The sequence below is a fragment of the Pavona decussata genome, unplaced genomic scaffold (assembly GCF_977016875.1).
Source record: "Pavona decussata unplaced genomic scaffold, jaPavDecu1.1 SCAFFOLD_6, whole genome shotgun sequence".
Taxonomy (NCBI): Eukaryota; Metazoa; Cnidaria; class Anthozoa; order Scleractinia; family Agariciidae; genus Pavona; species Pavona decussata.
Window position 1 is genome coordinate 4,120,001 of NW_028145430.1, and position 52,103 is coordinate 4,172,103.

A 52,103-nucleotide genomic window follows, 5' to 3' on the forward strand; every position below is an offset into this window, starting at 1 on the left:
TTTAGGCATTGCTTCGTTGGTTATTATTTTACAGCAACTTAGGCTGCTGGTGTTGGCAAGTTCCCAATACTTGCCAGAATTTTTCTGTGAAGGTACCATGCAACTGTATACAGTCGAACCTCCCTTTGCGACCACCTCTCATTAGCGACCACTTTTCCAAAATACCAAATGTTTTCAAGTCAAATCACTTTAGATGGAACCTCTCATAGGCGACCACCTCCCGTAAGCGACCACCTCTCGTAAGCGACAACTTTTAGAGATGATTGTTTAAAATTTTCAATTGTTTTTAACCTCCCGTAGGCGACCACTTAACACACAATCTGCTGTTTCTCTCTGTCGCTGTAACATATTGACCCACATCATCACAGCGAAGTAGCTTAGCATTGAAACAATTGATAACATACACATACACTATAGTGTACATTAAAATGAACTTCAATCAGGTTGAATCCCTTGTAGGAAAGAAACTCTGTTATCTTGTAAATAGCATGTAGCATGAATGTACATGCATGACCGGTGATGACTCTCTCAACCTTGTATAATTCGACAGAAAAATTGTGGCGAAAAAGAACGTCAACTGGGTTATGTAACAAACAAACAAACGCGAAAGTTGTAGATGTTTTATGCTTGAAATGTAACATTGCAAAAATGCCGTTCACTGTTTGCTCCTAAATCAGGCGGTCTAAAGAAAAGTTATACTTTGGGTTTCGATGAGCACTGACAAAAGGGTGAGGTCTCCGCAATTACCATATGTAAATTACCCGAAATTTAGACCCCCTGTGGTCTGACCTCTGGTAAGCGACCACCTCCCGTAAGCGACCACGTATCCTTGACATTATGGGTGCTCGCTTACAGGAGGTTGGACTGTATATAGTTTCCCTTTTAAAGTCTGTAATAATTTTAAATTCTTAATAAGAGAAAGACAGAGAGAAAATCAGTCTTGGAGACAGTTCATTATTTATTGGAGAGGGGAGCCCCCCTCAATAACTACACAAATACTATGGGACCCCCCTTTTAGCACTGGCAAAATTTCACATCCCTAATTTTCTCCCCCATCCCCCTACCTCCAATTAATAATGAACATTCCCTTTATATTCTTGTGTTAACAATCCAGTCGACTGAAATAAAATGTTTTGAAAATGAATACAATGTATGTGCATGCAGATGTGATATTAGTAACAACAACAACAACACTTTATTAAAACAGACAGTTACAAGCTGGTTATATACCTACCCGCTTTTAAAATTGATATTGATTGTTATGGATGGCCATCGACTGTAATCGATCATCGATTGGATACCCCGTGTTAAGCGGTAAGCTTATAAAGCTTTAACAAATTTAACCGCGTTTAAGGATCGCAACAACTTACTTCAGTAAGTATAAACTGATTAACGTTAATTTTCAGTCTTGTTATCGTAAACTTATACAATCCCTGAAGTGAATGACAAATCAAAAATGTGCAATTCAACTTTCCTTTTGTATGATCCAAGACTTCGTTAGTCATATCATATTGTTTTGTTTTGTTTTGTTTTGTTTTTTAGGTCCATTAACTTTGACCTCGGTGTTACTCGCGTGAATTGCAAAATACTTACAATATTATTCAATCTTTAACAAAGACAGACTCTCACCTAAAAACAGACTACCGGCAAAAAATTGACTTTGCGTCCTCGATGCAGCTAAACACGCTGCAGATTTAACTGCAGATTAACCTTGACAAACAATATACACATATCACGCCCGTTCCAGTCCCCAGAAGTTAATGATTTACTTTTGCAACCAAATGGCACCAGAAAATGTTGCTCGCACGGCTACAAAAATGCGTTAAAAAGTAGTAGAAGAATAACAACCTTCGATTTCGATGTAAATGCCTTTAACTTATTATGTGAACACTTTGGTTGTTCTTTACCAAAGCCGAGGGGGGACTCTTTTAAACTTTCCTTAAATATAAAAGGACCGACATAAAGTGACTTTCCATTGCCAACGATCCGCCCACAGGACACCCACGCCCCCCACGCGATGATTATCTTGCGTAATAGCTGTCACGGTGCAAACAAGAGTTTGAATGTTTGTATGGGAATATTCACGATCGGGTTTAGGAAGTACAAATACTGGAAAGTTCTTAATAAAAATAACATACCTTGCTTCTAAGGTGTATTGCCTGTTGTTTATTGTCTGTTTGCTATTTTGTGCTGATTTGAGGCCATTTTCGCGAGTTATCACTTCCTAGGCTTAGTTTGTAAAGAAGGTAGGGTTACCAATCGAGACAATGGCCTCTTGCCGATTTCACCTGAGGGAACCCGTGTAACTGCTGAGACTCTAGGGGTTGCAATTACTCAAATCTCCAACAAGTGAGGGGCGAAGCACGGGCTTAATAAGAATTTTCGTATTTTTTTTTTTTAACAGCCGAAAGGCCGTATTTTCTTCTCCTTACTATTCAATAGCGAATTACCGCTATATCACTCCCATAGGAAATGTCGTATTTTTGTAAAACGGCAACTGTGAACCCCTACACCAACTTTAATACACCAATTAAGGACGGTGCCTACTATTGTTACTGCGCATACGTTCTACGCATCGCGAGATACTCGGGTTTCCTATGGGTGGTGCCTACTAATACAGGGATATTTTTGCGCGGTTTAAAACTATACGGATAAAGCAGAACTTACCAAATGCTTTTGATATCTCAAAAGAAAATTTGGGGTAGCCATGCATTTTTCAGAGATAATTAAACTTCAATTTAGGAAAAAATCCCATACATTGCTTTATGTTTTGGCGTTTTTTAGAGATATTATTGCTTAATTATCTCTGAAAAATGCGTGGTTACCCCCAATTTTCTTTTTGGATTCCAATAGGCCTTGCTAAGATCTGCTTTTCTCGCATAGTCAAAAGCCGCACAAAAATACTTTGGTATTAGTAGGCACCGTCCTTAAAAGGTTTTATCTGGGGCATTGTATAAATCATTCCAGCTAAGACAAAGGAAGTAACAGAAAAGAATGAAAAGTGTTTAAAACGAGAAAATATAAATCTTAAAATACATCTCACTTCTTGTATACAGTGGATATACCCCTAAACTATAGCTTAATTTGCAGATCTCAGCACATAGTTTCTTGTCAAATGGTGACTTGGTCCTAAAAGTGTAAGAGGAAAAAGTTACAAAAAATGGAGGGGTGATTAATCATGTCTTATGTAGGAGGGGGTAAGATTTTATGCTTTCATTGTGCAGATGTCTCCAAGATCTGTTTGGTGTCCAAATTGACCCAATATTGGGCACGCAATGACTTCTTGTGCCATATGGCACTCTTGGGAGTGAGAGGGTTAAAAATAAAATAATGGCTTTTAATATTATATATTAACAAATGCTGAAAGGTTAACGAAGGATAGAAATGTTACTATAGAACTTTGAAATAGTTTTGCACACGAAAATTTAGTTGACTGTTGATTTCCTCCTCCCAGCACAGCGGTTTTGACAGCTGTGCGCCTGTAATTGTTAGAAAGAAAGTAAGACGGACATAAGCTGATCATTCAAAATGCTTATCAATGACTTCAATTGATCAATAAGCAAGAGAACTAAATAAAGTGTGTTATTTCGCATATACCTGGAGGAAATCTCTATTTGCGTTCGTTTTGTGCACACACGAGAGGACAACAAGAAGGTGCAGGGACGCGAGGAGTTCCTTGGGTTTGTACAAGCTGCTAGCTGAGAGTACCACAGGACAGGCGCTAGCCGAGAGGTTTCTAGAGACCCAGGCGGGCTATGGCCTGGATATTGACCACATGAGCGCACAGCGCTATGGTGGGGCGGCAAACATGGCAGGGATTCACAGGGGTGTCCAAGCAATTATCAGGTATCGCGAGATGGGCGCTTGCCGAGGGGGAGGAACCAAACAACCTGGAGGATACACTAAGCTGCACAAGTGAAGATCTCTATCCGAATGTTACCACCGTGCTTACCATTCTCCTCACCATGTCAGTGTCCACTGCTACACCAGAGAGATCATTTGGCACCATGAGAAGAGTGAAAACATACGTGCGATCCACTATGCTGACAGAACGACTATCATCTCTAGCTCTTATGCACGCATACAGGGACATGCCGATTGACCCCCCGAGAGAGTCATCAGCGACTTCTGTGTGAGCAAACCAAGGAGGCTTGCGTTTGAGTGATGGTTAGTCCGTAATAGTCATGCACATGATCATGCCAGGCAGTCTTTATTAATTTTAAATTTTCCTTTTAATATAACTAAATCCCACAAGGAAAAAGGAATCAGCTGTGCATCTGTATTAATTAAAGCGTTAGATTGTTGACTGCCAGGGATAAAAATAGTAAGACAGCCTGTTCCTACGTTGGACGTTGGCAAAGTTTGATATATATGACTAATGCTGTACAACTTGGGCTAAGGTGAATGTATACAGTTATTTAGGGCGCGGCAACTGGGTACTAAAATGGCGCGAGCGCGCGCAGTTTTCTAACTGATACGTGAATTTTCATTATGCTGGCGCGCAAAACAAGGCCAGTTTTAGCCAGAAAAGTAAGCTATTTTAACGAGTTTTCCACGGTGAATGTTTCTGAAAATTGGCTCAATGTTAGTTTAGCTGGTATTTGTACTCGAAAAAATCTTACGGAGAATTATACATGCACAACTGCAATAAATGGCAAAAACGAAAATTGCAGAGATTGGCCAAATGTATTTACAAAATTTGTTTTGACTTAACGAGGAGATACCTTGGAGTTTCTCTCTTCTTCACACAAAAAATAGCGAAATTTTATCGAACGAAATTCGGACAAACCCACTGTTTTGAAACTAGCTAGGAGTTAAGGAATCAGCAGACGTATCTTCCGCTGGTTGCCATAGAAACGGGGTTTACCAGTTGTAACGGTGTTTTTACCAAAGTATAAGGACTTAAGTACCGTAATTATTGCTAATTACGGTACTCGAAAAAACTATGTTTGAACCCTGATATTTTCACAGGGCTGAAAGAATCAGAACATCAAGAAAAATATATATATCACTACCAGCGAAAACTGAAGAAATGGTATAGCGCCACCTTAAATGGAAAAAATGGCTGGCTACGCCCCTGCTAGTTACAGGGGTAGCGTGGTGCGAGTTGATAAGCGATTCGAACTCCACGTGATATATTTAACTATTTACCGAGATACGAGCTTGAGTTGAGTTGAGTTTGAGTTGAGTTTGAGTTGAGTTTGAGTTAAGATTGAGTTAAGATTGATTTAAGTTTGAGTTAAGTTTGAGTTATGTGAAATAAATGAACCATGAACCATGTTGCCAAAACGAGGTTATAAGTGGTAAGAGAACAGCTTGCGCCATTCGGAAAAATGTTTCTACCGCTCCTTTCCTCGGCTGCGCAGGCGTTTTGCAAGCTTATAGTTTCTTGGAAAATAATGATCGGAATCGAACTTAGGGATAACGGATCGGGGATCTTTCTAAAAATGAAAAAAAATAATAATAAATAAATAAACGCCTGACGATTTTGACTCTTTGACAGCAATATTTTGTACTTAGGAAAGAGAGATCTTTCAAGTGGGGCATTCGTGTAGGAATGATAAGTGAGTTCACAGAAAGCACAATGCCTGCCCAGGACTGTGCACTGCAGTGGAGTGTTACGTTTTCCTGACGAGGAAGGGTAGGAGGTCTCTAGAGATTTTAAACAAAAGAATTCCCTCCAAAACCACCTACCCCAAAAATCTCAAAACATTTTTTGTGTTGAAAAAAATATATTTTCCTTAATTATTTATACAATTAAAATTCTTAATCCTCATTGGTAGTCGCAAGCTTGCATCATGTCTAAAAGCTCCTATTTTTCATTTTACACGCCCATAAGTGCTCGTTTTATTTTACATCCAACCGACCCAATAATAATGAAAAACTAAATGAAAAAACGATAAAAAGTTTCCTTTTCAATTAATCTAAGAGCATAGAGTCCTTTCTTATGTGAAACAAACGTATATGCAGCTTACCAGGACCCTCTGTTTTTTGATGAGCATCATTGTCACCTTTTATTATTACCGTTTAGTGAAGCTTTGTATAATTTTGTTTATAGTTAGAGGGTATTGCGCTCGTTTTCTCTTCATGTTGCCGGTTAAACAATTACAGAAATTGCCTCGAAAAGCGTGATTCTGCATGCAAATTGACAACTTTAAAAATTATAATGTAGCAGCTCAGTGCAGCAGAACAATTTACCTATGAACTGGAACATACATGTATATAATTTACCTATCCATTACAACTAAAATGTGCACGAATTGTACGAAACTCCTTAATTTTGCAAATAGGGCTAACAATACGAAATAAACTAACTTTACAACTCAAAAACAGTTAACTGGAACAGACCAACTTAATCGAATGGGAAAGCCTCCTCAGAGAGTATCACAGCTCCGCACTGATGTACTAAGCTTTCCCCGAAGTAACCCAGGCACTCCCATCCCGAACGCATTCTGGCTTTAGTGAATTCGTGAATCATGGTGGGTGGTCAACGTAGCAATGGCTTTCTAGTTGACCACCACCTACTTTTAAGCTACTTTTAAGTAAACAAAGAAATGACACTGAGCTTTATTGGGATATTAGAAAATGTAGGAAATGTTTGTAGAGCCTAGGATTAATGTACAAGAGAGAATTACATGTATATAAATTAAGGTATGTTAGAGATATACTGAACCAAGCAAGAAATCTAAACAGGACAAGCTTAACAAAAGAAAAACAAAAAAAACATACAAATAAACAACCAACAACAACAACAAACAAAAACAAAAAGAATGGAAAAGGACAACACATCATCAGCAGCGACAACAAAGACCAAAACGTAAGCGGACAATTTTTTTTGTTATTATTATTATTATTATTATTATTATTATTATTATTATTATTATTATTATTATTATTATTATTATTATTATTATTATTATTATCATCATCATCAGTCAGTCTTGCGGGATTACCGAAAGTCAGGGATGGCTTATTATTGAAGAGAATTTTGCATTTCAAAACTGAAAACTGTATGCATCAGGCAGCACAGTCCTTCGGCGTATATTCAGGAGAATTTATTATCATGGGGATTTCCGCACAACGTATGTTTACAGGGGATTATATTCGGGATTTTAAGGTATACCACATTGTCACTGCAATATGAACAATTGTCTCAAAAGATCCGCAGCAACGTAGATCAAGTACTATACTAGACTTGCGCAAGCTTCCCTTTTGTATTTTAAAGTCGACCCATATTTCGATCAGTAGAAGACATGTACCGTAAAAGACCTGGTTATAAGCCCCCCTCCCCCAGCTCCCACCTTTCGCTTATAGGCCCATCTGTAAACACCCGTCTCTATCCTCCCCCACCCCCATCCCTTAAAAAGGGGTAAAGAATTCCTTTATAAGTAAGCCCTGGGATTATACCATTTCGAAAGAGGGGAGGGGTGGGCCGAAGCATTTGGAATTGTGGCAGATAAAAAAAACATGGCTCACCTTCTCCAGATCTTTTACTTTTCCCTGTTATTCGATGACATTATTTAGTCGTCGTTATAAAAGGCGTGGACCAACCTGCGGAGAGCATACGGTTTGTTTTTCTGGCATAAAAATCATCTCTCCGTTTCAAACTGAACAAAGAGCATTTCATCAGTTAAAAGATCAAGTACCTTTCTATTTTCCCTAATTACTTTATTTCTTTGGCTTACGAAAAAGCAGTGGATCAACCTGAGTAGAGCGTACGTTTTGCTTTTTCTGGCATAAAAATAGTCGCTCCATTTTACAGCAAAGAGCATTTTGTCACTTAAAAGATCACGTACTTTTCTGAGTAGAACGCGCGTTTTGCTATCCTGGTATTAAAATAATTGCTCCGTTTCACAGCAAAGGACATTTTGTCAGTTTAAAGATCATGTAATTTTCTCTTTTCCCGTCTATCAAGATGCAGAGGATGGCGGCCATGGCAGAGCTGTTTTGTGTGTAAAAATGACACACGAACAACTGAGGTTGGCTCTAACATATCCACTAACGAAATTACCCCAACTTTTCTGTTAAGGTCTGTAAGCTAAGCTTTTATTTATTTGCAGATGACACGAGCATGTTCTTTGCCGATAAAATCTTAGTCTCGATACAAAGAACTTAAAAATGTGTATGAGCGGCTGAATGCAAAAAAAAAATTAAAATCAAAAAATCAAACTTTGTAATATTTTCGACCACGCCAGAAAAAAGCTCGATTATGAAATGAATTTGCGAGTAACTGACAAGTAGTGGTACACCTTCTTCTCTTCGGGTTCCCTTGAATGTACTACCTCTGACAACTTCTACATTAAATATTGGCGACTGAATCAACAGCGTAACTCTTTTACACGTTTTGGGGGTAAAGTAGAGAATTGCCGCCCAATTCAAGCGTGTAAACCGCTGCGCAAAACTGCCTTCAGAACAGGCTCCTAATTGGGGTATTCGGCGAAGAGAAAAATCAGCGAGCCAGACGAGTGGAGCGCGGTCAAGTAGGCTGAAAAAAAAAAAAAAAAAACAGGGCAACTGAGCTTTTCTAACCAACTTTGAAATGTTTAGAAATAGGACGAAACACTCTTTAGAGTATTTCATACAGCTTCTAAATTAAAAACCATTAAATTCTTAGAGAAATTCAAAGAGAAAAGTTCACCAAATCTTGGCCTCCCGTTTAAAGTTACTGTATGCATTCGACGGTGCCCTCCGGAGAATATTTTCTATTTGCATGGTTTTAAAATAAATCCTGGAAAACTATATATCACCTTAAAGTTTATAAAATAAAGAATCTGAAATATGGTATTGTAGTAGGATATGATACCTTTATGTGTTTATTTACTGCTTTCCCAAAACAGTCTTAAGGACCATATGTTTTCTGTATTCAGTGTACATGCAAAAGGTTGTACTTGGCCCCAGCGCTAGGATCTTTCTAGCGATAGGATCTTCACTAGCTGAGAGACAGGAAGTTCCTAGCACCATGTAAACGACCCTCGCTGGGAAGGTCGTAGCACCAGGGACCAAAAAACATGGCGGCGGCCGGGGGTTAAGCTGTTAGAGACCGACAATTTTTTCCTTCTGTCCTTGGTGACCACTACTGCCGAAATCAGTTCTGCGTACATACAAAAAGTTGTTACGTCTTCTAGGATCTTTCTCCCTCCGAGCAAACAGGATCTTACTGAAAAATCTTACTGAAACATTTTAGAATATCTAAACAAAGAGCGAACAAATAAGTTTTTAAAAATCTGACGTGCGATCGTATATAAAAGTGAAGCAATTTTTGCCAAAACGCGAAGCTGAAACGATCGTTTGCGTACCCTTGGAAAGGATTGCAAGAAATGGCTGAAAACAGAGCCTAGAATAAAAATAAATAAAATCACCAATTTTCATTTTACACTGTTCAGTGCTGACTGCTGTAAGCCGATAATGAAATTTGTTACAAAAGACAAACTAAGCGCAGATTGCTACTTTTTCTAACGCATAAATATGCGAAGAAGAAAAGTTAGGATCTCGTTGTATGGATTTAAAATGCCTGGATAATTTTATTGTCTATTGAGCTCAACAGCTTCTAACATTTACCAGCAAGAATACTTAGTATATATGCAAATACATAGTCAAGCACAGAGATTAAAAAGACGTTAAACGTTTCTGAACCATGAGATAAGCTCAGTATATATTATATTTACACGAATACTTCAGACCTATTTTATTACATGAAAGGTTTAAACTTTTTCAACTTGAAATTACAGCCACAAACAGAAAAGATTTTAAAAGATGACTTCCAAAATTAGTCGGAAAACTGATCTCTAAAAATAAATCAAATATATGGTTTAGCTCCCCTTGAGAATGCATTTCCTGAGGTAGCAAACTCATCATTTTGAGATTGGATTTTTTAGAGTAGTTTTCAAATGAGAACCATAAATCCAGTCACAAAAGCAACAAAAAGCAATCTGAGCTCGGAGTAAATGTTAATGACGTCAAGCTCGGTGAAAAGCGTATGAGCAGAGACGCTTTCCATTTACGCTAAATGTTTGGTTGGTTCGGAAACTTTCCCTGTCAAATGGAAAGGATTTTTCTTTTTCTTCGTTTATTTTTTATTTATTTATTTGTTGTTTTTTTTTTTTTACCTCGGCGAAGAACCTCGTTCTCAGTTTTAAACTTGCAATCTCATTGGTAGATCAAAAGCTTACGTCAGGCGCAACGATGGCGCAAGTCACCGAAAGAAGACAACAACAGAATGTTATGCAAATGAGGGTAATTCCGTTTCAATCGGAAAACTGGGGTACCTCCTAAGGTCAACCGTTTGTTCCACAAAATAGTCCCGTTTGATCTGCACGTGTCATTTGCATTTCAACCGCATGAACCGAAATGTTTTGCTAAATGGAAAGCTTCCGAAGTCTCCATTATAAAACTGTAAAAGACAGCTCACCGTTGGTATTTTTCTCTTACCATGCAATCAGAGAACAGTCAAGCAATCCGAAAGTAAAGGAGAACTACTTTTCATACTACATGATTAAAAGCCATTTAGGCTATACATTACATGATTACTATGTTGATTGCAGCAACGTGAAATATTTCAAATCTCTGTGTTGCTGTATGTTTTCATCACTTTCTTTACCCAGGAAGTGACTTCGAACATGTTAGCATAGACCCCATATTTGTGTGGGCGCGCGCATTCGTGACCCCAAGACACTACTCCGGTAAGGTAAAACCGCCCACGATGATTACATGACAGCGGTCCTCCACTGTCATACTGGCATGCGTCAACACCTCCTTTCTTGAATCCAGCGCATAGAGCCCTGCTATGAATTTTTCCATTGTAGGACTTGGCACTGTTACAAATCTGGGGCGGAACTAGACGAACTTTGGCTTCTCTCAGGATGTCTGGTTGAGTGCTGTTCCATTGGATATGACCCCAGCCAGTAACGTAACACTCTTTTCCCCAAGGGAATGTCATCCCAGAACGAAGAAGGCAGATGGGGGACACGAAATTGTCATATAAGACTGGCTCAGATAGACGAACCATGGCTGAAGATTAAAAACAATTTATGGTCAATAACAGACGCTTTATCGAAAACGGCAAGAAAATAATAATGATGATGTGGTGTGTCTCATTCATAATTTCACGCGATGAGAAAAAAATACATATTTGCTTATTCACAGTGTCTACGGCGTTGCAAGGTACTAATAAATAGTATGCAACACCCATCAAAAGAAACTACTGTAATAATAATAACAATAAAACAATGAAATGTTGAAATATCAGTTAAAAGTAACAGTGCCACGGAAGACACCTCGTGGTTGTACATTCTAAGTTCAGGGTGGAGGTGTATCTCTGGTGGCAGGAGCTCATTCGCTCTTGGTATTTAGCGTGCTACTTTGTGGATTGTGGGCCTTTTTATCAGTCACTTTTAACGTAATAGGACTTTTGGGAGGTTAGGGTTTGATCGTATTTGAACGTCCCCGTTAATAATATCAGCTGAGTATCTCGTCCCCTGGGTGTACGGTTTTATTATTATTATCATCAGGATTTCAGCCCCGCTCCGTCCCCCTCCAGCAAACCTTCTCACAGTCAGGTTTATCCAACTTCCGGCGTATTCCGGAAATAGAACGTCACCGCTCGTGATACTAACAGTTATATCGAGAACAATAACGACATAATGAGCTCCTAGCATCTCGATGAAAGGTTCCCATGCGCTTAATTTAGGTCGAATTGTTAGGTAGTCTTCTATTGCAACAATATCTCGGAGAATTAAGGGCCAAGAAATGACCAGCAAACAAATGTCGGAACAAGAGTCAAAGCCAGTAGTTACAATCTTATCTATTTGACGTCAATTTATTAATTTTTGTGCAGCTACATTTCGAAAGCAAAATTACATCTTAACAAGTTTGATGACCTGTCCAAATTAAGGACATCAGTTTTCAATGAAAATATAAATAGCGCAAACTGTAAAACAAGTGAACTCTATTAACAACAACAGGCCCAAGAATCTTTCTGTAAGCTAGCCTTCGAATGCTACCCATTGCGGCCGGGGACAATGAGAGGCGGTCGTATTCGAAAACTATTTTTAAAAGGAATCTCGGTACTCAGCAGACATTCACTCTCCCAGGACCCCCTTGCACTGACGGCCGGATTTGGAAAAACTATCCGGGTTAGCCCTAGATTACATCGACTTTTCTCTCCTGCGAAGGTCGAAGATAACCTTTATTTACCTTCGGTAGTGTTTATAGATCTGTCGAATATCAACAAAAACACACAAAAGCTAACGGAAAGAATCACTGGAATGTGCTGACGTTGTACACCAAAAGTCGGTAGCAAATTTTGGTGCGTCCTTTTTAAGCGGTGACCAGGGTGCTCTAAAGAATAAACGACTTAACAACACAAAAGGAAAGGATCTCTGTCGTTAGATAACCCGGTAAAAGTTGTTCCAGATCGTGCTTTAAGAGCTCTAACCTACCCACATCGTAATCTGGTGGCGTATCATATATTCCTTCAAGGAACATAGACTTGTACTTAGGATGGAGATGAATTGCTTCCACTTGTCTTCTTTTCTCAAACACTTCTCGGTTGATCAGATGATGTTCACCTAGCACCACCGTCCAATCGGATGGGTTTGTTGAAGTGTAAGCATCTGAAACAAACAAGCACAACTCTGAATAAATGAAACTAAATGATGAGGGAATGTCCAAAATGTCCAATTCCCTATAAAGTTCGTCCTATACTTAATATAGCCCAAGCAATCCCCGAGTACATTTAAGTTCATTTCCATCAATAAAGCGGCATTCATCTCCAATAGCCACAACTGCAGTCATTATTTGCTGCAACATTACGGTTAACACCCAAGGTAACGAACATGCCTGTTATATAGCACGTACTCGCCCTCCCCCTTCCTCCAATATTGTGTTTGTAGCGTGTATTTCACTCCGGGTCGGTGAAATTTAACATTGAAGGGGAGAGAGAGGGAAAGAAAGAAGGGAACCGTTGCAACCATTTTGTCTGAACGTGCAGTTATGGAACCGGGTCAACTTTCTTCAAGTGGTTGCAAGCACAAATTTATATACAATAAGACTCAATAATATTGTTTACCATGGAAACAATGAGTAGCTGAGACAACCCAATGAGGAGAGACGAGTGAACCTCCACAAAACTGTGTTTCGTTGAAAAGCAGAGCAACTTGCCAAGGCCAAGCGCCCTGAGTACTCTGGGTACCACCAACAATGCGACGAAACAGATTCTTTTCGTCATAGTTTATGTTATCGTGGAACCTCTTTCCACAAAAAGTGTATCCTACGGAAAGCAGAAGAAAACATTTTAATTATTCCTTAAAGTTCCATTCCTGAAAATGTGGATTCTCTTATTTTGCAACACTACAACTTGGAACTGAGGTTTATTGCGGCTGTAGTAAATGTCCAAATCTAACCTGCAAGCAGGGTCATCCGCTCTGGCTATATGATACTTAAACATTTTATGTTTTCAGTGTTCATTCATAACCTCTGCTTCCCTAAAGCTCCGCTGTCCTCGGGCAAATCAGATAACGTAATTTTATATTAAAATCTTTTATCCGTATTTTTATATAAAATTATTTATCCGTAGTCATACGTAAAAGTGTTCTATCTCTTCGCCAAGTTTCTTTTCGAATGTGGTTCACGTGTTAACAAGTTAATGTCACTGAATTGCCGCTTCGCGCTAGTTGTCAAGGCACTGTGACAGAATAATTCAAAATACTACAATTAAATTTCTTGAAGGCAGGAGGATATAATTGCGCTTCAGAATTCGGAAAAGATGAAAACTATTTTTCGAAGCTAGCTTACAGCGTCTAAATAACATTCTCTCTTTGGCACAAATATGATTAATCTTCCGTTCGGATGAAAAATACAACTCTGGCAAGTTGTCTTTTTAGTAACTTACCAAAGGAAATATAAAATAGAAGAAAGAAACAAGCGACAAAAACTTGTTTCATGATTGGTAAGAACCAACTATACAAGACTCCGCACTAGCCAGCCACTGAGCTCTTTCCAGAATTGCCGCCCAAGCAATCTGTACTATTCCTTGGCGGAGGAAACTTTATACATTGGGTAAACAGAATACAGAACAGCTGCAAGTAGGCGGTAAGATAACACTGACAAACTTTGTTTGGGCTTTTAGAGCGAAAATCAATTAGCAAGCCAGAAAAACTGACTAATCTTCTTCTAATTTGCATTGAATTAGGTGCGCAAACATAAAGGATTTTTTAATTTACAGGTTCATAAGTAAGCGCCTTCTTAATGAAATAGGTCACCTTTTCATTAAACTTAGCTATTTTTCTGCTTTCCTCTTCCGATTGATGTATTTGATTGAATTCTTACAGGAGAACATTTTGACGATTGCATTGTCTTTTCAGACAATATATCATAGACTTATTTTTCATAAAGTATGGAAACGGAGGCTTTAAACCGTTTTCATTTAGAACTGATCAACGACTTCCGAATGTTCTTTCTTTGTTAAAGTCAGAAGCGCCCTATACGGCTAAAATATATTGTAAGACCCCTGGACTTCAATAAGCTGCGACCACGCTCACTCACTTAGTTAAATTTTCGTTAAGGTATTTTGGTTTCCAAGCCGTCTTATCTTCCCCGCCCTTTCAAAGCTCTTCTTTACGGCCTCGTTTCGCTCGAAGGATCGTATAATATAAGCGCCGTTTCCCCTTGAAAATATGACCAAGCGAGCCAACGCACAGGTTACAATGTTTACTATAAGCTTCAAACTTAATTACTTTTTTAATATTTTTATTTTTCTTATGATGGCAAATAAAATATATATGTGGATTTCAAAAACACTCGACGAAAAGTGCATTTTATAGCTTTACGGCGCTGAGGACAATTTTCATTAATTTTTCACTTACTAGTTGAAAGAAGGGTGATAAAAATGCCCTGCGACTGAAGCGATTTAAAAACAAAAAGGTTGAAGGCTGGTTGTTCCAGTGAGACAGAGTCGAAACTGTCTTACAACCTCCTCTCATAAGCGAACACCTCTCGCAGGTGACCGCTTTTTCAAAATAACGAAATGTTCCCAGTCATGTCATTGCAGTAGAATCCTCTCGTACGCGTCCGCGACCATTTAGGGCTGACTGCTTGAAAACGTTTATTGTTTTCGCTTGAAACTAAGCGAACACTCGAAACATGACCCGATTTTGTTATGATGCAAATTGAATAATGGGATGCTGTTAAATTCCTAGATATCAAGAATTTTGTCCTTTTATTATTAGAACTTCTTGTTATGTCGATTAGTCGCTGAGTACGCAGCTCAGATGTTATTGATGTTTATACCTTTGCTGTACACGATGAAGGAAGTAAAAACCATCTTCAAACTCGAAACTAGCTCGGCTTGTGTAAAAGGCAAACCAGACCCTCCGTGCTATTTCTTTTTATTTGTAAATCGAACAATAACGTTTGAAAGTAAGGGTTTTACAACATAGTTTCAAAGGTGGGATCACACTCAAAAGAATATTTGGATATCTCCGAAGTTGCTTAACTCCATACTCGAGGTGCCATCTTCGGGAACATCATATATATCCGGAATCATTTCGGTCCGAAACAGAGTCAACTGGTGTTTAGGTGCACAATAGCTGAAACATGCTCTCAAGTACGCTGTGGAAAGTAATTTTGTGATTTTACATTTATTCGGGTAATCAGATAGACCCACTCTATAGAAAAACACTGTTCATATCCGATATAGATTGCAGTGTGAAAGAGAATACAAAATGAACCTGAGATTTTCCGCGAAACGAAAACGGAGGCTGATCGCAATTTTATAAAAAATTAATTAAAGAACGCTGCTTTTTTTTATGTATCTCAGCTTGATACAACGAAGACATATAACCAAGAACAAGTCATGACACATTTTTTATCCAGTGAATGTTTTTCTAATTCTTGTGCTGATTTTAAGAAAGTATAGTACTTCTGTGATTGTCAAACAATACAATTTGGTAGCCATTAAAAGTTCAGGTAATCAAGTAGCAAGAGACTTCAATGAAAGCCTTCTCAATTCTCCATCGATTAACAGCTGTTCAAATCCCTCAGAGAGCATGGAAAACCTGAGCTATTTTTTTAAAGTATACGGAGAGAAAGGTGAACGTATGACATTTCCACTAAAAATATGGTTGGTTTGTACAGCTGTTTGTATATAGACTCACAGTGACATAATTTACACGATTCCAAGTACTCGTTTCCGCCCAATAATTTAAATTTGCGTTTGGTTTGAAATTGCTCAAATTAGCTTATTTCTTATACTCTTTATATGTATGGAATAGTTCAGTCAGATTTGTTACCATAATCTAGAAGAAAAACGCACACATTTTAAACCGAAAGCAGCTTTAAACTGAAGCAAGCAAGGGGAAGTCCAAAATAGGCGACGTGAAGCATATTTTATTTATTTATTTTATTTTATTATTTTTTTTTTGTATGCCTGCTACTTCTGGTCTATTTGTAGCATCTCAAAATAAAGATGTGTTATAAACGTGTAGTCTTACTATTCCAGTAATGTTTGGTAAGTCATTTTCAAGGCATGAAGGTTTGTTTTACTCATATGCAAGTGAATTTAGTTTCACCGCCTAGAAAACAAACTACATCAATTGAAAACAACAACTCACTAGCCCTGTGACAGTAGTGAAATCCATCCGTTAGAGTTCCCACCTAAATTCATGGCTGTTTGCTTTTTGTGATTTTGAAATTAGTTACCCCAAGAAGTACGACCCAGAATTATATACAATCGCAAACCACCACTTATACCTACAAGTCTGGTAGACTAATAAGTGTAAAAATGTCTTGCTTTGTGTATTGTATCTAAGTGCGTTTGGCTATTGCCATACGATTGTTACAGACGTCAAACCAATTCTCATACCCAAGCCAAACGGTCCAAGTCGTGATCCGAGGTAAAAGCCAAAGGCACACACAGCAAATTTCTAACACTGGCCCTCATAACAATTGAAGGCAAGTTATTTTCGGAGCTTTTCAATGAAATCGTTGGAAGGAAAAAAGTTGGCCCCGGAGTCTGTGTACGGAAAGTGCGAGAAATTGCCAAATGTTTCTCTTTCACTAGAATCCGTTTGTTAAGCTTGGTTTGGTTTGGACACCTTTCTTTGAAATCGATTATTTACATAACGTTCTCCTTATGAATATTCTTTGTATTAATAAAGCTAAAAGGCATTTGGCGATTAGAATATTGGTGCATTTATGATGAAATCTTTTTAAAACAGTCGAAACACCGCTGCCTTGTAATGAATGCACAGACAAAAATAGAAAAAAAGAAGTAGCGTTCAAAACAGCTGCGAAGATTAAAGTTTGCTTGTGTCGCCCAAACGAGTTTGTTTTTTTAAAAAAACAAAGCATTCAGCGGCAATATTGACTTCTTCACCGGTTTCACCGGCATGGTTCTACTGAGTGCTGTTGTGACAACCACTGAACCACCTGGACAACCTACGCTGGCAACGCAGTAATCGAAGGTGTGATTTACGTGGTTTGGGGATGTGGGCCTCCCGGGGAATTTTTCTTTCAAGGTAACCGGCAGGGTTTGCGGAATACGACAGATGCAAAGGAGGCGCGATTTGCCACGGAGCTAAGTTTCATGAGCAAATCAGGTCCGTTCAGTTTTCTAGTCAGGAATCAACTCATTCACTCCCAAAGAGTTTCGAAAACATCAAATGTCGTCTTCTGCCCGTGGTCAGTGTAAGTAAATTGAGGCCATATCGTCTGAAACGAAATTTTGGCACCTTCCACTCCTAACATTGAAGACACAGTCACAAATGCTACTAAAAACCTTGGTCATTAGTGAGTTCTGTGAAAATGTTAAGATTTAAAGTAGTTTATCCTGCATTTAAGGCAGACGTGGTACCCCGCTACACCACAGGCGAACCCACAGCAAAAGGTGGCGAAAATGGCTTATTCTTTTTACACCACTAAGATCACAGGGCAGACTGTTCACAGTCCCCCTATTTTTCCGTGGGATTCTCGAAACCGGTATGCTTCGATGGAGCTGCCGCCATCTTGGTTTGTAAAATCGAGCGCGATCTAGGGAGAGTGTCTAAACTACCGAGGGGAGGGGAGCGGAGTTGGGAGGCGACTATACTAACACCCACTATACTAACATCCACTCCCGCTCCCCTCAGTAGTTTAGACACTCTCCCCAGATCGCGCTCGCTTTTACAAACCAAGATGGCGGCGGTTCCATGTCTCGAGAATCCCACGAAAAAATAGGGGGACTGTGAACAGTCTAATCACAGGGCAGCTCAGTTTACAACGGTGAGTCTGATTTCGTCTGTTTTGTCTGTTTCGTGGGGCATTTGCTAGTTTATTTTCAACAACAACAACAACAACAAATTTTCTTTGTACACCACACTGGAATACAGAGGAAATAAATGTAAACACTACTTATGTAAGGTATATTGCCACCTAGACTGAACAACTAATAGTAAGCTAATCTAGCTAGGAGACATAGTAATAACAATGTATAGTTGTCAAAAGTAGTCGTAACACTGAGGGAGGCACAAGTATAAAAATAAAAATGAAGCACACATAAAAGACTTTCTTCGTAAAATGGTGAGGAAAAAAGATGGAAATGTTCAAAGATTTATAGTAATAGACTCTTTTAACGAGTGCTTCAAAAATGCTTATGTCCGGGGATCAGTCCAGGCTGGGGGGGGGGGGGGGGGCATAGGCGGCCATTACCACCAAAAATACATGAATTTCAGGCCCGTAGCAAGGCTAAAACAACTGAGGGGGGCTTAGCAAAATGGTGAAACAAAACTACCACCCCCTCCCCCCACTGTCACTCAAAAACAGACTGATTTGGGAGTTTAAGATGCAACGAGAGCATAAAAAAAAACGGTTTATTTGTTTTAGTAAGTAAAACAATAATTTGGCACCTAGATCATACTCTTAGGTACATGTTTTTGCCTTTACTTTCACGTGGACTACTACGTAAAGTTTCCTAATTTCACATTCGAAGGACGACGCAGACAAACGACGACAAATTTTTCTTTCTCTTTTTAAATTTGAAATTTCTCTGGCCCTGAGGACATATTTGTGTGGCTTTTTTTGTGTGACAATGCGGGAACACTCAATTTTTATAAACTAAGGACATTTGTATTGCTTAAAATGAGCGGATGTCTTAGAAAACAAGTAGTTTATTTCGACAGCTTTCACGGCTTTGGATTGGTTGATTTCAATGCAGTTTGATTCTTATTTCCGATTCACAAGATAGGAGTGCCTGTTAGCGAAGGAAACTGAGAGGTGGTAAACAGACTACTAACGGTTGTGAAAAGGCACTTGCAGCGTCAGAATTCAACATTAATTTGTTTTAATTGTATATTTATGGGCATTTTAGGGCATTGCTTTTTAACCTCCGCAAATTCTGGGGGGGCTCAAGCCCCCCCCCCCCCCCCCTGCCCCTCCCCCCGCTACGGGCCTGAATTTCAAACGGTACAGACAACAAAGAGATGGTTCAAGTGTCCATTACAAAATACACAGACAATTGAAAAGTGGCACAGCCAAAGTACAAACTGTTCAACTTTCTATACTGGAATAGGAAAGTGTAAAACGAAACGGTCTAGCCAAAACACAAACAGACAAGCAATTCATATCGAAGTGGGGCATGAAATAGTTAAACAGTCGAGTCAAAGTGTGAATAGCTCACCCTTCATTTGCACTGTAGAACAGTCAAAACGAGAATTGACTAGTTCCCAATGTTCAAACAACACATTGTAATCGCGAATGGTACAGCGTAACATGAAATGAATAGGCCTTATCACGGTTTTCGACGCCATTTTGACGAGTAGGCAAACAGGCTCGAAATAACAGTGTTTGTTTGGAAATCCGATGTCAAATAATTTTCATAAAACATCGCTTCTGAAAAATTCATGAATTGGAAACTTTTGGCACTAGGAAAAGGATTTTAAGAAAAAATTTGGAGGGATGGAGCTGTGCCAGAAAGCGTCCAGTCGTGTTTTGAACTTTCCATACATTTCCCTGTATTTTTTCCCGCGAGCTATTTTTAGAGCAGTTCACGGCTGGTTCGCTAACAGACAAATGTATGGAAAGTTCAAAACACGACTGGACGCTTTCTGGCAGAGCTGCATCCCTCCAATTTTTTTCTTAAAATCCTTTTCCTATTGCCAAGAGGTTCCAATTCATGAATTTTTCAGAAGTGATGTTACGGCTGCCCGTAACCCAATACCGCTTGCACTCAAAGGTCATCGTCTCACTAGTTATTAATTATCACACGCTCTCTAGTGACGCCGCGAATATTCGTTTTATTGAATGAAAGTTAAATTTAGCGTTTTTTAAACTTCATAATCGACAGTATTTTATTTCCCATACAAAGTCTTATAATGTGTTTAAATTCTCAATGGCTGCTTGCACTCAAAGGTCATCATACCCACTAGTAATTAATTATTACAGGCTCTCTAGTGACGCGAACTTGGGCTGCCTGTGGTGACAGCGGGTAAGTGAAAGGGCAATCTCGTACCCAGAGCAACTCGTGAGGAGAGGTCAACTCGTGGGCTCGGCTGTCCGGATGATACGGGCCATCGTGACGTCACTTCTTGTGAAGCGCGGGATTTTGTCTAGTTTCGAAAATGGCGCTGGTGATTTTGTTGCATCAAACGACTTTTTTTTCCCAGCCAGGCTCTGGATGGGGTTTTTTTTCTTGCTGAGTAGACTTTTAATCTTCTTTTCTCGATATAGGTAAGTGTTGATTTATTTTCAACCATGAATTATGCTGAAAATGTTGCAGTGAAGAGTTACGTGTACTTGCGCTGATCGGAAAAGCTGAGATTGTCCGCGCCAGAAAAATTACATCTTATTAATTACACAAAGTACTGGTGAAACTGACATTTGCCTTGGGACGAGGTCAAATCTTAGTGCAAACGTTCCAGTTGAGATTAGTAGGTTATATTCAGCTGCAAAAATGATCAGTGCGTTTGTTTCGCCGAGTGAAAAAACAGTGAAAATTATAAGTTTGTGTTTATTGCTGAAACTTGACCTGAAGTTATCGCATTTGCTTCTAACATTATTAAAATGATTGATAAATACAAAATGATGATTCAAAGGAGTTTATTTTAATTTACCCATGCCATTTAACCCTTGTTAAGAAGACTTTTACTGAGCAACCTAGAATTTTGAAAAAGCTTGCAAAAAATTTCACACTAAATCGCGAACTCCTGACTCAGTTTTCTGGCCAAACATATTCACAATATCTTCAGCTTTCTCTAGAGCTCTAATAAGGAGACATCTTGTCATAGAAATAAACTTATCACCTGAAATGATCCAGAAAACAAATGAGCAAGGAGACGATAAATGCTGTAGTCAGTTGATTTACATTAGTAAGATGATGAAAGAGTTGAAGTTGAGTTAAAGTTAAGTACTAGTCCAGAGAGTAATTGAATCCTCCTTATGTATTCCAAACCTGTGAGAGAAAAACTTGTGCATTGCCGCTAGAATTTTGATGTTTAGATACAGAATGTTTGGACTATTTTGCCTTGAAGCTGGCGTCAGCCGCTCGGCCTCGCAAGGAGAGTCTTGTCATATTTTCCTGTTTTTGTGAGATAATTAAACAAAAAAAGCAAACTCCATTGCCCATTAACAATTACCAACTGGCAAATTACTTAGTACTAAAGGTTTCTTTGCAACGTAGCTTTTCCGATAGCTTGAGAAAAAAATGTTTTCGCCTTTCTTTTCGCAAGCGCTCGACCAGACAGTACCGGAGAAATGCGTTTAAACCCACTGATCATTTTTATTAAGTTGTTAGATAATTGGTTTTAATGGCCAATCGAAAGCTCTTGACCACAGTAAGATCTCACTTTTCCCTCCTTGTTAAATTCTTTTGGATTCTCAAGTTATCTTTCTTCAAAGATGCGCAGGCCGTCACTGTTTTGTCGCATTTGCTATCAACCAGTGTCAAACTTTTGCGTATTTTCATACTTGAAATATTAACTTCATGAGCGATGATGCTGTTTTCATGTATTATGGTAATAGGTTAAATCATAGCAATGATTCTTGATGGCCTTGCGTAGAATTATTTGACTGATCATCCAAGAAAAAAATTTGGCGAGGTTGTAGTTTATCAATCATTCAAACTTCCCGGGTTTTACAGGAAGTGACGTCACGATGGCCCGTATCATCCGGACAAGCAATCTGGTTGCGAAAAGCCGAAGTTGACCCCTCCCTCCTGTACCCAGAGTCTTCAGGCTTTTTGGTCAGCGGGGCAACGCTGACCAAAAGCCTGAAGACTCTGGGTACGAGATCGATGAAAGGGCAGTTAAACTGACCGCACGGAACCGCTGATTGGCTGAGAAAATAATATGACGTAGCAGACATTTTTTTAGCATTCATAAACATGGCGGAAAAACGACTGCGCATGCTCACTAAAATAGTGGCCGTTACAATCTCAAAATGGCGGACGACGAATCGCATTTTTCCACGTAATTCCCACGTAACTGGGGACCAGTTTCTGACCGCTCCCACACGTATGGGAGGCCATATCATTCAAAAGTGGTACGAACTCACGATTGGTAATTGAGAATGACGATCGCCATGGTCGAGATTCACGATTGGTGATTGAGAACACGATCGCTATGGTTGGGATTATCGATTGGTGATCGAGAATGACGATCGCTATGGTCGAGATTCACGATTGGTGATTGAGAATGACGATCGCTATGGTCCAAAACACGATTGATGATTGAGAACACGATCGCTATAGTCGAAAAAAAAAATTGATGGTCGAAAATGTCGATCCCTATGGTCGAGAATATCGACTGTCGATTGGTGATCGAGAATGTCGAGAAATAGATTGAGAATATCGATTGGTAATTGAGAATTGGAAAGGACTGGAAACGAGTGAGGGATAATACACTCACACTTACATCAAGTTGTAACCACCTGTCGTCAAGATGGCGGCTGCCGAATGCGCCGATGACCAAGGTTGTCGAGACTTAGACGAATTTTTTGACTCCATGAAGCAGTGCTTCGATGAGGTGGATAAGGAGCTTAATGATGAATTTAATTCTATTCCTTTAGACTATTTAGAGAGTACGCTAGAGGATCATTTCCAAGTTGTTCATGCAATAGCAATCGCAATACAAAATAATGTCTGGGTCAATTCAAAAAGCGATCATCCCCCCCCCGGGCAAACCCCCGGGCATTTGACTTTTTTAAAAATGCCTGATCAAATTCCCCTCTATATGGGCCGATTTCTAGGTCAAATGCCCCACTGGTTGGGGCTGAAAAGTCATCGTGTTGGTTTTTTTTTTTTTTTTTTTTTTTTTTTTTGTATTCGCTAGCTCTGTTTACATAAAAATCAACGAAATTCATACATTAATAAATTTAAAACAATTTATTATTAAAGATAATGCATAACATCACATATGAAACTCAACTAACAGAGAGTTCAACGACATATGTACCGATACTCGCTTTTCTTTTATATTTAATGTACATGAAGTTTGCTAATACGTGTGATAACAAGAACAATGATAAAAAACAATATGTTATGAAACCTAGACATGCCAACAAGTCGAGCTTCGAACGCTGAGCAAAGGGAGAACGAAGCTTGAGGGAACTTGGACATACCTCTGAAAACGAGAAGCGAAGAGCAATATGTAACTCCGCCATGCCAACAACAATCTCGGATATATTTGTTGGAACGCTTCTCTATGGTAGTATTAAATGGCTTACTACATTAAAAACTGTTTGACGCAAAATATACGAGTAAATTCTGGCTGTGAATAAAGCATTCCGACAATTTATGCGACCGCTGACCAGCATTTTTTCGACGGGTCAAATGCCCGATGGGTCGGGTTTCTATTCGCGTCAAATGCCCCACTATGTGGAGCCGAACAGGGGTCAAATGCCCGGGGGTTGCCCGGGGGGGGGATAATCGCGCTTGGAATTGACAGATACATAATGCCAATGATGAACTGAAGCAACTTATGGAAGATCTACTCTCGGTTTCGCAAAGCTTGTTACAGGAAATCCGTACCACAAAGAGTCAGAGAGAAATGAGCAAAAGTAAGTCACCAGCTTGGGTTCCTAGTACTCAAGCAAGCACAGGAGGGAGACCCAGGTTTAACATTACCAAAGAACAAATCGAAACTCTGAGAGAAACTGGGATGAATTGGACACGAATAGCACTTTCACTTGGGATTAGTGAGAGCACTTTATATCGACGTAGACAAGAGTTTGGACTTCATGAAAGCTTTGTGGACATTACTTATGAAGAACTTTATACTGCTGTGACAGGAATGTTGAGCCAGACACCTTCTGCAGGCGAGTCCTATGTAAGTGGTGGGTTGAGGGCTCGTGGTATTTTTGTTCAAAGACACCGAATAAGAGACATTCTAAGTAAGATTGATCCTGTTGGTAGAGCACTGCGGAGGAGAGCTGCAATTCAAAGGAGGCAGTACAATGCCAGAGCTCCTAATCACCTTTGGCATATGGATGGGAACCATAAACTTGTAAATTGGAGGTTTGTCATACATGGATGCACAGATGGGTATAGCAGGGCAATAGTCTATCTTAACTGTGCAACAAACAACTTAGCATCTACAGTTTTGCAATATTTTGTCGAGGGAACCCATGATTTTGGGTTACCTCTACGTGTGAGGGGAGACCATGGTGTCGAAAATGTCGAAGTTGCAAGGTTTATGGTTGAGAATCGTGGTGATAATCGAGGCAGTTTCATAGCAGGAAGAAGTGTTCACAATGTCCGTATTGAGAGACTGTGGCGGGAGACGAATAGGGTGGTCATCGCATTTTACAAAGATATCTTTAATTTCTTGGAAAACTCGTGCTTGCTTGATTCACTCTGTGAGATTGATCTATTTGCTCTACATTACATCTATTTACCAAGGATCAATGCATCACTTGGGCAATTTGTAGAGCAGTGGAACTTCCATGGGATACGTACCGCAGGATACCAATCCCCAATGGCACTGTGGCATGCTGGCATCATGCACAGTATGGATGATGCAGTGCTTTGCGATCCAGAATCTTATGGCATTGACTTTGAGTCAAGTGTGTGAGAGATGGATGATGATTGTAATGTTGTTGTTCCTGGCAACCAAGTCCAACTGACTGTGCAAGAAATGACAGTCTTAAAGACCCATGTGCCAGATCCCTCAGAGGATGATGGAAACTCTGGAATTGATCTTTTCCTCAGAGTTCGTGATTTTGTCAAGTCAGTAAGAAACTTGCCTTAGTTAAACTGTTTAATTTATTAACAGTTAAAGGCACAGTGATGTAAAACACTAGAGGGAAGTGCACTTTTACCAACCCTAGTTCAACCTTTAATTTTCCTTCACCATCACAAGTTTCAGTCAACCTCTTTCACTGATCTGGCATTGTTGTGAGATGTGACAAAAGGTTTTAAGTGATTTGGGTGCTCTTAGTGTTCTCCTTAACTGGATGCACTGTGAGTCAACCCAAAACTCAAACCAAAAACAAATTTGACCCTGAACAAGCTAGTTGAACCATACTGTACATACTTAGTATGTAGACAACTTACTGTACTTGTTGAGGGGAAAGAAACCGGCATGAAAAGATAGCCATTTAAATGCAGGATACATATGTACATGTACAACAAAACCAATTGTATTAGTAACAGCTGTAGTGTGCTTTGAGTTGTATTATTTTTTCCAGCTTTTGGAAGGGAGGCTGCCAGGTTTCAGGATTTATAATAATCATGAATTCACTAGATCCCTTTCTATCACTGTTATTTAATGTTTGATATTCTTTGAGAAAAAGAAAAGAACAGGTAATTTGGAAAAGCAGGAATTAAGGAATTTGAATTTTTTCACCTTTCCTTTTGCTTTACAATAACATTAAAAATATATATACATGTATGCAATGGCTCACATATATAACCATGTGCATGAGAGGTGTGACAGAAACAAAAATGAAGGTAAATAACGAGATATTTAACAATAGGATTCTGAATTCCACCATTCCAGCTTTTCCAGCCTAACGACATTCCAAGGATTGTAAATAAACAATACTATGGTCCACATTGGGTTAGTAATGTTATTTTATTAACTCAACACATGAAAATACAGTTGTACTGTTACATTTGAGCATAAGATTTCCAGCTGCACTGTTATAATTATAATAATAATACAATAATGATGCAGCAATATTGTTATTCATCATCATAGTAATTACTGGAAAAATCATAATAAATTTATAGTAATCACATAACTTGAATATGCTGCTACATATTTGTTCTGTAGTTCCATACAGCAAAACTGAACACATTGAACTATAACTTTAAACAGAAACCTCAAGTGAAATGACAAACTTTCAGTGAATGTATCATGGGTATTTATTAAAAACCAACTTATAGTTTTCTCTTGTAAAGCTGTAACCCACTTTTGTCATGTTTCTTAAAATAATTCAACAAACCCTTCTCAGACAATAGAAGGCTAAACATGGTGCTAATCATCTGCTAGTAATTATTAGAGATATGATTTCTGCAAAAGCCCCTCTTGGGTGTTTACGAATATACACAATTCATCAACAGTCTGAGGACTTCCTTGAAAGTTAATGTTTAATCCACCTAAAAAAATAATGTAAACTGCAGTTTGCAATCCCACCCCGACACCCACACACAGTTTATGTTGTAAAACAATAGCTAGTTGTTTTGTGTGTACAAAATGATAACTTTTTTATTCTCTTAAAACTGGAACAAAACCGTAAACAGTGAGAAACAAAATTATCTCGCCCTGAACAATTTGAAAATCTTTGCTTCTATCAATGATTAACCTGTTATCATAACTTGAGACAACAACTTTTGTGTACTGATCATACTAAGTATAACCCTCTCCAAAATTGGCCAGTTCTGTTAACACACTATCTATCAGACGCATTGATTGAGATTCTATTGAGATATCAAGTCTTCTTGAGAGAAATACTTGTACGCATGCTCACTTGGTTGGGTTACCCAGTGAGTCTTGACTGCAGAGCTGCCACACGGGAACCATCAAGTGAAATGAGGCATCGGGGGAAATGGGACAGGATGGGAAAAGGTTTTTCCATCCCTTCTCTTGATGGTTCACAAATCACAGCTCTGCACATGAAAGTCCAATTAACTGAGTCTGCTTGCAGGCTAATATTAGAGAAGAATTAAAACACCTAAATCATGTCAAAAGACCATGCTTGATCTTCTTTCATGAGATTAGTAAATTCTTCTGCCAGAGCTGGGTATGATTCATATGTAGTAGGAAGCTCAAGCATTGGTATACATGTTCGAACCACAGGGCATCGCTCAAAACCTTCCAAAGAAGAGAAGGACACTTCAATGTGGTCACAGGTAATGACATCACTCCCTGTGCAGAAATGGAGGAACTTGGCCAGTGCCTTTCCGTCTAAGGTTTTGACAAACCTTTTGAGATGATCCAGACTCTGTCGTTCGGCTTCACTGGACGGCTCTGCCCTGAACAGGTTATTTATTTTCTTGGCTGTTGGACGCTTGCTGTCATATAGTTCCTTGAGACCTTCAAGGGTTTGGAAAGTGTAATCACATCGCAGTGAGTTTAGAATAGGGGCCCAGCTGTTTAATACATATCTTGGTTTCTGAACCAATTCTTGGTGAGCCAACTCCATGATTATTGTTTGAATGTTGTCTTTGTTGGGCACCCTGAAGCACTTGAATGTCGAGAGGAATTCAAGGGCATCTTTGTCGTTGGCATCGAAAGCATCACTGAGACATGTGTCCAAGAGCTCTCTGTCTTCAGCAGCAATGTACTGTCTAAATGATGCTAGAAGAAAGTCCGGTGTGATGCTTTCTTCTCCAAATAAGCATGATGCCAAGAATAGATGAGAAAGTTTCAAAGGGAAGTACTTAACGGTCTTGTAACCATAAACCAGGATTCTTGCAATAGTTTCCCACTCAGGCCTCTGCAGGTCATGCCTGATAAAAGGAATTTTCTCTCCACTTCCAACTGTGAGTGAAGTGAAAAAATCCTGCCAGAATTCAGTAAGAATGTCAAGCAGAACTCCCTTGCCCCTCCCTTCTTCTGGATGGCCATTTGAATCAATGACATTGACATCAAGAAGGCAATTTGAAACATTGGGATCACTGAATATTTCAATAAGGTCTTTCCTCATGGTACTTCGATGCACAGTGACACACTTTTTAGGTGCATCTTCATCACAGAGCATGGGAATCAAGTCTTCAGCATCATCTACAAATAGAAACAATAAAGTAATTTTAATACATTTAACCATAAAGTTCAAAAAAGGCCTTAAAAAGCAATAAAACTAGATAAATGAAATATAGTCTAACTAAATGTAACTGGTTTAATAAGACTGGCAGATGGGTTGAGAGGGAAAAATATAAAATATGTCCAAAACTGAACTGATTGCTTTGACTCTTAAGCAAATCTGCACTAAAACACAATTAATTACCATAACTTGTTATTTTTTTGTCACAGTAAATAATTCCACCGTAAATAAATCTAATTTAACGGACAGATTTAATAACAACTACCTATACGCACAGGACACGAGAGTCCATATTAAGAATAATATTGATGAAATATGGTGCATACTATCAGAACGATGCAAAGTTACAGTTTTAATTTCATGGCAAAGGTTACCTTGATTATTACACAAGTTGATTATCGACTCTAAGTTTATAAAGGTAAATTAACCGCCATAGCAAATTTCTAGTAGCTGACATATCGAGCATTTAGCCCTTTGCTTCGATGAACGGCTAATGGTTAATTTACCTTTATTTACTTCGAGTTGATAATCAACTAGTGTTTTACTTGCCCACCAATGCAGCACAACAGTTTTATTAGAAACTAATCACTTTGTACCTTGATTATTAGTTGGCTCGACAATCTGGACCTCTTGCAGTTGGATGGTGGGATCTGGCTGGGTTGCCCAAGCAGGTTGGACCTGTTGCAACTGAATGGTGTGAACCGAGTTGGTTGCATGTGCAGGCTGGGCCTGTTGCAGCTGGATGGTGTGACCTGACTGGGTTGCCTGTGAAGCCTGGGCTTGTTGCGGCTGGATGGTGTTACCTGACTGGGTTGCCCGTGAAGCCTGGGCTTGTTGCCGATGGATGGTGTTACCTGACTGGGTTGCCTGTGCTGATTGATTTCCTATTGTATAAAATGAAAACTTTGAAAGTACATAACACAGTCCCGTAATCAGCATCCAGTCCGGGGATGGGGTTAGGGCCTGGGACTGAGAAACCATACTCTCACAATTTACAAACTAGGACCTCATGACAGTGTAGTTGCTACAAATTTTAAACACAATCAAATAATAACTTATTGTACCTGAATAGTCTTGCTGTTCACAGGTGATGCTGCAAGTGCTATCATCGCCAATTTCCTGGAACGGTCTGATGTATATGGGCTTTTCTTTAAATACTCTGTGTACCATTACTCCATTTAGGCTTTGCCCTGGTCCCAAAGTAGGTTTGACGAGAGTGCTGTGAACAGGCATGAGAATCTCAAAGTCTACATCGATTGGAATCTTTTCTTCAAATGCTTCTCTTAGACAAGCCTCAACCACGCACTCGGACCACTCCTTTTGCAATTCGAAACCTGAAATCGTGAAGCCATTTTCCATCAGCCACACTCGCTTCCCTTGCCTGGGAACCTTATTTACATCGGGGCCAGTTAGTAAAATATTAAACATCCCTCATGAATGGTCCTTTCACAACGGACTTCACTTTTCCTTTTCCTTTTCCACGGTAAGTGTTGAATTACAAAACTGCCTTCTGAAACTTGGCATGTAAGTGCGGCTGGCAGAACCACTTTGATTTGGAGGAGGAACTGCTGATCCTTACAAAGTGCGAGGCAGCGAGGCGTGCGCGGCATGCGAGGCAGACGTGTGAGGCACTCAGGTTAGCCTTGAAAACACTCCGGTTAGCCTAAAGAGCACTCCGGTTAGCCTAAATAGCACGCAGGTTAGCTTAAATAGCTCCCCGGTTAGCTTAACGGTTAGCAGTTTATGTTGGGCGGGGTTGTTCATGCCTCGCATGTTTTGTTCATGCCTCGCACGTCTGCCTCGCATGCCTCGCACGCCTCGCATGGTGCCTCGCACGCCTCGCTGCCTCGCATGTTGGTAAAACTCATTGCGTTGCCGTTTCGCTGCCAAGGAGTGTGGAAAGTTCAGTTGCCTTCTGCTGCAGTTCTTCGAGTACTCGCTTTCCAGCTGCAGCGCTAGCATCGGAAGACGTGTTCGACGCCATGTGTTTTTCCTCGAAGGCGCGAAAATTCGTTTACTAATTGATATAAGTGAGAGTGTATTATCTCCCACTCGTTTCCAGTCCTTTCCAATTCTCATTTTCTCGACATTCTCGACCACCAATCGACAGTCGATATTCTCTATGGCGCGTTTTTAGTGTCAAAATTCAAACTATCAATTCAAATATTCGATCCTTCAATTCAAACCTGCAATTGTTCGGTTCAAACATTCGATCCTTCAATTCAAATCTGCAATTGTTCGGTTCAAACTTTCGATCCTTCAATACAAACATTCAATCCTTCAGTGCAAATATGGAATGGGTCGATTCAAACATTCCATCATTCAATCCAAATATGGAATTGTTTGTTTCAAACATTCGATTCTTCAATCCAAACACCCTTTTCTTCAATCCAGAAATGCCATTCTTCAAGTTAAACATGCATTCATTGTATTGCCTGGCCTATCATTCAGTTCAAGCATGCATTTCGTCGATTCAAACATGCCATTTTTCAATTCAAACATTTGATCATTCAATCCAAACGTGTATTTCTTCAATCAAATCCTGAAACTCAAACACTACACCATAAATTCCGCGTTCAATTTCGATAGAAAATGCTGAAATCCTGCTGTTGAAACATTCTGCACCTTAATTTTAAGATATGAAATCCAGATTATAAATTCGAACATAGTCTCACAATGTAGTTGTGCAGTGGCTCGATTCAAACATGCACTTCGGCGATTCAAACATTCACTTCGGCGATTCAAACATTCAGCTCAGCAGTCCAAACTTTCAGTTCCTCTCCAGTAGTCTGGAACCGAGGGGACTCTGTAAAACAAGGATACGGACGGGCGGATGCGGACGGCGGATTTAATTTATTGGTTAATTGTCACCTTCTAAGAAATGCTAGCTTTGGCTTTTTTTTAATTTTATTTTTATTTATTTTTTTTTTAATTTGAATTGATTTTATATTTTATTGTCAGTCAAACAGCGAAAACGCTACGGAATGTTTCTTCTCGTTTTTCAACCAAATCAGTCTGAGTTTGCAGTGGAACTCGGTACATTAGTACGACACACCATCCGGAAAAACAACAAGTTCACATTCATGAACATTTACAGGATAATCTGATTAACAGGTAAAGTACTGTACGAGCTCTTGTTAAGCATTAAAGATTGGAAATCGTGGTTATTGTTCGAACAGACAGATCGATACAAGTTATTAAAAAATTATTTTAAGATGTCCAAAGATTTCCCGGCGTAGGATTTCTGAACATGTCATTTTCTTCCCTTTAAATTTGTACCCAAGCGAAATTTTCCTTGCAATATGGGGGCTTTTTTTGATCGGGTTTTGCGTCTTTTCGGTTTTGATATTCATTGCGGATTTTGGTTTTTCTCATCTTGGAACATTCAGATTATTTTATCTGACAGAAAAACATGTTTTTTTCGGTCAGTTTCTGGTTTTCCTCCGGTTGCCTCGGCGGCGGCCTTCAGTCCCCAGTCAGGTCAGGGGTCGTCTTCTCCGTGAACTTGGTACAGTCGAACCTCGATTATCCGGACTCGTTGGAACTTGAATAAAATGTCCGGATAATCGAAAATATGAATATTAATGAGACAGGAATGTAAAAAAAATGTAATAAAGAAAGCAGAATTTGTCTAACAAACCGGTTGATGCTTTGAAGCTTTCGCGATCGGTCGACTCCGCCGGTTCAACTACGCTGAGAAATGTTTCGCTTTTCTCCTGAAGAAGCGGACTTGAAAATTGGTGTTCCACTGCTGAGTAAACCAGGCCCCAGTTGTTCAAAGAGTGGATAACTTTATCCACCGGATAAGTCGCTATCCAGCGGAGCAAATGTACTCCAACTACCGGTAACGCCTTTTGGCAAGTTTTCCACACAATCCCATACTTAAATTTGATATATATGTTTCTACTCTATCCATAAATTATAGGGCTATTGGGAAAATCTTGCACGCATTTCATCTGCTGGATAGCAACCTATCCAGTGAATAAAACTATCCGCTCTTTGAACAACTGGGGCCAGGCGTATAAGGTTTTATCCAATTGCTCTGACACGTTCGCAAATCTGACGCAGGGAAATCTTTGGACGTCTTAAAATAATTTTTTAATAACTTGTATCGATCTGTCTGTTCGAACAATAACCACGATTTCCAATCTATAATGCCTAACAAGAGCTCGTACAGTACTTTACCCGTTAATCAGATTATCCTGTAAATGTTCATGAATGTGAACGTGTTGTTTTGCCGGATGGTGTGTCGTACTTATGTACGGAGTTCCACTGCAAACTCAGACTTATTTGGTTGAAAAACGAGAAGAAACATTCCACAGCGTTTTCGCTGTTTGACTGACAATGAGATATAAAATTAATTCAAATTAAAAAAAAAATTAAAATAAAATTTAAAAAAGCCAAAGCTAGCATTTCTTAGAAGGTGGCAATTAACCAATAAATTTAACCGTATCAACATCCTATTTTCTTCCACTTCTTCTTCTTTTTTTTTTCTTTTTTTTTTTTTTAAGCCCCATCCGCCGTCCGCCATCCGCCGTCCGCATCCGCCCGTCCGTATCCTTGTTTTACAGAGTCCCCTCGGTTCCAGACTACTGGAGAGGAACTGAAAGTTTGGACTGCTGAGCTGAATGTTTGAATCGCCGAAGTGCATGTTTGAATCGAGCCGCTGCACAACTACACTGTGAGACTATGTTTGAATTTATAATCTGGATTTCATATCTTAAAATTAAAGTGCAGAATGTTTCAACAGCAGGATTTCAGCTTTTTCTATCGAAATTGAACGCGGAATTTATGGTGTAGTGTTTGAGTTTCAGGATTTGATTGAAGAAATACACGTTTGGATTGAATGATCAAATGTTTGAATTGAAAAATGGCATGTTTGAATCGACGAAATGCATGCTTGAACTGAATGATAGGCCAGGCAATACAATGAATGCATGTTTAACTTGAAGAATGGCATTTCTGGATTGAAGAAAAGGGTGTTTGGATTGAAGAATCGAATGTTTGAAACAAACAATTCCATATTTGGATTGAATGATGGAATGTTTGAATCGACCCATTCCATATTTGCACTGAAGGATTGAATGTTTGTATTGAAGGATCGAAAGTTTGAACCGAACAATTGCAGATTTGAATTGAAGGATCGAATGTTTGAATTGATAGTTTGAATTTTGACACTAAAAACACGCCATTCTTCTCGACCATAGCAATCATTTTCTCGATCACCAATCGTGAGCTCGTACCACTTTTGACTGATATGGCCTCCCATACACACGTATGTGTTGTCATTGATAATTGAACAGTCGGCTCAATTTCTTCACAAAATGAGAAGCTACTTTAGACGGTAATCGAACATTGTTTTCCAATACGTTTTGGGCATTGTTCTGTTGACTGCTGTTATGGCTGTTCTGGACGATGAGACTTCAGTGGACCTCGGTTTTTCAAGATTGTTAAGGTCGCACATGAATTGTTAAAGTCAGAATTTCCGTGACAGAAAGTTTGATTATTTTTGAAGATAATATGAAATATGACCTTTTTTTCGTTCCAATGACTTTTTTTAAACGCCATTCCCAAGTTGGTCATCTGTTTCTTTGACATGAGAATCAAGTCAGTGTGTTCTCCCCGCATGTTGTTGAAACCTTCGTGTCCGTTGTTCGCGGCAATGGTAGGCAATCCGTCCTGTTGTCGCGGCTATTTTAGTCCGTTAGTATTTGTGTAAACCTGTCATATAGTTTTAAGTCAGGGTATTTTAGTCCTCGTTAGAAATGCTGTTTAAATGACTGTATTTAGAACCGTAGGCTATGGAGTTTGAAATAAACTTTTTGAAGAGAAGCTTGTTGATGTTGTTGTCATTATTGGTTTCGTCGCCATGTTTTACGTCCAAGGACTGATCTGGCAACTTTCCCGCCTTTTTTGGCAGCCGCCTGCCAATGACTGTGTTTAAAGGGCTGGTGAAAAAAAAAAAAAAAAAAATACCGGTCGACGAGGTCCTCGACGAGACGCAAACTTGTTGTTGTTGTTGTGTTCTCTAACTGAGCGGCAAGTTAAGAACATGCAGCAAAACATGTATTCCATTCAAGTAGTTTAATCAACTAATCTGTGTCATTGATCTCTGCATTACAAACATGTGAGAGGCTCTTAAGTGGAACATTCTAGAGGAATCTATGGTATGCTAGATTGCGTTACATAACATCTCCCCTTTCGAGTATAAAATAACATCAAAATGTTAACACAAAACAAATGACATCAAAGTAACCTCAATCTAAAAGAGGTTCTAAATCAACCAGTCTATTTTAGTCCATTGGATGAAAATCTTAATCATGATTTACGACAGGTCCTATTCTTTTCAAAGTTCCGTCATGTCCATGTTCATAGTCTATAGGTCGAGTCTATCTGGGGGTTTAATGACTCGTCCAGATCTTGAGGTTTTAACATCTGATGAGGTCATCTTTTGTGGACTCACATCCAAAGGTTTGGTTGGTGAACTTTCCACTCGTTTTAAGGGAGTGTCCTTGATAGTACTTTCTGGCATGGCAACGAGATGTCGACGATTACGTCGGATCGAACTACCAGCTTCAGTTTCAACCATGTAAGATCTTGGCGTTAGGGCTTTCTCTGTGACCATTGCTGGTGTCTTCTGGTCGGTAACCCATACGCGGTCTCCAGTACTTAATTTGGGAAGTTCAGTGCATCGATGGCTTGAATTGTAACGGCTTGTTTGGGTTAGTTTGCCTTCTTGTTCATGCGTCCGGACTTTCTCTAGGTCAGGCCATGATGGTTTCAGTTGGTCAGGGAACACCGGAACAGTTGTTCGGATCTTTCTGCCAAAGAGCATTTCTGCTGGGCTGTATCCGTTCTCCAATGGTGTTGCTCTGTATGACATCAGAGCTTTGGCTGGATCTTTTCCCTTCTTTAGTGTATTCTTCACCGTTTGCACTGCACGCTCAGCTTCTCCATTGGCCTGAGGCAACTTCGGGCTTGAAGTGATGTGCGTGAAGGAGTAATCCTTTGAAAACTGGTCAAACTCAGTTGAAGCAAACTGCGGTCCGTTATCAGATCTCAGGATCTCAGGGACTCCGTGTCTTGCAAAGATGGATTTAAGTGCACGGATGGTGTCGCTAGACTTCTGAGACGCCGTCAGAAGTGAGACTTCTACGTAGCGTGAGAAGTAGTCCACCACTACCAGGTAGGCTCGTCCGTTCAGGCTGAACAGGTCAGTACCCAGAATCTGCCATGGTCTTTCAGGAACTGCTGTCGGTATCATCGGTTCTCGGTTTGGCTTCCTATACTCGATGCATTTTCGGCAGCTCGTGACCATATCTTGTACTTGATTGCTCAACCCAGGCCACCAGACTGAGTCCTTGGCTCGTCGTCGACACTTGACAATTCCTTGGTGTCCTTCGTGAATTTGTTCTAGGATCTCCAGGCGCATACTTGAGGGGATAATGAGTCTAGAGCCCTTGAGGAGTAGTCCACGTACTTGGGAAATCTCGCCTCTTGAGCTCCAGTACGGACTCAGTGAACTTGGGATCTTGTGGAAATCAGGCCAACCTTCTTCGCAGTATTCAAGAAGCTTCTTACACACCGGATCTTCTTGCTGCTTAGCAGAGATCTCTTCAAGACGCTTGTCCGTGGCGGGTAGTTGAAGCAGAACACTGTCAACATAGAGGTCAATCTCTTCTTCTTTCGCGTGGCTAGGCGTTGGCTGTAAAGGTGCTCGTGACAACGCATCGGCAGTTACCAGGTTTTTACCCGGAACATGGGAGATTGTAAAGTGGAATCGCATTCTCAATCTCTGAATTCTTGGCGGCATCTCGTCAAGATTCTTTGATCCTAGTAGCGGTACGAGAGGTTTGTGGTCTGTTTCGACGTGAAACGTTTTGCCAACTAAGTAATCGGCCAATCTCTCGCACGCCCATGTAGTAGCTAGTGCCTCTTTCTCAATTTGGGCGTATCTTTGCTCAGTGCTTGTCAAGGCTCGTGAGATGAACGCCACTGGTTTCCAGTTACCCTCTGACTGCTTTTGGGTCAACACGGCTCCAATTCCATATGACGAGGCGTCTGCTGAAACTGTCGTCTCCAACTGTGGGTCGTAAATCGCCAGAACTGGGGTTGAAATCAGCTGTCTCTTGATCTCTTCGAACGCTTCCTTCTGTGCTGTGTCCCAGAGCCAAGCGCTATCTTTGGTAAGCAGTTCTCTTAGGGGTTTGCTGGTCTGAGCTAAGTTGGGTAGGTACTTGCCCATTTGGTTGACCATTCCTAGAAATCTTCTCAAGTCTGAGACATCAGATGGGGCCTTCATCCGCTTGATCGCTTCAACTTTCGAAGGGTCAGCTTGAATCCCGTCTTTGCCGATCACGTGACCCAGGAACTCAACGTTTTCCTTGGCAAATTCACATTTCTCGAGGTTGAGGGTTACTCCATGCTCTTCAAGGCGTCGTAAGACTGCTTCTAAACGCTCGTCGTGCTGTTCATAAGAGTTTCCGAACACTAGGATGTCATCCATTTGACATTCCACTCCTTCCAGTCCAGCCAGGATGTGCTGCATGGTTTTCTGGAAGTGTTCTGGGGCGGATGAGATTCCGAACGGGAGTCGTTTGTAGCAGTACCGTCCCCAGGGCGTAATGAAGGTAGTAAGCAGCTAAGACTTGGGGCTGAGTTTCCTCTGCCAAAACCCAGAGTTCGCGTCCAGTTTTGACACGATCTTGGCACCTGTGAGTTTGGCGAGTGTCTGCTCTGTAGTGGGCATGGGATGGTTCTCTCGTTGAACTGCTTTGTTAAGCTGGATAAAGTCTCCGCATATCCGTACTTTTCCATTTTTCTTGGGAACGACTACCACTGGAGAACACCATTCTGTGGGTTGATCCACCCGCTCGATGACTTCCATGTCTTCCATACGCTTTATTTCGGCTTTCACATTGTCCAGCGTAGTAAGGTTGAACGGTTTGGCTCCGTCGCTAAGCTTGATCTCATATTCGCCTGGCATACAGCCAAGTCCTTTGAAGAGGTTTGGGTGTGTCTTCTTCATGCGATCTGGGCTTCTCTCAGGTGAAACGACGTCGTCTATTTTCTTGATAATTCCAAGCTTGTGACAGGCTGTGCGGCCAAGTAGTGGGCGATCCAGATTATCCAGGACATAAATCTGCTCCTTACATGACTTGTTTTCATACTTCAAAGAGGCTTCAAACTCTCCTTTACACTTGAGCTCGTACCGGCAATGGCCATACAGCTTCTTGGACGTTTTCAACAGGATCGGTTTGTCAGTTATTTCGGTGAAAATCTTGCTGGGAAGTACTGTGACATCTGCACCGCAGTCTAGTTTGAATGTCACGCGATGGCTGTTGATTGTCACGTCAGCTGTCCATGGTTTCTCTTGCTTGGATACGACTTCGCCAAGAAAGATGTCTGAATCTGAGCTAGAGCTCTCGGCTGCTTCAACTTCATAGACTTTACTCGGTGGTACGCTCGCGTGGCACCATTTGGCGAAATGGCCTTGTTTTGAGCACTTGTGACACTTCGCATCTTTTGCAGGGCACGACTGCCTGTTGTGATTTTTAGGGTTTCCACACCTTTCACATCCGGTAGTCCGTCTTTTAAACTTGCTGTTGTTTCCATCTCCGCTTGACTTGCTGGGTTGTTTCGGTTTATGTGACCCTCGAGGCCTTCCTGATTTTGCTTGTTTTTCTTCCAGGGTTTCCACATTGCTTGATGGAGTGTGGCTTGATCTTATCACTCCCTGCTGCTTTTTGACAGACTCACTTTGTCTGGCTTGTTGAACGGCTTTTTCTAGCGTTAAACTTGCGTCAATCTGCAGTTTTTCGCTGAGTTTCTCGTTCCTAAGTCCGACAACTAAGCGGTCACGAATCATCTCATCCTTCAATGATCCATACTCGCAGAATTCGGCCAGACTATGAAGGGCAGTGATGAAATTTTCCACCGACTCATCTTGACCCTGTGCCCGTTGATTAAATTTTGCTCGCTCGTAGATTACGTTTTTCTTCGCGACAAAATGACTGTTGAATTTTGCTTTCACAGCATCATATTTGTGTGCATCTGACTCATCTGCGAAGACAAAACTGGCCATGATGTCTTCTGCATCACCACCCATGGCGTAAATAAGGGCATTTACTTGAAGGTCTTCTGCTTGGCTTTGTAAGCCTGAGACGATGCGGTACCGATCAAAGCGTTTTAACCACCGTGGCCATTCTTCGTAATTTGAAAAGTCGAAGGATTTTGGCGGTTTAACTGGTAATAACTGCTGAGAAGTTGTCCCTTCTGCACCTCTGTCTGCATTCGAGGTTTCCCCTTCTGTTCCCGGCATCCTGGTAACAGGCTGAAGGAGGGCTAAATCGAACACTGCCACGAAGAAATACAGTTACGGTGAATGGTTTAGGCCGTTTAAAACGGTTCTGACACCATGTTGTGTTCTCTAACTGAGCGGCAAGTTAAGAACATGCAGCAAAACATGTATTCCATTCAAGTAGTTTAATCAACTAATCTGTGTCATTGATCTCTGCATTACAAACATTCTAGAGGAATCTATGGTATGCTAGATTGCGTTACATAACAGTTGTTGGTAGCTTTATGTAGAAAATGTTTTGTGTGAAGGCTCCGAGAAGTTTGCGAACAAAGGAAAACAACTTTGACAGCCCCGTTAACTGTTGGGGGAAAATTTCCCGTCTCCGCATAATAGACTGCGAAAAATATGGTTTGCAAGAAGGAGTGTGCTTGTGTGTGAGACACCTCCAGGGCGAAAAGCAAAAGATAGGGTCCCTGTGCTGCTTTCCAAAGCGTTCCGAAGAGGACCAGTGCTCTGGAAGGCTGACCAGCTGTCCAAAGCGTTTGTTCCCAGTTTTCGAGTCAGTTGGTTCTGTAATAGGGTCTGGTAAACTCTGCAAAAAACATTTAAGACACGCCGACAGCGACGAGAGGATTACTGGCAACAAGTCTTACGTTTCACCGAGAAAGGTTATTTATCAATCTGTGTACTTGAATACACCTCAAAGTTTTTGTTGTTAAAGGTGTTAAAGAGATAGCAATTCGACTTGAGAAGTCTTTTATTGGTCTTATTACTATTATTAGCGACAACGCTCCTGTGACGGAAATGAAGCAGAGCCTAGTACAAAGATCGCCCCAGAGACTTCAACAGACTGGGAAGAACTAGTGAAGAAGTTAAGTGAACTGGAAAAGAAAAACCAAGAACTAAAAGAAAATAATTCACACCTTAATAACCAAATCAAAGGTGTGTTTTTAACATTGAATTTTGTCTTTTTAACATGTTTTATTTTCATGTGAAGTTTGCAATTACAACATTTGAAATTAAAGCTGCAACTTACTTATTGAAAATGGTGTAAAAACAAACCGAGTTTTTATTTGTACTTACATCATTTTCTTATGATACGAAAAAGGTTTACTTCGTAAAAATACACATAAACAAAATCAATAAATAACATGACAATGGATACCCCCAACATTTGCAGATATGAAACAGGAGAACATCGGTCTTCAAAAGAACATCGATGAGCTCAATGCTGACAAAAAAACACTAACAGAAAAAATCATGGCTATCAGTAAGTAAACTTTGCCTCAAACATGTTTTTCTTTACAAAGAAGTATTGTACTGATATATAATTAAACTACTTTTACTGACAAAATTTTATTATAAATACACAAAAACTAAATAAAATTAATAAGAAGTTGAACTTTCCCCTTCCATGATTCTTAAAACGACCAGTTGGTCAAGGTAACACGAAAAAAAAATTGTGCTACAGTGACACCGGCACCTTGAAAATTAAATTTATCATAGATGAATGGCTTCATTTTACATATTGGTTCCACACGTAATTTACTCCCAGCATTTTCAAGTTACATGCTTAATAGTATGTCATGCCAATACGACAGCCATAATAATTTTCAGGAAAACCTGCATTCAGTGAATTGGTGCACAGCTTTCATAAGGCGCTGACTACGCATTATTCAAAGGGAGGCCATCACCTGTACAGCCCTAAAGAAATGGAAGATTTTTGTGAAAAGAATGCACCGGGTTTGTTCCAGGAGATTTACAGTGCCATCCTCAATGAATCCAAAGAAAAGGCAACAGCAAAACGAGAGGAGCTACAGAGAGTTAGAACTGTGGCAATAATGCATAGTCTGAGTTTTTATCGAAATCAGGTATTTCTCCTTCTACAGCGATAAGGAAATTAAGTGAACACAAGCTTATTGTACTTCAGGCAACATCATGTTTAAAAAGCAAAAAATATCTTCACATTTCCAGTAGCTTCAGCTATTAGAATAAAAACAAGTGAAAAAAAAAAGAATTCCTAAGATGATATATTTAATTAAGTTTATTATTAAAAGGTGGGGAGAGGGGGTGGGTGCTTTTGAATGAGGTCAAGCATTCTATAATATTATTATATTAATAAATTATAATATTATAGCATGCAATTTAACAATAAATATTATTATTGTGAACTTGTGAACAGAGATTGTCTTAAGCATGGAATCTTATTGGCAGAAAATATGTCCTATGCAAAAAGCCAATGGTTTGAACCTGAAAATGTGTGGTGCAAGTTACAGTTCACTGATGTCTGGAATGGTCCTGGGATTTAGCTGTCACCCAAAAACTCTCCGGAACTATGAAAAGGCATTAGCTGAGGCCAACAGGAAAGAGGTTAAGAAAAAAATCCTCCAAGCTACCGAAGTAAGAACAGCTTGCTGTGCTTTTTTTATCATTGAAAATGTTTGGTTTCACTAATCTTTAAAATTATTCAAAAACAAACTTATTCTTCAAGGTTAGAGCTCTTGATGTAACAGGTGACTCACAACTAGCAAGCCGGTTACTTGTGTATGAACCTGAATGCCATGACTGCATGATTAATATTTTTGTGACAGCTCTTAAATGTACAGCTAACACAATACCTTCCGGTATTATTCTTTGCAAAGTTTTTAAGTGCCTTTAACTTTACTGACATTGTGGTCTAGTGTAGAAAATAAGTACAGTGCAACCCTTGCACCATAATCAAGACCCATACATTGGCTATCACTTTTCAGGTGGGGGTTGGCTACATGTATGAATTCGTGCAATGACTGGATTTAGTGGAATAACAACTGTTGCAACATAATCATAATGCAATATACCAATAATGGAAAAGAAGGAGCTTTTTCCTACTTCTTTCTTTAACATGGGCTTTTTCCATCAAGGAAATAATGGTATATTGCATCACATCCCTTGAGTTAAGAAGTAGTCAGATTACTTAGCCTTTGATATCCTGTGGTGAGTATATTATAACAAGTTTTAAAACTGTTCTTAGAAAAAGGAGTTCTTGCTCCTGATTGAAGATGATATCCACTTCGTCCACACGATTCTCCAGCCCACAAGAAGCCAAACAAGTACTGCCTGGCGTATGTGCACAGGTTTATTGGATGTACAGGAAACAATGCCAGCAGTATCCGCGCCATCTGACTTGACTTAACTCCACAGAAGGGTCCCAGACACCATGAAGAGTGGCGTGGTAAAGCAATGCAGAGGAGGAGTAGATGTTCAATCAGTCTTGGAGTACTTTGATTTCACATTACGAGAATTCTTTGCTTCGAGTTATTTAAGCACCCTGCCCATAGAGCACAGAAGAGTGGATATGAGCAACATCCGGCAAAGCTGTGAAAACCTAAGGTTGGAAACAAAAAACTGTTAATCAAGTTGTTTTCTTAGCAAAGATTTTAATACAATGGACTTAAAGTGCTACTATGATCAAATTTTTACCTCTTAAATTTTAAGGTTTATCACAGAATTCTAGGAAAGATTAAAAACGCCATTTACTGTTTCTAAATATCTGCATTGGTTTCGGAGATATTTACGTTTCAAAAATGTGTAAAATATGTAAATGAGATGACTGATGACGTCACATTCTCAACTCAATATAACATCAAGTATATAAATAGAGCTATCTCAGCCAATTTACAGCAGAGACCATTGAAAACTGGCAGGCTTATAGTTCTAAAGGCAATACACCTATGGCTATAAAAAATTCGGTTCCCATGGCAACTCACTCTTTTCCAGTCCCCTCCAACATCATTTCAATATTTTAGTGATTTTCAGCTTGAAAAACATTTAACAAGGCCATGAACTCGACCTAACATATTTATACACTTGCTGGATCATGCAGATGAAATGGTATTATACAAATTCTGTTACATTGTAATGCCAGTCATATAAAAGAATCTACGAGTCTGCAATGTTTATTCTCAGTACAAATTCAAACCTGTTCAAATACTACAAAGCTCATGAGCATTGCCAAAATCTTTCCAGGGCCTTAAAAATTTTAAATCATGTTCCATGAAGACTTGCACACTTTTGAAAACTTCAACTCCTGGACCACTTGTATAAACTAATACCCAGAGGAACGTAATGTACCATCTTGTTATGCAATTTCTAGAGTATATTCAGATGAAGCCAGACACGACTTGGAACTACTGAGGACAACTTGGTTACTAGATGAGTTCCAACAGAGTCTCAAAAGTGTGGCGAACTACCGTGCAGCTCTTTCTCACCTACTTAGCGAGGCCCCTGAGCTAAAAAACTACCTGCGACATTTTGTTGTGATATTGTCAGGAGACTTTCCAACTTGGAAATACAACAAGAAGATTATTGCAGAGGTTTGTTGAATTGACAGTAAGAGGGTTAAATATTTAAAAACCAAACCACCTATATATTGTAGCAGGCTGTTCTTTTACACATTGCATAAACATAAAGTGGGATCCTGTTAAAGAGCCAACCAGTTCAGTACCTTCTTTAGTTCCCTGGCAAGGACCATTCCATGTGTCACTGAATGCAGAGGAGTCAACAGTGTTGCTGTTTAGACCAGTTTTTGAAAAGCTCTACAAGAAGCTGTTTGGAAGGAACAAGGTAGTTATAATAAATAATATTGATTTAAAATAGATTTTGTATACATGTGGTTAAAGTATAAAATAAATGTAAACTATAAATGTAAATAAAGATTATTTATAATGTTCACATTTATTTGATTGTTAAATACAAAAACAGTTAACCAACTTCAGGGTAGGTATATGTATAGTCCCAGACCTACATGTACCACAAATGTGACCACAGCTTACAAAAGGTAAAGGTTAAGGCTTTGTAAATGTTCATTCCAGTTAAATGTTTTCACATAAACAGGGATTTATCTTCTTGATTGTTCTAAACTTCATAATGAGAAGTAAATACAGATTTAATTTTATGAAAAGTTGTCATATCAACTTAACCCATATACATTTACATTAATTTAAACAGGTGCTCCCAAGGAAACCTAAGCCACACAGAATCAACACATTAACAACTGCTGCGTTTGTTGGATGGACAATCATCCGTGATGCTGTTTTCCAGCAATTTGGTCAAACTTGCAAGGATACAGAATACATGCTCCTTCTTCACCTGTTTGATGAAGTATTGCCACTGGTGTTTTACTTGTATTGTACAATTTTCAGAGGTGGTGATTTTGACAAGTGGCTGGCGGCAACCTTTCGCATGGCGCTCATTTTTATCACTTTTCAAAGAAGAAATTATGACAAAGCAACCCTATGTCAGTTATCTGACATTCTGTACCATGCAGCTGAGAACCAACCCCTCGTGGACAACATCAAATTGTACCTGAATGCCTTCACCGAGAAGAAAGTGGAAGTGTTTCACTCAGTTTTAAGAAGGTTTGTACAGACAATGTTATTTCAAACAAATGATTTATTTTGAGTATCAATCAGAGCATCCATACTGCATTATTATGATAAAAAACTGTTTATTCACATAAGCTGAGACTAATAGATAATGTTAAATAAAGAATTATAAAAATGGAACTGGCAAAGTACCAGTGAATGAAGAAAATTATTAAAATAAATTACCTGTTTTCATTGTAGGAATGTTCCAGTGTGGGCAGTACCAGCTGAAATTAAAATCATGGCACATGCTCTAAGCGGGAGAAGGTTTGATTCCGATTTTGCGCAGTGGTTTCTTCCCCGGTACACACGAGGAAGGGGCATCCACAACATGGCACAACTTGTCCACTCCACTGCAGAATTTCTCATCGACCTGTTCTGTGATGTTTGGAATTCTCTGGGACAGACCAACAAGATTCCTAAGGGAAGACGAAAAAACCAGGTTGGTATGGGCCAATGTATAGTATACATTACAAATAATAAATAAATGAAAACAAAATTGAAATTTGAGTGATGACAATCACACAAGTTAAAATAAATCACCGAGGTGGGTGCCCTCTCAGACAAATTATGGGAGTAACTATTCAGTGTTAAATCAATGAACTGTACTACCATAAATTATTGATAAACAGCCTATTGTTTTCATAAAATGATGAATCAAATTAAAATTTTGGCCTTACTCATGTGGGGTCAACATAAGTCACATAACAAATACAGGCCCTCCAAATAGTCATATGAGCTAGCAGAAAAAATGAAATTCTATTAATTATTATTTAGGGCTGCTGGAATGTTTGATAACAGGAATACACAAGGACACATACAAGTAAAAACAGTTTTCTGTTAGGTTTCTATATATGCTTGTTGTTATAATGAAAAACCTTTTTAAATTAAAAATTTCAAATAATAAGTGCTGCATGACTGACTAAAATAGTGTGGCATTTACAAAATACTCTCATCAATACTCTATTTTTTTTTCTTCAGCCATATTATTTTCCAGCACTAGATTCCACACTGGATCAACGCTGCCTTCCACTGGGGTATGCCTTTTTGGGCCATGAACCTGACCCAGAATTAGCTTGTGACCAGCCAATGTGTAAGGTGGATACAGACCAACCGGTTATTTGTCTTAACTGTGGCCACACATTTCACAGAGGATGTCTGTTTAAAGCGAGTAACAAAGAACACAACTATGCAATATTGGAAGATGGAATCAGATGTTCTGTTTGCTATGGACCTCTGTGTGAGCGGATGGAAGAACTTGCAACCACACTTAACAGGTAGGTTTCCTCAATAAAGATAAGATGAAGTTGCTAGTCGTATTTTCGAGAAATAAGCGACTCGGTGGGTTTGGGAACAAATCATTTTAAACAAAAAACTAGATTCAGACCTAACGACTTTCGTTTAAATATTATCGTTCATTCAGACGTTACTGTGGCGTTCATTTATAACTAATCATTCAAAGATTGTACTAACCCAATGCGTTGACGGTATGCCCTGTTATTTAACGCTGTTTCAGGTATCTGGCTGGTGATGATGATGAAATCGAAGCCACGGACGAAGACCATGCATGACGACAAAGATGCAGATCCCGAAGAAACTGACGATGAAGGCAACGATACAGAATTTGATGCACAGCTGTTCAAGGAACAAGTTAAAAAGATCCAGCAGAATGCAGTTTCCCTGTTTTCAGCACTTCCCCATCGTGAGACCCGACTGTTCAAAAGATCGGAAAAAAGGAACAAGCAGACTTGAAAACAATATAATCGATTGACGCATGCCTCCGAATCGCGTTTAAAAAAAACGGCTTCTTTAGAAGCCACTCAATCTGAAAAAAGCTGTAGACCAATCTAAAAGAGTTTAAGGTGACTTGGATCACCAGAGAGACCGAACACCAAAGCGTTTTCACCAAATACTGTAGGAATACAGCGAGTAACGCAAATCCCTCGTTGTCATCCGCCATTTTGATCGAACACGCTTGAAGGCTGCGCGCATGCGTATGAATGCTCAAAAAATGTCTGCTACGTCATATTTCTCAGCCAATCAGCGGTTTTTCCGCCCTGTTGACCGCACGTGACCTGAGAACGACGATTCCACCACGGTCGGCATTTAGGTAACATAGGGTGAAGCGGTCCCGACTGATCGGAATTTTCCGATCGTCCTTGTGACGTCATCGTCCGACTGCTTTCACGAAATAAACAAATATGGCGCTGAAGTGCTTTATTGAGGCCCTGCCAGGGGGGGCTCCCGTGTCGCTTGTCTGAATTTCTATCCTTTGCATTGTGTGATAAATTTGCCGGCGGCCAGCTCTGTTGGGACAACTATTCCTCAGTTTACACACTGAAGGACTGACAAAGCAGATTTTTTCGAGGAGTGGATGAATATTCACATGCCTTTACCATTTTATCTTTGCCTACCGCTTCACTCGATGTTACTTCTTTGTACTGTTGCAGAGGACACTACATAACATAGGGTGAGGAGGATCCGAGCCCAACTGGATCCAGTCTTCGTTTGGTAAAGTATTCCTCATTAATTTTTTGCAAACTCAGAGACTCAACAAAATCAGCAAATCCCGCGCTTCACAGGAAGTGACGTCACGATGGCCCGTATCATCCGGACAACCGAGCCCACGAGTTGACCTCTCCCTCCTGATGCCGACCTTCCACCACGCGCACACAGACGACACAACAGACGAGGGCGAGCTGACTTTGGCGGAAAATGGCGGCGTTTTCCTCATTCAGACACAGTTTCAACATACATCGCAGCGTTAGCTTTGGATGGGTATGTATGTCTTCATTTAGTTGATGTAAAAATCGTTTTAGATATATACCAGTCGCAATTTAAGCCTGGTTTTCACTGGCGACGTAAGACAAGCGCAAGCATAAATATGCGTTATTGACCAAGATGGCTGGATATTGGCCAAGTTTTTTTTTTGCGTTTTTATGGACCGAGACGAAGTCGAGGTCCATAAAAACGCAAAAAAAGAACGAGGCCAATATCCAGCCATCATGACCGAACAAGCTTTGTCAATATAAAGGATTTATTATATGGCTTTACCTTCAAGTTAAAACTACAACAACAAAACAAAACAGGACATGAAACTGCTCTGCTCGGAAAGAAATTCTTCATAGCCGGCCGGTGCAAGATTTATTTTCAGTGCATTTTTGGATTAGCATGTAATCGTGGAAAACAAAGAATCCTAAATTATCTTACGGCTCTAACTTTATAATGGCTTAAAGGGAGTCTACAATTATTGAGAGCGAAAAATTTAGATTTTTTCAAGAGCGGGAAGATTTGAATAGAATCCGGCAAACTCGCCATTTTCAGCCGATCGCGCGTTGGCGTAAATAATAAACATTTTTACAGTTTTCGGCTTCCAATCATTAATTCTTGAATGAAACAATAGATTTTGGGATTATATGCAAACATAAGCCGAAAAAAAGAGCGGGTAAATCAGATAACTGGGCGAAACTTTGATAAGATTTTGTTGTTTACAACCGTCAAGACGCGGCTAAATTAAAAACGTCAGCTTCGTCGGCGAACTTGAGAAAACTACTTATCTGAACGGCTCTAAACACTAAACGCAACTTCCACTACGCTACGATTTAAATACAGTCATTGCACTGAACCTAGAGAACTTATCAATTTAGCACTCGACTTGAGACAACAAGTTTTACAAAATCAACTCTATCTAAAATACTACACACAGAGCAACTCACCGATTCAACTCACATTCATTGTAGCTGAAACCAAAATTTTCACTACACCAGGACTATTTCATTCTCTTTCTTTTCCTTTAGGTAAATGTTGAGAGTTTACCGAACTTTTTAGTGAGCGTTTCTCCCCAAAATAACGAGAAAATCGAAGAAAAGATTGCATTGTTGTTGGGATTAAACTTTCGATGCCAAGCGGATGGGCAACGGGTAATCCCGAGCGGGCAAGATAGCTCCATCTTGCCCGCTCGGGTAGCCAATCACAGCGCAGGATTTGACTCATCTTGCCCGCTCGCTTTGCCAGCCATATAATAAAAATGATTATTTCATCACAAAAACGGCTTCTACGTCGCAAGCATGCACAAGCACAAGGATCAAAATTTCATGTTCTTGTGCTTGTGGTTGCGTTGCGTTCGTTTTCACTTGACATAAAGCTCTTATGCTTGTGCTTGCAGGGCTCAAAATAAGTTTTGGACAATTGCCGGTCATGTTGACCGGCCAAACAAATTTTAGCTCGGTCATGTCTCTTTTCTGACCGGCCATACTGGAAAACATGTATGTTACGCCGAAGAACTTCGGCGTGGCACCAGACGATTTACGCCAACTTCTGGCTTATTTCACGCGGCTTTTTGGTGGGTCTAATCGTTGGCGTGGCGTACATCCAAAACATTTTAAAAAATGTTCCCTGCGGTATTTCCAAAATAAATAATCCACTTACTGTTTCAACAAATATTTTTCCGCCGTCAAATGTTTGTGGTTGCGTTTGTTTAGCGGTCAGTATAAAATACAGACTGCAGATTGCAGACTGCAGACTGGGTATAAAATGCAGACTAGGTATAAAATGTAGACTGCAGACTGGGTATAAAATGCAGACTGAGACCAAAACCGCGTCTTGGTCAAATACAGGATACATTTTGAATTTTTGTGGTTTCAGCTTTTACAAAGCTGGAACCTACATTGTCATCGTGTAGTGTAAGTAAGTAAGTCCATTTTCCGTAAAGGTTCGAAATACCGAAGGTTCACCCGACAAGTGGACGAGATCTCAGTCGGCTTTATTCGTACGGAAGATTCAAAATGGCTGCTGCGTCTCTCATGCGTGAATTTTCAAGGTGGCAGTTTGTGGTTCTTGGAGGGAAAACACAGGTTTTCAATACTGTAAATCAAAAGCACAACTTCTAAGGAACACTCGGCTGCTTAAAAAGAGGAAACCAGTGAGTTCGTAGCGAAGAAATTCCTGTTCGAGATTGTGTCAAGGCGAAACATGTGCAATCGCAAGCAAGGTCTGCAAATCATCACATGAGCTGTAGACGTTCTCGTAAATCTTTGTATGCTACTGGGAATCCACCTAACAAAATACTACAGGTTTGAATGTGAATTTTACCCTGCTTTATGTTAAATTGATCGATTTGTCATATTTCAAATAGCTTTGGCGAAATTTTCGTAAAACGTATCCAAAACGTACTCAGTTTAATAGAGTCTAGTGACTCGCAGACTGTTCGCTTGGATCGGTCGCCTACGTAACTTCACTCGAGGCGAAAATTGAACGAATGGGTTATTCCAGAAAAAATCCACACCTCCCCGACGGATGGGATTCTGGAAATTCTCACCAGAGGGGGGGGTCAAAGACTCTGGAAATCCAGGCGGGAGTGGGGGTTGAACTTAAGAAAGTCTTCTGCAGGAGTCATTTCGACCGATAGTTCACGCGATTCGCACGTTTTTTTCGGTGACACTTCAGCGCTCTCAGACCCTGAAAATAAAAGAAATATTTTGTTCATATATTTCTCACCTAAAATAAATGATAATCTAAGTTCCTTCGCAGGTCCTTTTATAGCAGAAAACGCGAACAACAAGATAGTAAAGAACGAGCCATCGCAACATTGTTGCAACGAAGAGTTTGAAACGCCTGACACATTTCTACTCGTACCAGACCCAGCGCGCCACCGTTGTGTAATTTCACGTCCGCCATTGCATTCTTAGCGTGGATTCCACTGCGCAGGCAAGGATGCAGAGCTATAAGCTGAAGAAGATAATTCCAAAGAATTTTGGTCCAAACATTCCCTCTTCGTCGAAAATACTCGAGAGGAACTTGTAGCCATCTGTACCTCGAAAAAACATAGGAAACGTATAAGCTTACTGCGAAAGCAACAGAAGGAGAAAGTTCTTGGACGGGTTCCTCCAACATATACAGTGGTAACCTCCCTGAAGTCCCATCGTCCGTAGCACAGTTGAACAAGCAGCCAGTGCGTTTTCTGTGTGCCGTTTTAAGATTCCATGGGTGTTGTCCATTGGGCACAAAGGACCGGGAAAGGATGAACTCATTCGCTTTTTCGCATTGTTGCTCCTTTCTTGTTTTAGTTCCACGCGAAAGAGTTTTTAATATTAGCAGAAACTTTAGAAATTAAAAAAGAACATCTTCTAGACGTGGTTGTGCGTATTTTATATTAAAAATAAATTAAATTAAAAGCCTAGTAATATTTTTTTTCCGGAAATCCAGGCGGGAGGTGGGGGGGTCTTTTGTTTTGGAAATCCAGACAGGAGGGGGGGTCTTGTGCTTCAGGAAATCCAGGTGAGAGGGGGGGTTAAAAAACGACCCCATCCGTCGGGGGGGTGTGGATTTTTTCTGGAATAACCCAATTTGCTTTTCAGGCGTGAACCCAGGTCTGTCTGAATAAATTTTTGAATTAAGAAACTTATTGTCTGTTTATTTGTGTCTTGATTTGTGGAATTTCTTCACCATGCAATCTTATGTAAACCCAGGTAGACCATGGGAGAGCCAAACCATATCTATTACTGTCCCTGTGTATAAAAGTGTAAACAAACCGGAATCCTCCACCGCATACCAAATTCGCCAAATTATATGACAACACGAACAAATTACGCTGCACAATTTTGGCATTGACTAGAGCTGTTCATTTATCCCTCTGAATTTTATACAACGTTGCTTTTTTACTGCAATATTCTCACTACAAAAATAAAGCAGTAGCCACATGCAGTCATAGACTGCCTTTCATTTACAATGATTTTGTGTTCTTTGCACTGCTAACGAGAATGAGACAGAATTAATATTAGAACTCTCGTGCAATATATCGGTTATTTGCTTTTAAAAGTTTCTTTTGGATTTTGGACAGTTTCTCCGAGTTTTCAAACAACTGAAAATAGTGATCGCTGAATTAGTGTTTGTTGGGCTGTCGTGGTCGAGCGACTTGTGCAGCCACAGGAAGACCACCCTCTGTTTGTGTGGTGGAAATGCTGTTTGGTACTTGAGACTTTATATTCACCCGACACGATCGGTTGAAATTTTAGTGGAGATATTAAAGTCGCCTTTTACCATTATGTTGAAATAAAGTTTCAAGGAAATGTTGAGTGAGTCACGGATGGTGTTTTTTTGCCATTCGGAGCCATAGAAACCTTTCTTTGGCAAGTTTATTGTTACCGGCCGAAGGGGCCGAAGGTTGGTACTAGAGAGAAGGAGAACAAGGCAGGCAAGTGGTCTACAAATTTGCAACCCCACTAACATAACATACACCTACCGAAGTAACACCCCAGCTTTGCAACTTTTTCATAAATCCAAGTCACATAAAAGCAGACATAAAACTTGAAGAAATTGAAGAAATTCCCTGTCATTTTCTTACAACGACTTTTTTCAGGGTCACTCAAACACAGGGAATAACTAAATTCATTATGGTAGCTGAAACCACATGCACTCCTTCGAGTGCCTATTTTTCAACTTAACTTAGTGTCATACAATCGTCTTTCGAGATCATTTCCCATGAAAATAATATTTATTTGACATTATTATATTCTTTTCGAAAAGCGTCAACCTTGAAATAAACAACCCCAAAGCATGACGTAAGCAATAACGCGGACACATGACCTTTACTTCGCAAGTGGTTGACCTTTTCGCCGCAACATCAGTAAGTGGCAGTCAGGGTGGCAGTAAAATAATGTTTTTTGAATAAAATATGTGTTCATGTATTGCCAGAATACTGAAGGTATACAATTTGTCTTTGACAAACTTCGTTAATATTCAAAGAAACTAGTTAAAATCTGTCGATGTCAAATTGCTTTCCCCCCCTCGAAAATCAAGTCTGTTTCCCTCATTATAATGATTATGAAAACCGTCATGGGCGTAATTGTTTACAAACTAATGCTCAAGTCTTCTTTGTGAAGAAAGGGCCTCAGGAAATGAAAGCTACCAAATCAAGATAAAGAAAGCAAACTGTTAAGAAATGGGTCAAAAATAAGGTCAATTTCGTGGGAGATGATCTCGGAAATGTGATTGCGTGACACTTGGGTAGGTTGAAAATTGAAAATGTATCCTGAATTTGACGAAGAGACGGTTTTGATATCAGTCTGCATTTTATACCCAGTCTGCAGTCTGCAGTCTGCATTTTATACTGACCGGTTTGTTTAGAGGGTTGGCGTTGGTTTTTTCGTCCCCTCACCCGTTTTTTGCCGACC

General features: G+C 39.8%; 4 protein-coding genes across 8 annotated transcripts in view; 2 read left to right on the forward strand and 2 right to left on the reverse strand.

Annotated features, from left to right (window-relative positions):
* Positions 1 to 1,739, reverse strand: part of LOC146489267 (ATP-binding cassette sub-family C member 4-like) — a 39,929-nt gene extending 38,190 nt beyond the window's left edge. Inside the window, exons 1-2 of one of the 3 annotated variants that reach the window (XM_085107722.1) lie at positions 1,630 to 1,709; positions 1,088 to 1,118 (exon numbers count right to left, since the gene is read on the reverse strand). The gene's annotated coding sequence lies outside the window, so the exon portion shown is untranslated. Of the gene's footprint in view, positions 1 to 1,087; positions 1,119 to 1,593; positions 1,610 to 1,629 lie in introns of those variants that run through there. The other 2 variants (XM_085107720.1, XM_085107729.1) reach the window with 2 other exon arrangements.
* Positions 1,740 to 9,158: 7,419 nt separating this feature from the next.
* Positions 9,159 to 46,161, reverse strand: LOC146489269 (testisin-like). Of its 3 annotated transcripts, XM_085107808.1 has the most exons (5): positions 29,295 to 29,604; positions 28,827 to 29,114; positions 13,067 to 13,267; positions 12,438 to 12,611; positions 9,159 to 11,007 (listed from the first exon to the last, which is right to left on the reverse strand). In XM_085107808.1, the coding sequence occupies exons 1-5, from the start codon at positions 29,587 to 29,589 to the stop codon at positions 10,556 to 10,558; spliced, it is 1,410 nt and encodes a 469-aa protein (XP_084963934.1). In that variant the 5' UTR covers positions 29,590 to 29,604; the 3' UTR covers positions 9,159 to 10,555. The 3 variants fall into 3 exon arrangements, with proteins under 3 accessions (XP_084963934.1, XP_084963926.1, XP_084963917.1); XM_085107800.1 differs by lacking the exons at positions 9,159 to 11,007; positions 12,438 to 12,611; positions 13,067 to 13,267 and adding exons at positions 26,018 to 28,190; positions 45,406 to 46,161 and having other exon boundaries at positions 29,295 to 29,564; XM_085107791.1 differs by lacking the exons at positions 9,159 to 11,007; positions 12,438 to 12,611; positions 13,067 to 13,267 and adding an exon at positions 26,018 to 28,190.
* On the forward strand, positions 41,727 to 43,665 carry LOC146489270 (uncharacterized). The gene is given in 5 exon segments (XM_085109882.1): positions 41,727 to 41,899; positions 42,663 to 42,882; positions 42,980 to 43,132; positions 43,517 to 43,571; positions 43,574 to 43,665. Coding segments are annotated over 5 exon segments (693 nt in total).
* LOC146489271 (uncharacterized) lies at positions 44,123 to 45,395 on the forward strand. The gene is made up of 2 exons (XM_085108035.1): positions 44,123 to 44,374; positions 44,914 to 45,395. Exons 1-2 carry the CDS (start codon positions 44,174 to 44,176, stop codon positions 45,211 to 45,213), a joined length of 501 nt encoding a protein of 166 aa, XP_084964161.1. The 5' UTR covers positions 44,123 to 44,173; the 3' UTR covers positions 45,214 to 45,395.
* Positions 46,162 to 52,103: the final 5,942 nt, after the last annotated feature.

Coding starts and splice junctions, on each gene's coding strand:
- LOC146489271 (XM_085108035.1), top strand. CDS start 44,174: ATGGCACATGCTCTAAGCGGGAGAAGGTTTGATTCCGATTTTGCGCAG. Junction 44,375..44,913: donor AGGGAAGACGAAAAAACCAG/GTTGGTATGGGC, acceptor TTTTTTCTTCAG/CCATATTATTTTCCAGCACT.
- LOC146489269 (XM_085107791.1), bottom strand. CDS start 29,589: ATGGAAAATGGCTTCACGATTTCAGGTTTCGAATTGCAAAAGGAGTGG. Junction 29,115..29,294: donor TGAACAGCAAGACTATTCAG/GTACAATAAGTT, acceptor TTTATACAATAG/GAAATCAATCAGCACAGGCA. Junction 28,191..28,826: donor CGAGCCAACTAATAATCAAG/GTACAAAGTGAT, acceptor TTCTATTTGTAG/ATGATGCTGAAGACTTGATT.